Source organism: Macaca thibetana, chromosome 1 (genome assembly GCF_024542745.1).
Source record: "Macaca thibetana thibetana isolate TM-01 chromosome 1, ASM2454274v1, whole genome shotgun sequence".
In the NCBI taxonomy this organism is placed as follows: domain Eukaryota; kingdom Metazoa; phylum Chordata; class Mammalia; order Primates; family Cercopithecidae; genus Macaca; species Macaca thibetana.
The window spans coordinates 196023054-196077274 of record NC_065578.1 but is presented as its reverse complement, the minus strand read 5'-3'; the positions used below and the strand labels follow the sequence as shown (position 1 = coordinate 196077274).

The following is a 54221-nucleotide window of genomic DNA, read 5'->3' as shown; positions in this document are numbered from 1 at the left end:
ATATTTCACACGTGTTGTGATTATACATGTAAGATAAATTCTTAAAAGTAAAATTTCTGAAATGACTCACTGAAAGGTTATACGTATTTGTAATTTTTATAGATTTTGCTAAACTAGCTACCAAGAGAATTTTGCAGACTACGCTCCTACTAGCAGCATATGAGGATGACTATCTCCCCACACACTCACTTACACAGCTACCAAATGTCTATGACACAGTTATCAAACTTTCTGCTCATCACCAATCTAAATGAACATGATATCCCATTGTGTCCGGAATTGGTGGATTCTTGGTTTCACTGACTTCAAGAATGAAGCCTCAGACCCTCGCAGGGAATGTTACAGTTCTTAAAGATGGAGTTTGTTCCTTCAGATGTTTAGATGTGCCCGGGGTTTCTTCCTTCTCATGGGTTCGTGGTTTCGCTGCCTTTGGAAGGAAGCTGCAGACCTTTGCAGTGAGTGTTACAGTTCTTAAAGCCAGCGCATCTGGAGTTGTCTGTTCTTTCTGGTGGGTTCGAGGCCTCGCTGGTTTCAGGAGTGAAGCTGTAGACTTTTGCGGTTAGTGTTACAGCTCATAAAGGTGGCGTAGACCCAAACAGTGAATAGCAGCTAGATTTATTGCCAAGAGTGAAAGAACAAACTTCCCACAGCTGAAGCGGACCCCACCAGGTCGCCCGGCTGGCTCGAGCAGCCTCCTTCTATTCCCTTACTTGACCCCACCCACATCCTGCTGATTGGTCCATTTTACAGAAAATTGATTGGTCCGTTTTAGAGAGAGCTGATTGGTCCATTTTACAGAGAGCTGATTGGTCCATCTTGACAGAGTGCTGATTGGTGCATTTACAATCCTTTAGCTAGGCACAAAAGTTCTCCAAGTCCCCACTAGATTAGCTAGACATAGAGCACTGATTGGTGCGTTTACAAACTTTGAGCTAGACAGAGAGTGCTGATTGGTGCATTTACAATCCTTCAGATGCATAAGTTCTCCAAGTCCCCACTAGATTAGCTAGACACAGAGCACTGATTGCTGTGTTTACAAACCTTGAGCTAGACACAGAGTGCTGATTGTTGCATATACAATCCTCCAGCTAGACATAAAAGTTCTTTAAGTCCCCACCCAACTCAGGAGCCCAGCTGGCTTTGCCTAGTGGATCCCATGCCGGGGCCACAGGCGGAGCTTGCCGGCCAGTCCCGACCCACAGGCAGCACTCCTCAGCCACTGGGCGGTTGATGGGATCAGGCACCCTGGAGCAGGCAATGGCGCCCATCAGGGAGGCTCGGGCCATGCGGGAGCCCACGGTGGGGGCCGGGGGAGGGCTCTGGTATGGCGGGCTGCGGGTCCCGAGCCCTGCAGCTTGGAGAAGCAGCTGAGGCCCTGCGAGAATTCCAGCGCGGCGCTGGGGGGCCGGCAGTGCTGGGGGACCCTGCGCACCCTCCGCAGCTGCTGGCCCGGGTGCTAAGCCCCTCACTGCCCAGGGCCTACAGCGCTGCCTGGCCACTCCCAGTGCGGGCCGCTGAGCCCGCGCCCACTGGGAACTCCCCTGTTCCCACTGGGGCCTCTCCACACTTCCCGGCAAACAGAGGGAGCCGGCTCAGGTCTCAACCAACTCAGAGAGGGTCTCCCAGAGTGCAGTGGCAGGCTGAAGGGCTCCTCAAGCACGGCCAGAGTGGATGCCAAGGCTAAGGAGGCGCAGAGACTGATCGAGGGCTACTAGCACATTGTCGCCTCTCACCATGTATATATAATTTACTTTTAAAAATTATTGGTGAAATTAGGCCAGGCGTGGTTGCTCACACCTGTAATCCCAGCACTTTGGGAGGCTGAGGTGGGCAGATCACAAGGTCTAGAGATAGAGACCATCCTGGCTAACACGGTGAAACTCCGCCTCTACTAAAACTACAAAAAATTAGCCGGGCATGGTGGCGGGAGCCTGTAATCCCAGCTACTTGGGAGACTGAGGCAGGAGAATGGTGAACCCGGGAGGCAGAGCTTGCAGTGAGCCAAAATGGTGCCACTGCACTCCAGCCTGGGCGACAGAGCAAAACCCCATCTCAAAAAAAAAAAAAAAAAATTTATTAGTGAAATTGAAAATATGTTAATATAGTTGTGCATCATATATATATATTGAGACTAGGTAGCTCATTTGCCCATATTTCTTTTTTTAATAAATTTTTAAAAATATAGAGAGAGTCTTGCTATGTTTACCAGGCTGGTCTGGAATTCCTGGGCTCAAGCAATCCTGCCTCAGCCTCCCAAAGTGCTGGGATTACAGGCATGAGCCACCACGTCCAGTCATTTGGCCATATTTCTATTGAGTTGTTGATCTTTAGCTTGCTGACTTCTAGCAGCTCTTTGTACATTAGGGAAAGGAACTTTTGGATGTGATAAGCATTGCAAGTATTTCCCCTAGCATTTCTTTGTGTTATGAATTCATAATATCCTGCATGAATTATTGTTATCAATCCTTTTGACTGCTAGGTTTGGTTGACATACAAAATTTGTTGTTTTCTGTTTATTACCTTTCATTCAGGCACCTTGTTAAATTCTCTTATTATATGTAATAATTGTTCAGCCCCAACATTTTATAATATCTTTGCCAAATTATTCTTCCTAACACACAGCCCTGATGCTATTACTTGTCTGCTCGGGTCCTATCACTGACTCTGCAGAACCTAACAAATTGGCTTTTAAGGTATTCTAGCATTTGTTCTCAAACACAGTCTACCTTCCAGAATTTGTAATTTATGCTCTGACCAAGTTAGACATCTTTTCATACCCAGAACTCATACTTCCTTACCCCCAAAACTTTGTCGATGCCACCCCCTCGGTACCCTTCCCCTACTATATCTGCTGTTATAATCTTACTTGTCCTTTAGAAGCCAGCTCATTTATCACCACTGCTTCTAGGAAGCCTTTCCTGATTTCTTCAGTCAGAAGGGCTCTTTCTCACCTTTGAACTCACACGGCACTCTGGATCTCTTTTAGGACACTACATTCTGTCTTATGCTTGAGTTATTTTTGGTCTGTGCCTCATTCCTCCTAATAAACAGTGAGCTCATTCATTCAGCCATTCCGAATGATACTATATACCAGGCATTGTTCCACCTAACTAGGAAGAAAGACAACTTTAAGCTACATGTCTTACCAACTTTGGTCAAGTACGGAGCCATATGTAGTAGGTAATCAATGAATATCTGTAAGTGGGTAAATAGATGGATGGATAAATTAATGAAAAGATGTCTATAGTATGTGTGGGATGAGAGGTGTGGGCTATTTGGCTTTGCTTTGATCATAGTGATGGTAGAGGGGGTAGTGGGGTAAGATAGCTTATTTGACATTTATGAAGCTCACAGAATTCTTATGTCACCAGGGTTGCCAATCCATCATCACCTCGGGGTGTGAGTAGAGGGGAGGAAACATGGAGGATGAGGACAACTGTTCAGTTGACCATCCAGAGACATGTCTATTAAAAGAAATGTAGGTGGGGAACCGTGGCTCACACCTGTAATCCCAGCACTTTGGAAGGCCGAGGTGGATGGATCACTTCAGCCCAGGGGTTGGAGACCAGCCTGGGCAACATAGTGAGACCCCATCTCTACAAAAAATTTAAAAATTATCTGAGTGTGGTGGCATGTGCCTGTACTCCCAGCTACTCAGGAGGCTGAGGTGGGAAGATCACCTGACCCCGAGAGGTTGAGGCTACAGTGAGCTGTGATGGCTCCACTGCACTCTCACCAGGGCAACAGAGTGAGACCCTGTCTAAAAATAAAGAAAAAGAAATGTAATCCTTGTCACAAGCAATGACTACTCTTTAATTGTACCACAGTACTCTCCCAATATCTACCTGTTGAGGACCCTTTCCATTCTATATATCTGGTCTTTTATTTAGGCCTCTGAGGTTGACATGTGGCTGTGGTAAGTTTTTTATTCTTCTGTATCTTTGGATTTAGACTCTCTTCTGGAAGCACTTTGAATAGGCGGTCCCAGGCAAGAGGGTTTGAAGAGAGAGCCCAGAGAAAAACTGTTTTTTAGGTTCTCCATCTACCATGCACAAACGTCTTCCAATTCTGCTGCTAAATGTCAGTGTTTGGAGAATCAGCCAGGAGGGAAAGAGTTAAGTGAGGACTGCTTTGGGGCCTGGGTCTGGAGCCTGCATTCCTTCCTCCCAGAGATCTGCCAGCCTATGGGGCCAGAGGCTAAATTTAGAGGGTGGCTAAGGTTTCCTGTTAACAGCTGTCCTGCCCCTAGGAGAAGAAGCCCTGGAGAGAGGAGGTGGTTGGTTCCTGTCTCACTGGCCGGAACTTCAGCTTCGGTCATTTCATCTGGGTCCCTCAGCCCTTGGTGGGGAACACCCAGGCAGGTTAGAGGTGAGTGTGCTTCTCCCCTCGTCAGTCCTGGTGAGCCCAGGACTTATAATACAAAGGGCAGCGGCTTTGCCCTGAGTGTCAGGGCACAGCCATGATGGCTGGGACCAGCTGCTGGTATACTTCATGCTCCTTAATAGGCTCCAGGATGATGCCTGAGCCAAAGGCCCTGCCTCCTGTGGCCTTGGTTAGAGTCAGCGAAGGCCAGCTGCGTCTTCCCCAGCAGAGACAAAGGGGTGCACATGGGCGTAGGTGAGGGCTGTGTGTATATGCACACCCTATAATTTCAACTGAAAAATTTTGCTGGTCTGGGGAAGTCATTGTTCTTCAACTTCTTGAGCTGAGTTCAGGTAACCTGCTAGCTCCTCTGCCTGCTCCCTTGCTGGCATCTGTGGAAGAAGCCACACTGGCACCTCAATATTGTTACTTCAAGGTGGTCTCCCAATATGGTGGGGTGCACTTCTTGGTGTCCTGGTAACAGTGGCTGGGCCAGGTCTGACTGGGTTTTCCTTGCCGGTCCTTTGCCCACTGGGACCTTCCTATTCCTAGTTCCACTGAGGTGACATCACCGACACACCTTATCCCCCGACAAAACCTCTGGAACCTAATTCCCTAACTGCCTTTTTCTTGCCAAACTTTCAGAGGCTGGCAGGTTGTCATGGCGACCAGCAAGGACCCAGAGGAGGAGCAGGTAGTCCCAAGTGAGGAGGATGAAGCCAACGTGAGGGCGGTGCAGGCCCACTACCTCCGGAGCCCCTCTCCTAGCCAGTAAGTGACCACTCATCTCCCACCCTCACAGCCATAGCTGGGAGGGGCTGGGGACAGGTTGGGCCATTGGCTCCAGGGAGCCTGCAGCCATCACCTCAGTTCACTCAATTAATATTGAGTACTTGTATGTGTCCTACTTTCTGGAGGAGGTAAATATGCGAATAGACTGATTGCAATGTGGCAGGTGTGTGCTAGATATTAATATGTGCAGGATCTAGTATGTGGTGGACTAGACACTAGGGAAGGGAACAACTGGACTTGGAAGGTCATAGGAGGCTTGGCTGGAAGAGATGATGATGGACCCGAACCTCAAAGGATGAGTAGGAATTTGGCAGTGCTTGATTCACTAGGACTGGGGCTGGATATGGGGATGACAGGCCGTAGACTATAAGAAAAGGGATCAGGAGAGGAGAAGCCCATGGAAGCATTCCCTAGCACTAAAATAACTTTTTATCCATAATCAAGCTGTGTCTTTAAACTGGGAGATGTGCATGCCTGGGGCAAGTGGCAAGATGCCAAGGGGCCTGAGGCATCTTCCTGGAGAGTCCTCTTTTTACCACAAGTAATTTGAAACTTCTTTTATATTAAAATCTTCGACGTTATGTTATCATGTAGAATGAAAAAAAGTTCTTAACGTTTTAAGACAAACCACGAGACATTAAAGAAATATCGTGCTTAATTGCCTGCTGAAACAATACTGTGTGTGCCTGTCCATTTTCTTTTGTCATAAATCGTAACAGGAGACCTGACTTTTAATTATATCTGTCACCAAAATGGCGTGAAGAATAACTTAAATGATTGAGCCTTTAGTTGGAAACAACTAAGTAAAACATCTGAAATTAACTTCCCCTCTAAGAATTTATCATTCTGCTTGACTTCACTTTTCTTCGATTCTCTTGGGGTCTTGCTGGCTCCTCCCTCCTGTGGTTCAAAAGGCTTCCCAAGTAGAGTAAGATGGGAACAAGGGCAGGTGCTCAGCACTCATGGGCCAGCGCACTTAGCCCAAATGGAGCTTAGAGACTTCTCCTTTAAAATTCAGCATTATGTCGGGAGTCCAAGGCGGGAGGATCACAAGGTCAGGAGATCGAGCCCAAAGCCTGGCCAATATAGTGAAACCCCATCTCTACTAAAAATACAAAACTTAGCAAGGTGTGGTGGTAGGTGCCTGTAATCTCAGCTACTCGGGAGGCTGAGGCAAGAGTATCACTTGAACCTGGGAGGCAGAGGTTTCAGTGAGCCGAGATCGTGCCACAGAACTTCAGCCTGGGTGACAGAGGAGTGAGACTCCATCTCAAAAAAAAAAGAAAAGAAAAGAAAAGAAAATTCAGCATTATGGTCTCACTTAGGAAAACTGTCAGGATTGAGAGATTTAACATATGTTCTCCTCTCTTGTATACCCGCCAATAAGGCAGAGGTCGCTTCGTGTGTGGTTGGGATAAGTGACAGTTTCATGTATTGCTAAGGATAATGTTAGCTATTATATCTAAAGGACATTTCTTTCTTGCTCAAATAAGTTCCAAAACAGGTACCTGAGCAGTGATTCAAGAACTAAGACTCCTTCTATCTTGAGGGTTCACCACGTTAAACGTGGCTTCTAAAGTCACAATGCTCATCAGTATCCACATAAAATGGAGACGAGCATGGAGAATTTCCCAGGAGGTTTTATGGTCCAGACCTGAAAATGGCCACTTCATTTTGACTCATATTCCATTGTCTAGAACTCAGCAAGGCCATGCTTTCTTGCAAGGAAGGATGGGAAATAAGGTCCATGAGCCCAAGAAAATGAGGAAATGAGTGTGTTGATAGTAGCAGTCTCAGCCACAATGTACTCCTCTAGTCAGTCAATCCATGTTACCTTTTTTCCCCACCTATAGAACATGTTTACTGCCTCCCAAGTGAGACAACTCAAAATCCCACTCACCAACTGCTGCATACATAGTACCAGGCTAGGTTCTCCAATGGGTGTGCATTCTCTTCCTCAGGCCTGAATGCAACACCTTATGGTCGGATCAGGGTAACTGCCAAAAACAGCTACCATTTTATAAAAGGAGGAAGAGGAAATACTGCAGTCATATAAATAATGAACATGTTGACCCAGGATGTGAGGAAACCTCCTACGTTTGACCTTGATTTGTCTCTCTGAGAGGAATACCCTTGTCTGTTGTTCTCTTTGACCTCTAGCTCTGCCTTCCTAGCTGTCTTGCTTGTCCATTATCCTCCATAGCCACGTTGAAGACATGTCTTCCTTGAAGGCTGTATAGCTTTTGCAGACTGTGTCCTGTTTATGAACATTTGATGACTCAGGGGCTGTTTTAAGGCTTATGCCACCTAAAAGCTTTTGGAAGTTCCGGGTTTCTTTGAAAATACTACCCTTTCAAAAACTCAATAGGTTTATGATCTATGTAGATTAGACAACTCCATGTGTTACTAACCACACTCAAAATTATTTCCTAGATACAGTTTTCAATCCTGATTCATTCATTTGCCTTTTTGTCTCAGTTTAATGTTAGTTATCTTGGGAGGTTGTCTGAAACTGTAAATATGGGTGGGGAGTCCAGGATGCATGTTGTAATTTGTAGTGTAATTGTTAGAAAGTTTTGCAATAGAATGTATAGCTGACAAGCTAATGAAGGGAAGATAAAATAATAAAATATAATCATTCCAAAAGAAGAAAAGAAAGTAGAGAAAAAGAATACAGAAAAAGAACAACTTTTTCCATAAGAAACTATAGGTTAAAAAAAAAAGAAAGAAAAAGAAAAAGAAATAAGAAAATAGTAGGATGGTAGATTTAAGCTCAAATATATGAATAACTACATTAAATTTAAATAGACTAAATACTCCAACTAAAAGACAAAGATTGTCAGACTCAATTTTTTCAAAAGGCTACATAGTGTTTACCAGAGACACACCTTAAAAATAAGGATATAGGCTTGTCATGGTAGCTCATGCCTGTAATTCTAGCACTTTGGGAGGCTGAGGTAGGATGATTACTTGAGGCCAGGAGTTTGAGACCAGACTAGCCAACATAGTGAGACCCTGTCTCTGCAAACTTTTTTTTTCTGAGACAGAGTCTCGCTCTGTCGCCAGGCTAGAGTGCAGTGGTGCGATCTCGGCTCACTGCAACCTCTGCCTCCAGGGTTCAAGTGAGTCTCCTGCCTCAGCCTCCAAAGTAGCTGGGACTACAGGCACACACCACCCCACCCAGCTAATTTTTGTATTTTTAGTAGAGATGGGGTTTCACCATGTTGGTCAGGATGGTCTCGATCTCTTGACCTCGTGATCCGTCTGCCTCAGCTCCCAAAGTGCTGGGATTACAGGTGTGAGCCACTGCGCCTGCCCAAGCATTTTTTAAAAAATTAGCCAGGCATGGTTGCCCATGCCTGTAGCCTCAGCTACTCACGAAGCTGAGGCAACAGGATTGCTTGAGCCCAGGAATTCAAGGCTGCAGTGAGTTATAACCATGCCACTGCATTCCAGCCTGGGTGACAAAGTGAGGCCCTGTCTCAAAAAATAAAAGAAAAGAAAATAAAATAAGGATATACAAAAGTTAACAAAGAATAAAAGAAACTATACTACACTGTTCCAGTTACTACTGCTCATAACTTCAAATTTTAGTGGCATAAAATACCATTTTATTGTGTTCATAATCAGGAGCCTAGATGAGGCACAGTGGGGTTAGCCTGTCTTTGCTCGAGGATGTCCAAGGCCTCAGCTAGAAAGATTTGAAGACTGAAGATGACTTAAGGCTGAGGTGACTCACAGAGGCATCTTCACATTTAGCAGTTTATGTTGAAATTTACCTGGGCTTTTGGCCAGAAAACCTAAGATGGTCCTTCCATGTGGGCTACTTTGGGCTTTCTCTAAGCATGGTAGCTAAATTCCAAGAGTTGCATCCAAGAGAATAAGATAGATGTGTATTAATTTTCATGAGCTAGCCTCAGGAGTTACATAGCACCACTTCTGCTGTACTCTGCTGTCACAAATGTCCATGAAGTTTCAAGGGGAGGCACCATAGACTTCATCACTCCATCAGAGAAGTATCAAGGTGATATCGTAAAGTAAGAAAAACAAGCCAGTGAAGCAGATTTTAAAGTAATTATTACTAGATACAAAGAGACAAAAAGAGACATTTCATAATGATCAAAGGTTCAATTCAGCAGAAAGATTAAATAATTTTCAATTTCTGTGTTTAATAATACAGCCTCAAAATATATAAGGCAAAAAACTGACAGAACTGAATGAAAAATTAAAAGCCACAATCTCCCTCAACTCTATGTATATTTTTAAAAACTATCTCAGCAACTTATAAAATTTTAAAAAATCAAAAGAATAATTTTTAATAAGAATATAAAAAATTTATCAAGAGTAGTTGGACCAAGCAATAAACAAAATTAACCTAATTAGCATTTATAGAACATGTACCCAACAACTACAGGATATATATTCTTGTCATGTACACATGGAGCATTTACCAAAATAGATCATATACTGGGCCATACATATATCAACAAATGTTCAGTGATTGAAATAATGTAGAACATGTTATCTGAACATAGAAGAATAAAGGTAGCGATCAGTTAAAAAATTTAAAAATAGAGATTCAAATTAAAAGCACAATTAAATACTACTACATATTCACCAGAATATCTCAAACTGAAGACCAACAATAGCAAATATGAAGATGTGAAGCAATCAAAATTCTCATTCGTTGCTGGTGACAGTGTAAATTAGTACAACCTTTTGGAACTATTTTGCAGTATCTACTAAAGCTAAACATATGGTTGTCCTCTGATCCAGCATGCTCACTCTTCATAAATACTTAACAAAAACAACTACATATGTGCACCAGAAGATAAATACTATAATGTTTAGCAACTAATAGTCATTAAGAATATAAGATGTATAAACAACATGATGAACTGTCCAATTAGCAGTAGGCTAGATAAATAAAGTCTGGCATATATATTTATTTTAAAAACTGCCTGTCTTGGCCTGTTTTCTGTTGCTATAACAGAATACCTGAGACTGGGTAATGTACAAAGAATAGAGGTTTATTTGGCTCATAGCTCTGGAGGCTGGAAAGTCCAACATCAAGTGGCCACATTTGGCAAGGGCCTCATGCTGGCTCATAACATGGCAGATGGCATCACATGGCATGAGTGCATGTGAGAGAGGAGAGCAGGCATGTGCAAAAGAGACCAAATGCAAGAGGCAGCCTCACTTTAGAACAACCCCCTCTCCTGGTAACTAACCCAGTCACCCAAGAGCAAGAACTCACTCCTGTGAGAAAAGCATTCATCTCCTTAACAACCTAATCACCTCTTAAAACACTGCCTTCCAATGCCACCCCATTGGAGACCAAGCCTCAACATGAGTTTTGGTGAAGACAAACCATAGCGTTGCCCTAGGGAATATGTATTTTATTAACTGCCTATCACTTTGGAGTGATTGAGCTTCTCAGATTATTGACTGAGGAAGGCAAATAATATATATGACACAAAGGGGAAGGGGTGAAGGGAGTCACCGAAAGGGGAAATAGGAGGCAGGGAAGACTAATTCTGCTGGTTTACCAATTTTACACCACCTTAGCCTACCACAAGACAAAAGCACTGAAGCAAAGGCATTCAGTTCTTAGCCCTTCCAGCAGCCAGTCTGCCTTACTGGGCAAAAACAGGCTCAACCTGAAAGACCCACTTTCCTGTGCAATGGACTGAACTTCCTTAAAACATGGCCCCGCATCCAGAGCAAATGTCATCTGGATTTGCAGTGACTGCTGCCGAATCCTATTGGCTTTAATGCCTTTCTAGGTTTGTGTCTACTACTCAGCAATTGATTTCTAGAAACTTACCCCAAATCATCTAGCCCTTTTCAGAAATTTTCAAGGAAGGCAAACATGTGGTGACATGGTGACATTTCATAGTCTATCTCTTCCTGCAATGTCCTCATAAAATCTGAACTCTAAACTATTACAATTGCACAGGCTTTGGAGCTATCATCCAATCAATCCCACTTTACTACACAGAACCACACCTAAACCAGTTCAGATGAATGAATCTACAGTGCTTTTTAAAAATGAAAACAGAACCTCAGACTTGGAGAAAATATTTGTAAATTACGTATCTGATAAAGAACTTCTATCTAGAATGTATTTTTTAAAACTTCCACAACCTACTAATAAGGAAACAAACAACTTAATTAAAAAGCAGACAAATGATTTGAATACATAGTCACCAAAAAAGATACGTGGATAGCAAATAAGCTCATGAGAAAATGCTCAAAATCCTTAATCATTAGGGACACAAATTAAAACCACAATGAGTTACCATTACATAACTATTAAAATATCTGAAATTAAAAAGATTGACCATACCAAATGTTGGTGGAAAATGTGGAGTACTTGGGACAATCTTATACTATTGGTGGGAATGTAAAATAGTCCAGCCATTTTACAGTTTTTCAGTTTCTTATAAAATTAAACATACATCTACCTAAACATGCACACCTATATCTACATGATCCTGTCATTCTACTCCTAGGTATATACTCAAGAAAAATGAAAGCCTATGTCTCCTGGGTGCAGTGGCTCATGTCTGTAATCCCAGCACTTTAGGAGGCTAAGGCAAGTGTATCACCTGAGGTCAGGAGTTTGAGGCCAGCCTGCCCAACAGAGTGAAACCCCATCTTAACTAAAAATACAATAATTAGCTGGGTGTGGTGGGTGGGCACCGGTAAGCCCAGCAACTTAGGCTGAGGCAAAAGAATCGCTTGAACCAGAGAGGTGGAGGTTGCAGTGAACCAAGATTGCACCACTGCACTTCAGCCTAGGCAACAGAGTAAGAGTCTGTCTCAAAACAAAACAAAACAAAACCCTATGCCTATGCAAAGACTTGTACATGAATGTTCATAGCAGGTTTATTTGTAATAGCCAAAAAACTAAAAACACCCTAGATGTCCATTGACAAGTGAATGGATGAACACATTGTGTTACATTTATACGTAGAAATACTATACAGCAATGAAAAGAAATGAGCTATTGATTCATACAACAACATGGATGAATCTCAAAGTAATTGCACTGCTTGAAAATCAGACAAAAAAGGGTACACACTATATTATTCCATTTATATACAATTCTAAAAAATGCAAATACATCTCTATAGTGGCAGAAAGCAGTTTAATGGTTGCCTGGGGGGCATAGGGCAGGGAGGGGGTGAGAGGGAGAGCTTAAAAAGGGGCACAATTAAAAAAAAAAAAAAGGGGGGGCACAAGGGATGATGTGATCTTGAGTGTAGTGATCACTTCACGGATGTATACATATGTCAAATCTTACCAGTTTATATATTTTAAATTTGTGCATTTTGTATATCAATAATAAAGCTGTTTTTTAAAAAGTATATATATATATATAATAAATAAAACCCTCTTTTAGGAGGCAGTATGGTACTGTGGAAAGAAATTAAGTGGTGTAGTGGAGACCAAAATTGAGGTCAGATCTGCCCTCCTACTTATAAACCCTTGAAAGCTTGCTTAAATTATGTAATCAAAAAAATCAGAATACCAGTTTTACCCAGTAGTAGAGAATAAATAATATAACATATATAAAGGTATACTGGATATTTGATAAATGGGGGTTCTCTTCCTTTTTCCTTCCAGAGAAAGATATCTGACAACAAAATTTTTTCAGTAACTCATCATGTCAAGAAATTTTTATTTAGCCAGAGTCCCATACACACTGGTTAAGACATCATGCTTCTCTAATTCTGCCATGAGCAAATCCTGTATTCTAAGAAGCAGAGTATCACTTACTGATATTTGTCCCCGTCCTGAATAGTCCTCCTTGTACTTGATAAGTGCCTGAAATTCCATCCTTCTGGTTTTATGACTTCAAGTAAAGGTTTGAGTCTTTAAGTTAAATTTCAAGTCTTTAAGTTAAATTATGCACCAAGTCAGCAAATACCTCACCAACGGACTCTTAGTCCTTGTACTAGTTTCCTAGGGCTGCCACAGCAAATTACTACAAACTGGGCAGCTTAGAAACAAGAGAAATTTATGTTCTCACATTTTGGAAGCCAGAAGTCTGAAATCAAGGTGGTGACAGAGCCACACAGCCTCCGAAGACTCTAAGGAAGACTCCTTCCTTGTCTCTTGCTCGTTTCTGTTGGCTACAGGCGTTTCTTGCATTGTGGCAGCATGATTCCAGTCTTCAAAAGGCCTTCTGCTCTGTATTCTCTTCTCTTCTAAGGACACTTGCCACTGGCTTTAGAGTTAATCCTAATTTAAGGTTATCTCATCTCAAAAGCTTTAACTTAATTACGCCTGCAATGATCCTTTTTCCAAAAAAGATTATATTCCCAGGTTTTGGAAGATATACCATTTTGGAGGGCCATCGTTTAACTCACTACAGCCCTATATCCAGCCCCTAGCAAACATCATTGTACCCTTTCCTGTGGAATTAGAACAGAGTCTTGCAAAACTTCACCCAGTGCTCCAAACAGTCACTAGCAACCAGCCAAAATTAGCAGGGATGTAGCCTGCTTGCTGTCCTGGCAGGGAGTCCTGACATTTCAAGTCTCATCTGTAAATCTCATGCTAGGGTGAATTAAGAACCTGAGAAAGGGATGTAGACAATGAATGGGGTATCAAATCTTCATTTTTGCCTGAGTTAGGCACTAACTTCACACAGCTTAAATTCAAACCTAGCCACTATGAGTCACTCTCTGAAAGAAAATGGGTGGTTAGAGATTCATCCATCTCATAGCTAGGCAAATTTCCCTAAGTGATTCATGATTCATGAGTTGACACTAAAATTTAAAACCTCCTGTCTGTGGGGCAGCTTGGTGGGGACCTCTCCCTTACCTATAGCCTCTGCCAGACCTTCGCAGTCACCTACATAAATACAGCCTAAGAAGTAAGTGTGCTTGTGATGCAAACCAACCTCTGCCCCGTCTCTTCCTTCTTAGCTATTATCATCAGTTTTCTCTTCCTTTCCAACTAAAGGAGTAAAGACATTTTCATCATTCTCTTGTTCTTGATTTGAAGAATGTTTTTCGACTTGACTTGATATCTTTCCAAGTCAAAATCCATTTCTTGCTTTGGCTTTTAGAGCTGAACTTTTCAAGACTTCGCAGTTTTTTAGAACTGCTTGGTAAGGCTTGATCAGGCTTCCTCTCACGGTGGCACTGGTTCCCTTGACCTTCAGTGAATTTCCTTAACTGTGCTCTCCTTTCCCTTCCTGTGGCGAGCAAGCATCTGTGATGTGTGGGGTAGGAGACAGGGGCATGAAGTGTAATTTCTCGGTGTTTTCATTGTGTTTCTTTGGGAAATGGCTCCTCCTGTCCATCCTTTCTCCTTTACATGTCTTTTTCAGTGAAAATTTCTCCACCTCGGCTCTTCCACTAAGCCTGTTGGAAGCAGCTTTCTAAAAATCAATTTTCTTTAGTTTACTGACTTCTTTTCTTCCTTAGAGCCTGAATTTTGCTTGTGTGTGGTCATTTTCTCTGAAGTCACTGAACACTTACAGAAACCTTGTCCTTTTTTGCAAAAGCCAAATCAAGAAATACGGCTCCTCCTGGGCCTCTACCTCCATTTCACTTCCACGGGACTCCTTGACAGGAAGTGATCAGCTACAGGGAAGTCTGGACTGAAGGACCCCAGTTCTACTGCATTCCGTGTCTGGACATCAGGCAACTAGTTTAAAGCAATGGCTTTCAAATTTTGCTGACTGCAATCTGCAGTATGCCAATACCATTTACAGCTCAACTCAGAGATATATACATGTATATATAAATTTTTAAAAGTTCACAAAACTACACTTATCCTTACAATGGGTGTTGCTATTCCCTTTCTTCCTCTTTTCCTTCCTTCCCTCCCTCCCTTCTTTCCTTCTTTCCTTTTTCTGTTTCCTTTTTTTCTTTCTGTCCCAGATGCTGAGCACAACCCATTGAATTGATTTTATGAAACACAGATTGGTCAGTCTGCAATTTTGAAAAATGCAGGTCTAAAGCAAGCTGCACCACTCTCCTGCTCTTGGTTAGGAAGTCCATCAAACTCCCCTTTATTGTTCCTCTTTCAATTCAGCCTCAAGGCTTTTTAGCAGCTGCTTCCTGATCCTATGATGAGGTATGTATTGATCCTAGATCCTTTCTTTCCCCGCCTGTCTTTCTTGAACAGCCAGCCCTCACTGCTTTCTAATCAGGGTGTGAGTGTCATCTCACTCCATCTCAGGTATGCCGGTTGGGACACAGACATAGTCATAAATCAAAACCTCTAGGGCCGCCATCTCACTGACCTTGCAAATATAAACAGGGCCAGTTGTTCAGGTCTCTCCCTCCTTCTTCTTTTCTGTTTCTGCAGTCCTCCTTCTCTGTGGAAAACAAGCACCCGTTTTAGGTATTGCCCCCACACCTTTCTTTATTAGACTTAATAAACTCTGTCTGTGGCAAACAGTTTTATGACTATTAGGTTTACATCTCCCCTCACAGCGGCTGACTCATAAAAGCATTTGTAATCTACATCCTACATTCCACACTGGGTAATACGGAGCAGAGTTTAAAGTTGCTCACATTTTAGCATCAGCAGCCAAAGACAGAAACATCGTGGGGCTGGGGAGGAAATCTGTTCTGAATCCCCTCTCTTTTCTCAATTACAAAGCTGCCAGCTTCTCAAGAGCGTACCGGGTAGGCTTTTCACGTATGATTTCTCAGGCTTGCCGCCTCATTAGCCGAACTTCAATCTTTACCACCACTAAAAAGGAAAGATATTTCACAGTGATTTCTCTTTTCAAATTTTCCCCTATCAAACCCACAGTCTCAGAGTGTAGGTATATTTAGGATGGATTCTTGGTTCTCAGTATTTGTTATTTAAAACCAAATGCTCACAATTTAAAGTCAACGTTGTTTAGGGAAAATGGCAGGATGGAGGGCTCCCAGATGGATAATCCCAGGACAGGATCTTGGCAATCCCACCTGCTGAGTTCCTTGCAAGGCCTTTCTGGACACCTGACAGGTGAGGGCACCTCCTATGTCTACTTTCAGTCTGTGTCAGTTGCTTGGAATACTGATTACAATGTGAGAAAGCCTCTTTGGGACGCAAAGGAACAAAGAAAATTGACCAGGTAGAAGAAATGTGGTGCTGTGCAAGGAAGAAGCCCTTGTAATCCCTGCAGTAATACAATAATTCTCAGCATGGATCTGTTTGGTTTGGTTTTGCCCCAAACCTCATTTTACATAATACTGACCCTTAATAAATGAAATGATTAATGTTTTGTTAATAGGAGTATAAGTAGTGTTAATTACTGAAAAATAATAAAACTCCCTTAATAAATATTGTTGAAATGGAAAATATGACTGCTCACATTTATATAAAATCTGGGGCTTTGATTCTAGTTTTATGAAATATTGATATATGAAAGCTAGCTGTTCTGAACGCCTGGAGCTCAGAATGTCCACCAGGTCTGGTATAGAGGCAGGGTTTGCTCTACCATATTGGCATTATTTTGTTGTTGCTTCCCATCCACAAAATATTTGGCTCAGTCACCGATATTTATTAGGTTGTGTATCACTGTTGGGGAGAAGAGTGCCTACGCATTTACTTAAAACTTGCTTCTTGGCCCTTGGAATAGCACTGTTCCTGTGATCTACTGGGACTTAACAAATTATCCCAAAACTTAATGACTAAAGGCAATAATTTTATTTTGCTCCCCTTTTTGTGGGTCAGGAATTTGGACAGGACTTGACTGGGCAGTTTATCTGTTTCATATGGCATCAGCTGGAGTGGCCTGATGGGCTGCAAGGTCCATTTCTAAGAGGATCATTCACATGGTTGGCTGTTGGCTGGGAGCTCAGCAGGGAATGTTGACTAGTGGCCTTTCTAGCTTGGTGCTGGGGGTAGTCAGACTTCTTATAAGGCAGCTCAGGAGTTCCCAGAGAGAGTGCCAAGACCCAGAGAAGGGAGGCTTCCCTCAAGACATAGGCTCAAAAACTGACCAGTTATCACTTCTACCATATTCTATTGGTCAGAGCAGTCACAGAGACTACCCAGATTCTAGGGCAGTAGACATAGACCCCACCTCTCTATGCAAGGAGTACCACAGATCTGGGGTGACCATTACTCTACCATAAGAAAAAATTGCTAATTACTAACATAGGCCTCAGATATTATATACATCTTGGCCTCTAAAGGGCAGAGAGTAGGCATGGAGAGGACACAGCCAAGATCCTCCTTTTGCTTTGAGGCTTGCTACTGGTGTCCCAGTAAAATGATGAGCATGCAGCAAACACTTGATAGACCTTATTGCTGATTGTTGTAACTGCCACATTCCCTTAAGTATAGTACTATTGAAGACAAATTCAGTCAGTGAGTCAGAATTTATCTATTAAACATTTACTGTTTGCCAGACATTCTCCTAGGTGCTAGGAACACGATGGTCAACAAAATACCCAGTCATGGTCCTTGCCCTCATAGAGGGTATTATCTAGTATAGGAGACCAATATTTATCAAATGATTTCATAAATAAGTGTAAAATTGCATCTGATAGAAGTGCCATAAAAACAGATGTATGGTGCAAGATCAAGGAAGACTTCCCTAAAGAAGGGATGATTGAACTAAAATCTGAAAAATGGGGGAAGCAGGTGAGGACTAACCATCAGGCTGCAGAAATTGACTTCTACAAAGTCCGTAGGCAGAAAGGAACTTGGTAAGAATGACAGCCAAAAGGAGACCAGTGTACTGGAAAGGGTGAGCCAAAGAGAACTCAGTGCAAGTTGAGGTTGAAGAGGAGGAAGGGGCCAGAGACCACAGGGCCTTGGAAATCATCAGGTTTGATCCCCTAGGTGGTAAGTGGACACCTGACCCAACCTTACCATAGTCCATCCATTCATCCAGACATCCAGCTCTTCATCCATCTGCCCATCTGTCTGTACAGCCACTTGGTCAATCATCAAACCCTGACTGATCACCTTCCATCTGCTAGAGACACAGGTAAATAAGACCACCTAATCCACCTAATCTGTACCTTTATAGAGCTCACTGCCACCCCAACTAGGTGTTTAAGTCTTTACTATCTTCACCAAGTAATGAGATTCCAAAGATCTCTCTAGTTTTAACACCCAAAGATAATATCCCACGAACTGTACGCTTAATCCACCCCCACTGTCCAGTAATGCTTATTTGAAAATGCATCTTTTGGTCACAGAAAGTACTTGGTGCTAGAATGGAAATGAGCCAACACAACTGCTATCGTAAAACTCTATTATCTTCACCAAGCAATGAGATCTCTAAAGACCTCTCTAGTTTTAACATCCAAGATAATTTGGAATTGAATTAAATTGAGTCGATTAGGGTTATGGGGGAAAAGAAAGGCAGATAGGAGGCAGGACTAACTTGCAGCTCCCACTTGGATGAACAGAACAGCATGTAGAGACTCACATCATGAACCTTTGCTCCAAGAACTACCACAGGAACATACTAGGAAAACTGAAACGATTCACAGACCCTTTCAAAGAAGCAGCTTGCTGCTGCAAACATCGTGAGATAGCCAAAACACTGTGAATGCCCAAAGAGTGAAAAGGGGAAAGTCTGCCTCCAAACACACATCCTCACTGAAGAACCTGAAAATCCAGATCACAGGAGAAGGATTTAACCATTCCTAGAGGTGAAATGAATTTAGAGAGCTGAGAAACATATAAAAGTAGAAACAGCAGCAGGAAGAGCCCTGTAGGCACTCCCAGTCCCCAGGGAAGCCACTTTTGACTTTATCTCACAGGAGTCCTTGGGGAGGGCAGCCAGGGGTATTGGGGAAGGACCACAGGGAAAACGAAACTTCCAGCTGAACTTTGTAATAATTTCAACAGGTGTAAATTGTCCAGGGCAGAATGGGGATGGGGGAATGGCAAACAGGAAGTGCGAACAAGAGCACAGAAGCCACCACAGGAGAGTAGTGGCCAGGCCTAAAATCTCTGCTTGCTTTTTCCTTAGGGAGGTTTGTAGCCTGGGGCAAGATCTGATCCCTGCTTACTGGCTGCCTAAATATAAACTCAGTGTTGTTGGTGGGGTATAGTGAAAATGAGACTGGCCTTGCTGGCTGTGTGGGAACTGGGTGAGGTGCCCACTGCCAGCTTTATCCCCACTTCCCTGGCAACCTGTCTGATGCAGCAGAGGCAACCACAATCCCCCTGGGAACATAACTCCATTGGCCTGAGAACCACACCCCAACAGCAGCCACAACAAGCCCTGTCCGAGGAGAGTCTGAGCTCAGACACACCTAACCCTACCCCCACTCTGTGGTTTTTCTCTACATGCCCTGGTAGCCAAGGACAAAAGACATAATCTCTTGGAAGCTCTATGGCCTCACCCATCACCTGAGAAACCTGAATATTTATCCAGGAGACCTTAGGACAAGTTTGTTTCCCCTGCAGCTGTTGCTTTCCTGAAGGTGCCACCTCCTGGCTGGCAACCAGCTCAAGCCATTACAACAACTTATAAAAGAACAATGCTGCTCCAAGAAAGGAGAAAACAACAGCTAATTCTACCACCTGTAACATCCTGGCTAACCAGAGGTCCTGAGTCTGTACACATGACAACTTTACTGCTGACATAACCAGCATTTGAGAAAACCAGTGCACCAAAGAAAACTGTAACCAAGGACCCTCACAGAGTCCATTTCACTCCCCAGCTACCTCCACTGGAGCAGGTACTGGTATCCATGACTGAGAGACCAGAAGGCGGATCACATCACAGGATTCTTTGTAGACACTCCCCAGTACAAGCCTGAAGCCCTGGTAGCTCCACTGGGTGGCTAGACCTAGAAGAGCAATAACAGTCACTGCAGTCCAGCTCTCAGGAAGCCCCATCTCTAGTGGAAGGAGGAAAGCACCACATCAAGAGAACATCACATGAGACAAAAGAATCTGAATAGTAGCCCTTGAGCCCCAGGTCTTTCCTCTGACATAGTCCAGCCAAATGAGAAGGAACCAGAAAAACAATTCTGGCGATATGACAAAGCAAGGTTCTTTAACACCCCCAAAAGATCACATTAGCTCACCAGCAATGAATCCAAACCAAGAAGAAATCTCTGTATTGCCAGAAAAAGAATTCAGAGGGTCGATTATTAAGCAACTCAAGGAGGCACCAGAGAAAGGTGAAAATCAACTTAAAGAAATTTTAAAAATAATACAGGATATGAACAAAACAAACTCCAGAAAAAATAGATAGCATCAATTTAAAAAATCACAACTGTTGGAAATGAAAGACACACCTAGGGAAATACAAAATACACTGGAATATTTCAACAATAGAATCAAACAAGTAGAAGAAAGACCTTAAGAGCTGAAAGACAAGGTGAGAGAATTAACAATAGTGATGCCATTTTTCTACCTTGGTGATTGTGTTCTCTGCCTTGGTGACAGTGTTCCCAGAAGCAAAGCAAATGTCACCCTCACCCATACCTTTAGCAGAGCATAACAACCCTGACCACAACAAAGTCTGACTGGCCCTTACCACATCCTTCCCCGGCCCCTTACAGTTGCAACCTGCCAGCACTTCCCCAACCCCTCTCCTGCAGAAACTTTATTATAAAAACCTCAGCTTTAAGCTATCAGGGTCTCAACCAGACTCCTGACTGAGACACCTTGCAGGCTTATTCCTGTGAATAAACCTGTTTGGCCATTGAGTTGCTTTCTCTCCATTGCTCTCTTCCTTTATATTTTCCTAACACAAGGTTTTCAAATTAACCCAATCCAACAAAGACAAAGAAAAAAGAATTTTTGGAAGATGAACAAAGCCTCCAAGAAGTTTAGAGCTATGTTAAATGACCAAACCTGAGAATAATTGGTGTTCCTGAGGAAGAAGAGAAATCTAAAAGTTTGGAAAACTTATTTGAGGGAATAATCAAGGAGAACTTCCCTGGCCTTGCTAGAGATCTAGACATTCAAAATCAAGAAGCTCAAAGAACACCCAGGAAATTCATTGCAAAAAGATTATCATCTAGGTATATAGTCATCCAGTTATCTGAAGTCAAGACAAAGGAAAGAATATTAAGAGCTGTGAGGCAAAAGCATCAAATAAATTATAAAGGAAAATCTATGAGAGTAACAGCAGATTTCTCAGCTGAAACACTACAGTCTAGAATGGATTGGGTTCCTATCTTTAATGTCCTTAAATAAAACAATTATTAGCCAAGAATTTTGTATCCAGCAAAACTAAGCTTCATAAATGAAGGAGAGATAGTATTTTTCAGACAAACAAATGCTGAGAGAATTTGCCACTACCAAGCCAGCACTACAAGAACTATTAAAAGGGGTTCTAAATCTTGAAACAAAACCTCAAAATACACCAAAATGAACTTATTTAAAGCATAAATCTCACAAGGCCTATAACACAATAACACAATAAAAAAAAAAAGGTATTCGGGCAACAATCAGCATGATGAATAGAATAGTATCTCACATTTCAATAGGCAAGTTGAATGTAACTGGCCTAAATGCTCCACTTAAAAGAGACAGAATGGCTGAATGGATAAGAATTCACCAACCAAGTATCTTCTGTCTTCAGGAGACTCATGTAACACATAAGGACTCACATAAACTTAAGGCAAAGGAGTGGAAAAAGATATTCCAAGCAACTGGATACCAAAAGCAAGCAGCAATAGCTATTCTTATATCAGACAAAACAGACCTTAAAACAACAACAGTTGAAAAAGACAAAGATGGACATTATATAATGATAAAATAACTAGTCCAACAGAAAAATATCACAATCCTAAATATATATGCACCTGACACTGGCACTCCCAAATTTATAAAACAATTACTAATAGACCTAAGAAATGAGATAGACTGCAACACAATAATAGTGGGGAACTTCAGTACTCCACTGACAGCACTAGACAGATCATGAAGACAGAAAGTCAACAAAGAAACAATGGACTTAAACTATACCCTAGATCAAATGGACTTAGATATTTTCAGAACATTCTACCCACCAACTGCAGAATATACATTTTATTCATCAACACATGGAACATTCGCCAAGATAGACCGTATGATAGGCCACAAAACAAGTATCAACAAATTTTAAAAAATTGAAATTATATCAAGTACTTTCTCAGACCACGGTAGAATGAAGTTGGAAATCAACTCCAAAAGGAACCCTCAAAACCATGCAAATACATGGAAATTAAATAATCTGTTCCTGAATGATAGTTGGGTCAACAATGAAATCAAGATGGAAATTTAAAAATTACTTGAAGTGAATGATAATAGTAACACAACCTATCAAAACCTCTAGGATACAGCAAAAGCAGGGCTAAGAGGATAGTTCATAGCAATGAATGCCTTCATCAAAAAGTCTGAATGAGTACAAATAGACAATCAAAGGTCACACCTTAAGGAACTAGAGAAACAAGACAAACCAAATCCAAACCCAGCAGAAGAAAAGAAATAACAAAGACCAGAGCAGAACTAAATGAAATTGAAACCAACCAACAAACAAAAATACAAAACATAAATGAAACAAAAAACTGGTTATTTGAAAAGATAAACCAAAACTGATAGATCATTAGTGAGATTAACCAAGAAAAGAAGAGAGAAGGGCCAAATAAACTCAATTAGAATGAAACAGGAGATATTACAACCAATACCACAGAAATACAAAAGATTGTTCAAGGCTACTATGAACACCTTTACATGTATAAACTAGAAAACCTAGAGGAGATGGATAAATTCCTGGAAATACAAAGCCCTCCTAGATTAAACTAGGAAGAGATAGAAACTCTGAAACAGACCAATAACAAGCAGCGAGATTAAATTGGTAATAAAAACATTGCACATACACACATAAAAAGTCCAGGCCCAAATGGGTTCACAGCTAAATTCTATCAAACATTCAAAAAAGAATTGGTACTAATCTTATTGAAAGTATCCCAAAAGATAGAGGGAATCCTCCCTATATCATTCTATGAAGCCAGTATCACTCTAATATTGAAACCAGGAAAGGACATAACAAAAAAAGAAAACTACAGACCAACATCCCTGATGAACACAGAGGCAAAAATCTTCAACAAAATACTATCCAACTGAATCCAACAGCATATTAAAAAGATAATCCACCATGACCAAGTGGCTTTTATACCAGGGATGCAGGGATGGTTTAACATCTGCAAGTCAATAAATGTGATACAGCACATAAACAGAATTAAAAACAAAAATCACATGATCATCTCAATAAATGCAGAAAAAGCATTTAACAAAATTCAGCATTGCTTTATGCTTAAAACCCTCAGAAAACTGGCATAGAAGGGACATACCTTAAGGTAATAAAAGTCATCTATGACAAACCCACAGCCAATATTATACTAAGCAAGGAAAAGTTGAAAGCATCCCCCCTGAGAACTGGAACAAGACAAAGTTGCCCACTTTCACCTCTTCCATTCAACATAGTACTGGAAGTCCCAGTCAGAGCAATCAGACAAGAGAAAGAAATAAGGGAATGCAAATCTGTAACGAAGAAGTCAAACTGTCACTGTTCACTGATGATATGCTCATATACCTAGAAAAACCTAAAGACTCATCCAAAAAGCTCCTACATCTGATAAATGAATTCGGTAAAGTTTCAGGATACAAAATCAATGTACACAAATCAGTAGCACTGCTATACGCCAACAGTGAACAAGCTGAGAATCAAATCAAGAACTCAACCCTTTTTAAAATAGCTGCCAAAAAAAATGCTTAGGAAGATGCCTAACCAAGAAGGTGAAAGACCTCTACAAGGAAAGTTACAAAACACTGTTGAAAGAAATCATAGATGACACAAACCAATGGAAACACATCCCATGCGCATGGATGGGCAGAATCAATATTGTGAAAAATGAGCATACTACCAAAACCAATCTACAAATTCAGTGAAATTCCCATCAAAATACCATCATCATTCTTCACAGAACTGGACAAAAAATTTCTAAAATTAATATGGAACCAAAAAAGAGCCTACACAGCCAGAGCAAGACTAAGCAAAAAGAACAAATCTGGAGGCATCACATTACCTGACTTCAAACTATATTATAAGACTATAGTCACCAAAACAGCATGGTACTGGTATAAAAATAGGCTCATAGACCAGTGGAACAGAATAGAGAACCCAGAAATAAAGTCAATAACTTATAGCCAACTGACCTTCAACACAGCAAACAAAAACATAAAGTGGGGAAAGGACACCATACTCAACAAATGGTGCTGGGATAGTTGGTAAGCTACATGTAGAAGAATGAAACTGGATCCTCATCTCTCACCTTATACAAAAATTAATTCAAGATGGATCAAAGACTTAAATCTAAGACCTGAAACCATAAAAATTCTAGAAGATTACATCAGAAAAACCCTTCTAGGCATTGGCTTAGGCAAAGACTTCATGACCAATAACCCAAAAGCAAATGCAACAAAAACAAAGATAAATAAATGGGACTTAATTAAACTAAAAAGCTTCTGCACAGCAAAAGAAATAATCAGCAGAGTAAACAGACAACCCATAGAGTGGGAGAAAATCTTTGCAAACCATGCATCCAACGAAGGGCTAATATCCAGATTTTACAAGGAACTCAAACAAATCAGCAAGGAAAAAAAAAAAACAATTCCGTCAAAAAGTGGGTTAAGGACATGAATAGACAATTCTCAAAAGAAGATACACTATGGTTAACAACAAACATATTTAAAAATGCTCAACATCACTAATTATCGGGGAAATGCAAATCAAACCACAACATGATACTACCTGACTCCAGCAAGAATGTCCATAATTTAAAAATCAAAAGATAGTAGATGTTGGCATGGATGTGGTGTAAAGGGAACACTTTACACTGCTTGTGGGAATGTAAACTAGTACAACCACTATTGAAAACAGTAGGGAGGTTCCTTAAGAACTAAAGTAGATCTCCCATTTGGTAGCAATCCCACTCCTGACTATATACCCAGAGGAAAAGAAGTCATTATGTGAAAAAGACTTGTTTATATGCGTACGTTTATAGCAGCACAATTCGCTTGTGAAAACATGGAACCAGCCCAAATGCCCATCAATCAACAAGTGGATAAAGAACATGTGGTGCATATATATACACACACATACACACACATACATACATACACATATACACACATATATACACACACACACACACACACACACACATATATACATATATATGCTATGAAATAATAGCCAAAAAAATGGTCTAAAATAATGGCATTTGCAGCAACCTGGATTGAATTGGAGGCCATTATTGTAAGTGAAGTAATTCAGGAATGGAAAACCAAACATTGTATGTTTTCACTTATAAGTAGGGACTAAGGTATGAGGAGGCAAAGGCATAAGAATGATACAAAGGACTTTGGGGACTTTGGGGGAAGGATGGGAGGGGGTGAGGGATAGAAAATTACACATTGGATACAGTGTACACTGCTCTGGTGATGGGTGCACCAAACTCTCAGAAATCACCACTAAAGAACATGTCCATGTAACCAGACACCACCTGTTCCCCAAAAACCTATTGAAATATAAAAAAATTAGTTGATTAGCAGAACAATTATTTTGTAATAACCATCCACAAATTGTTGTCCAATTTCAGGAGAATGCTGTGCCCAGTGTCAACCAGGCCATGGAGAAGGAAATAACCTTGCCAGGAGAAAGGAGTAGCCTGTGAATCTACTCAGGATATGGCCAGACCTGCCCATGCAGCCTCTAGTGAACAAAGCTCACCCTTAATCCACTCCCACTCCCCAGTCATGCATATTTGAAAATGCATTTTTGGTCACAGGAGTACTTGGTGCTGGAATAGGAATGAGCTGGCACAACTGCTATCAGAAAACTCTCAGATACTATGGATGATGATGCCACATCATGCTGTCCTTGAGGTGGCATAGGCAGTTCTGGCCATGTCCTGGGTGGAGTCCCAGGCTACTTCTTTCTCCTGGCAAGAGCATTGGCCTTGCTGACGCTGAGCACACCATTCTCCCTAGGGTGGACTCATGTTGTGGATGCACGAGAGAATTGTTCTGCTAATCAATTCAACTTAATTCAATCTCAACTTGTCTCAGCTCAAGTCAGCTTTGTTCAGCTCATCTAGATTCTGCTCAACTCAACTTTACTCAGCTTAATTCATCCATGCATCTAGGCTTCCAATAAGCATTTCTTACCTGTCAAAGTCTGCATTGAGTCTGGGAATCCAGCTGGGGTTGCTTCCACTAACCAACCCACCTCCCTGTTCTAATCTAAATGGTATCTGTGTATTGTGTAGAGAACACTGGACCTACAGCAGGACTGCCCTATGTTCTCAACTTAGCCCTGCCATTTACTTACTGCCTTGGACAATTTTCTTAATCTTTCTGAGCTACAGTTTTCTCATCGGTAATGCAGGAATAAAAATAATACCTCATTTGTGGAGGGTTTGTCAGAATTAAATTCATAGAACGCACTCACAAATGGTATCCATTAAATCCTCCCTCTCTAGACCTAAAGGAAAGACTAAGCAGACAAAAGAAAATGACCCAAAGCTCATCTGAACACCTCGAAAACAGGACAACTCACTAGAAAGGCATTTACTAGTGAACTACGGTGTGGTCCCATCCCCACCACCATAGTGCAGTCCCAAGTCTTGTCTCTGCTCTAGACTCTCCACGTTCCTAAAGGTCTCTTTTTGGCAACTGCACTGAATTATTTTTGGGAAATTGCTTTGACATTTACCCAAGTTACTTTCTTTGCATCCCTGGGCTCAGCCTGACTCTTGATTTCATGTGCTCAGAATCAGTACCTGTGCATTTGAGTTCATCTTTGGCATTTCACTTGGTGGTATGCCAGTCCTTCATCATTAGCCCATTCCCTTACAAACTTGGAGAAGGAATGGAGAACAGAGGGAACAGAAAGAGTGGTGGCAACCTATTCAGTCCAGCAGAAGACTGGCAAAGGCACAATTAAGGACATCCTATAGATTGATAGCAGAGGAAAAAGAGACAAAATTTTTTAAATGAGCAGCAGGACATCCAAGAAAGTGAAGCCACATCAGGGTGGGTTCCCCCAAGCACAGACATACACTCTTGCCTTCCCAACATAGACCACCATGTCATTAAACATCACACAGCATCAGTGCCAACTGTGATCTGAAAACAGGTGGGCATCTGAGTCACAGGATGCCCAGTGTTCTGTATTCTTGGGTCCTTAAACTTAGGAAGGCTTTGCCTTGATCATTCGTTGTTTCCTACTTGTTGCTAAAATCAGAACCAGGTTTCTCATCTAAAAGAATGCATTTAATTCAGATGCTGCAGGCTTATCTCACATGAATATCCTCTTCCCTTAGGTGTTCGATGGTCTCAGAAGCAGAAACAGAAAGCATTTTCATGGAACCCATTCACCTCTCCTCAGCCATTGCAGCCAAACAGATCATCAATGAAGGTAATGCAATCAAAAGCTGGGTGGAAGCAAAGTCCAGTGGTCATCTGGAGACCCTTAGAGGGGGGCCATTGGAAGATGTCAATGTGCCTCTCAGGTGCTGCCCATTACGTTAGGAAGAGCAGATCTGCAGAAGGTAGTTCTGCCAACTCCACCTCCTCAACTTTGATAGGAAGGAAGTGGAAATAATCATGCATCAGCGTGAACAGGGACAACCAGAGAGTCAGCACCAATCTGTTCCTAGGGCCTCCTGCTCAATTTTTGGTTACGTCAGGGGTCCTGAGGTGGCTTATGGCAGAGGCACAGACCTGAGAGCCCAAGAAATGGCCAGAAGCATCCAGAGGGTTCTCTTCCAAGGGAGCCCAGACTTAGACCTGCACTTCCACCAGTGCTTAAAGATGCTTCAAACTGAAGGGTGCATGGGAAGGAGGGAAAAGCTTGGGTGGGAAGCACCCAATATTAAATATGTTCATATTTACACAGTAAAATTTTGAAGCAGACAACATATTATTGTATTTCATTCAAAGATACTTATCTAGATTAGATGGATTTTTTTTTCTAATCAATTTCAGGTAAATAATCTTTTGCAATTTCTTTCTTCCCCTTTCTTCTCCCTTCTCCCTGGGTAGCCTCACAACTCTGGTGAGATGGGGTGGAGTGGGATAAGGTGCACACTGATGAAGCAAGGCCCAGCTGGCCTTTGGACTTAATCTTGCAACCACCGCTGGTGGCCACAATCCTTTCCTTGGTCTTTCATTATGAGAATCACATGCTACTCTTTGTCCATTCTCACTCTGGTCCCTTCTTTGTCCCCTGACCCATTTGGGTCTCCACCAGGATCTCTAGAGGACATCTGGACCTCTTGCACACTTCACATAGAACCAGAAATTTGACTTGCTGTTGCTGACTGTTCTGGGCATTCTAGGAGGCCCCATCTTCTCAAAGACTCATCTGCTTCGGGGGATTTTTTTTTTCTTTTTCTTCCATACCTAGGGTCTCTGTTATCTTGCTCCAAGATATCTTATCCCAAGATATCTTGCTCCAAGATATCTTATCCCAAGATATCTTGCTCCAAGATATCTTATCCCAAGATATCTTGCCCCCAAACCCAGGCAGTGTCTTCACCCTGGTCCAGTTCTCTCTGAATTGCTCCTAGTGCCACCATAGCTCTGGAAAGTCTTTTCTTCCTCTTTTGTGGTTGGAAGTTTCCCTAACCTTCCATTCTGCATCATCTCTGCTTTGTGCTTCATTCTATGGATCATTTTCCAGGCTTTGGTTCTTGATAAGTAAAAGTCCAGCTTTAGGAATTGTGGGGAGAAAAAAAAATAAAAAACTTTTTCTCTCTTTGAAAGCTTCACTTTCAAGTCTATAGAATGCTATGGACATTCAGTCTAGTTTGAAACCAAAAGATGTGCAATGCCTTTTTTTTATCCTGGCTCTTTATTCTTCCCTTCTCTGGGGGCATCAAATCTAAGTTTCATTAGCCTTAGTGGCTGAAGGGCTGTAGGGGGAGAAAAAACAATATATTAGAGAGAAAGGAAAATGTATCAGGTGATATTTCAAAACACCGCCATGCTCACTGGTGATCACAGGGGTAAAAATGTGTGTTGAAAACCTTCTGCTTTCATGAAAGTCTGCATATGCCACACATCCGAGAGTGTAGGGGAGAAATGTGTGGGCTTTACTCTCTGCTGAAGAAATGTCAGGTAATAGAAAGAAATTGATGCAGGGAGGGAGGCAAACTCTACAGAGGCTGAAGTGTGAACCAGAGACCTAGGGAAAGCAGGAGTTGCCATCAGGGGTGAAGGGCTGGGACATTTGTTTTTAAATTGAAAAGAAAAGAAATGGAAACAACACCTGCTAGATAAATAGCCGAGGAAGACAATACTGTGTATTTTAATGAGGTGTCAGGAGTCCCATTTTTTATATGTAGTAAGGGAAAGACATCTAAGTAGACAACGGAAGGAGAGGGGGCTGCATTTGCTATGAAAGACCCCAGGAGAGCCAGGGGAGAAAACTGCATGGTGGAGAAAATAGGAACACTTCATCTATTTTTAAACAAAATAGAGCTCTGGGATTGCAGGAGTTTTCTTCTTTCTGCGTTTGAAATGAAGATCAGAGAACGTTTAGAGCTGAGCCCTGATGTAGGGACGTGGGGGCCCCTCAGGGGGGTTAGAGGAGGGAAGAGAGGAGGGAAATGAAATCCTGAGCCCCAGGCAGAACCCAAGGCTCTCAGGATTTGCAGTCCATGAGCAGCAAGCCCTGCTTACAGACTCCTGGGAGGAGCAGATTCCATGAGGGGCTGGGCCAAGTCTACCCTCCAAATGTGGCTGGACTCTCTCTGCAGCCCCCACCCAGAGACTGCCCATCAGGGAAAGAGATGGTGCCAGCAAGAGGCTATGGGGAACACAGAGGACACATCTTTCCAGCTTCTTTTCTCTCTCTCTCTCTCTGTTCAGTATTTTTGGCTACCACATGAGAGGAACGATTTTGTTTTTCTTATTTTTGTCTAACTTAAAGAAAGAAAACATCTTACATTTCCCCAAATTTGATAAACTGTGAGCAAATATATTATTAGAAGAAGATAAAGATTCACCCCAGATGTGAGTGAGTTGGGATTTGAGTTCATTTGGAGTTTGAACTTTTCGGACCTGTTGTCAGAAAGGCCCTGAGTCACGTTTTGAGATTAGAATGAGAGCTCATGGCCAATCTTTGCCACCTATCTGTGGGCTGGGAGGCTGAGAATCATAGGTCCTTACATTCTAGTAGGGGGAAGGAGACAATACAAGAAATAAATCAGTAAATTAGATGTATATTAGAAGGTAATATTGCATAAATCACTGCTGAAAGTTTTACTTTTCCCAGGGTTATTTGCAATCCATATGTAAAAGAGTCAAACTAACAGAGTGAATTATACTATGAATGAACGCCATTCACTCATTTGGTAAATACTCCTACCTTTTTTCTTTTTTCTTTTTTTTTTTTTTTTGAGACAGAGTCGTTCGTTCTTTTTGACCAGGCTGGAATGCAATGGCGCGCTCTCAGCTCACTGCAACCTTCACTTCCCAGGTTCAAGTGATTCTCCTGCCTCAGCCTCCCAAGTAGCTGGGATTACAGGCGCTCACCACCACGCTTGGCTAATTTTGTATTTTTTGTAGAGACAGTGTTTCACCATGTTGGCCAGGTTGGTCTTGAACTCCTGACCTCAGGTCATCCGCCCACCTCAGCCTCCCAAAGTGCTGGGGTTACAGACGTGAGCCACTGCGCCTGGCCGGTAAATACTTCTGAGCATCCACTTTGTACTGGGCACTGTGGGAATTATTAAGTACGAATCAAAGTACACCTAGTACTTAAGGAACTTGGTCTAAAAAATTATTGACCAGCTTCTGAGAAGCATGGGAGGGAGTAAAAGAAATTGGATCCCCTTTACCCACATCTATACAGTCCTCTTGCTGACCCTGATTACAAGTGTCTGGGCCAGTGCAGCAGGTACCCTGGGCCCAATTAAAATCCTTCCTGGGAGATCCTGCTGGCATTCAGTTCACGGCCAAAATCTTGGCAGCGAACTGGCCAAGAGCATGTTCCCCCCAGGAACAAGGAAGGCCATGATATTCCTAACTCTCTGATGAGAATGCTGCCTGTCTCCTCTAGAACTCAAGCCACGGGGGGTCAGAGCAGACGCAGAGTGTCCAGGCATGCTGGAGTCTGCTGAACAGCTGCTGGTGGAGGACCTGTACAACCGCGTCAGGGAGAAGATGGACGACACCAGCCTCTATAATACGCCCTGCGTCCTGGACCTACAGCGGGCTCTGGTTCAGGATCGCCAAGAGGCTCCCTGGAATGAGGTGGATGAGGTCTGGCCCAATGTCTTCATAGCTGAGAAGTGAGTCTGACTGCTCTTCATGACCCTTTGTCCTACCCCTCTGGTTAGTGCCTGAGACAGACGAAACTCCCCCAACTTTCACCAAAGGCACCCATAGGTCCATCCAGCACAATGAGGCTGCCTAGCCACTTACCCTGCCCCAGTCCAGAGAAAGGCCCCTTCAGTCACCTGCATTCAGAGGTCTCCAGGCAAGATGCCGCCATGACTGCTTATCCTTTGCCCTCTTGCCAGGACTCTCTTGTCCCTCAAGAAGGCCTTCTCTGGGCCTCCTTTCCTGCCACAGAGTCTTGCCAACTTCACCATCTCATGACATCTGTAGCTACCACAGAACCGGACACTAGGAGCCATTGATAATAATATTGACATGCATATGTAATTACCAACGTAGGAAAACGTTCACAATACAGTAAGAAAGAATTAGATTACAAGAGAAGACATGTAAGTAACTGTGCTGCTAATTGAGCAATAGATGTGTGTGTATGTGCGTGCATGTTTTTGTATAGACAACAGTTAGAAGGAAATGTGAGAAAATGATAACAATGTTTCTCTCTGGGAGGTGTTTTTACAAGTGGTTTTTATTTTCTCTTTAGATTTCCTTTGACTTGTACAGGTTTCCTAAAGTAGACATTGTTTTTATAATCCAAAAACTATTATTTTCTAAAAGTTTATCGGGGCTTCCAGAACAAAAACAACTCACTCACATCCTATTTCTTTAGGATGCCAGTGCATAATTGCTACCACCAGGTTAATTAGTGCAACAAATATTTTGCTGATTCATCAAATACTTAATGAGATGTTTTCCCAATGTAATTATCTGGATATCCAGAAGCAAAGGAGGAAATTTGGCCTCAGGGGAGGGAATAGGGAAAACAGCATTGGACAGTGGGTCTCATCTTCACCAAGGAGTCATCCGTTGCCTAGAACTTGATCCTCAGCGCTGGGCACCAAATCCTACGTGATCTTTAGATAGATCTTCAGATCCAGGAGCATTCATCTCATGGTCACTAAGAACCCAGCCATCGCCAGGTATCCTTAGCTAAAAGCGTTTGGTCCTTCTCGGACAACCTGTCCTCAGGGCCTCTTCAAACGAAGCTACACTTATACAGCTACAGCAAAAAGTGCTCTGAACTAGAAATCTAAAACACTAGTTCTTGTTGTCTTTTACTCCTTTCACACTCTTGGGAAGTTGTAAGAGCTCTCAGATTGAGTTTTATAATCTTCAAATGGGAATAAAACTAGTGTCCCTGTCTACTTCTTAAATTTATTGTTAGGATAACATGAACTAATGCATGTGAAAGGATTTTGACAGTTATAAGCATGCCATATCAATGCAGAATACACTTAATTTTATTATTTGTGCCTGCCACTTTTGTGCCTTGATGAATGTCCATTCCCAAGGCATGAGGTTTTAAACTACAAGTCTCTGGATCATTCAAATGTTTCCTTTCACGTCACTTTGTTGGCCTCTTCATCTCGTCCTTCCTTGCCTAACTCCCTGTCTTTTCTCCCTTTTGCTGAGGCCAAGCCATCAACTCTTTCTATAATGGTATTTGCAGTGATCCCCAGACAACCAGGGCAGAAAAGGAGGTACTTGCCCAGCTGCGGCCCCAGACCGGCTGAGGCAGGCTCGCCATGGCAGTGGTGACACACCTTTCTAGTTCCGACTCTGGCAAACAGGTCCCTGCCTCTTCCCCCAGGAGTGTGGCTGTGAACAAGGGGAGGCTGAAGAGGCTGGGAATCACCCACATTCTGAATGCTGCGCATGGCACTGGCGTTTACACTGGCCCCGAATTCTACACTGGCCTGGAGATCCAGTACCTGGGTGTGGAGGTGGATGATTTTCCTGAGGTGGACATTTCCCAGCATTTCCGGAAGGCGGCTGAGTTCCTCGATGAGGCGCTGCTCACTTACAGAGGTGAGAGGGGTCTGCCTGCTCCAGGCTGCTGGAATTCCACAGGGGGAAGAGCAACGTGGGGAATGTTAAGAAAACCTGATTAGTTGGCGTGTCTGGAGGGTATCTGTCTTAAGAACACCGTTTTCTCTAAGAAAAGGAGAAAAGACAGGATAATCACTCATCCAGTAAATAATTACTGAGTGCCTAGCATGTACCAAGTACCATTCTAGGCACTGTGGTGAAAGATACAGGCAACGCTTCCAGCCTTTGACTCTTACACTGTAAAAGGGGACAGAAAATGAAAAAAAGAGAGAAAAATGTCAGATGGTGATAAGCGTCAGGCAGAGACTAGCTAGGACAATGTGCTAGAGCGACCGACTAGCTCCTTGGAGAGCATGGTGGAGGAGGCCTTCTGACAATGGGACATTTAAGCCAAGTGACAAAGAGCTAGCCATGGGAAAACTGGAAGAAGAGCATTCCTGCGGAAGAGAACTAGTAGTGCAAAGATCCAAAGGTGGAAAGCTTGGTGTGTTCAGGAATCAAAGGCCAGTGTGGATGAGCATGGTGGATGAAGATTGGAGTGGCAGGGCCTCCCCACCCCATCAAACAGGAAGCTAAAAGCCAGGGTAAGAAATTGGAGCAGCACCTTGATCTGATTTATGTTTTAGAAAACTCCCTCCCTCCACCTTGAAGAACAGACCGAGTTGGAAAAGTAGAGAGTAGTGCTTTATATGCTTTCATAGAGAGGGGCTGCTATTGCTATATCCAAGTGAAAGGCGACATGAGACTAGTCTACAGAGGTCACAGACCTCAGGGAGGAGGGGTAAAGCCCATGCAATGGGGCCGACAGCCTGACTGGGAAGAGTTCAGAATTTGGTGTCCAGAAACCTGGGTTTGAGTCCAGGATTTGCTACACTGTATATACAATGTGACCTTGGGCCATTTCCTTTAGCCCTGGGAACTACAGTTTCCTTATACAGAGAACAAAGACAAAAATATCAAATCCTAAAGTTGCTGTGAGGAATAACGTTTTAAAAATGCATATAAAGTAACTCCCTTGGGACAACACTTGGCACAATAAATGCTTTAAAAATTATAGCCATTGCTATAATAATATTGTTAATAATTTCCTGGAAAGGGCATTTCCTGTCACCACCAATGGCCAGGTTAGGTAACTTCTAATGGAAATTACAAGCACACATATTTTCTTTTTTTATTATTTTTACTTTTTATTTTTAGAGACAGGATGCAGCTCTGTTGCCCAGGCTGCTGGAGTGCTCACTATAGCCCTGACCTCCTGGGCTCAAGTGATCCTCCCACCTCGGCCTCCCAAAGTGCTGAGATTACAGGAGTGAGCCACCATGCCTGGCCAAATACACATATTTGATATATGTGTGTGTATGTGTGTGTGTAAATTTTATATATAGAGAGAGAGATATGTATATGTATACACATATACATATATACACACATATATACATACACACACATATAAACAGTTTTCAGTTTTCTCCTCTTTTCAATGCTTAAAATCTCCTTTTTTTTTTTTTTTTTTTTTTTTTTTTTTGGCGGAGTCTCACTCTTGTCACCCGGTCTGGAGTGCAATGGTGCCATCTACGGATCACTGCAACCTCCGTCTCCTGGGTTCAAGCGAGTCTTCTGCCTTAGCATCCCGAGTAGCTGGGATTACAGACGCCCGCTACCACGCCCAGCTAATTTTTGTATTTGTAGTAGAGACGGGATTTCGACATGTTGGCCAGAGTGGTCTCGAACTCGCAACCTCAGGTGATCCGCCCGCCTCGGCCTCCAAAAGTGCTGGGATTACAATAAGCCACCGCGCCCGGCCGAAAAAACTCCATCTTTTTAAAATGTAGGACGTTTGACCAATGTGGGATTGAAAGGGTCTGTCGGTCGTCTGCGGCCTGGAGAGTGTGTCCCACCTCGCTCGGTGGCCCTGGCGCGCACCGGCCGACCTCGAGGCGGAGCTCCAGCATGTGGACACGGCCACGAGCCGGCGGTCCCCAGCAGCATCCCAGGGCGGATAAGACCGATCCCAGAATGTGGAACGCATCGCAGAAGCTATAGCCAGCGTTGGGGATGGAGGGAAGAAGAACGCGCCCAAACGCGGAGGCGGAGTCGGTGCCAGGAGCCGCGCGGGCTCAGCAGGAAGTTTCCTGTCGCGGGTGCAACCCAGGCGCGGCCTTCCCTGCAGCATACCCAAGGCGGGCTGGGTCATGCTGGCCAGGAGCCAGCTTGTCAGCTACACCCGGCCCGAGAGCGTAGGTCTGAGAGCAGGGTGTCCAGATCCCTTGCAGGGGCCAGTGTGCCCTGCGAGCATCTCCTCCCTATTCAGCCTCACTCTCCCGGCCAGGCAGCGAAAGGCCCTTATTGTTGCTGTGCTTGTTGCTTTTGTGGGTCGTTCCTACTCCACCGCAGAGAGGTCGTGGCATCCCTATAATTACTCCCTGAGCCTTAGGTCCTGTGGTTTCCTCTACTCTAGGATGCTTGGGAGTCAGTTCTCCAGAACAGCGAAAGAAACACCTGGCGCCGGCGTTTTACGTGATAATCACAAAGAGCCTATAAGGGGGTGTTGTTATTTACATTGTACACACTGGGAAGTTGAGATCCATGGAAGATTAAGTGGTGACTTTGTATGGTGCACGGTGTAATAATCAAGATTCTCTTTGTTGCTAGTGTGTGGAAACCATCTCAAACTCCTTTACAAGCAGCAAAGGCATTAATTCTGAAGATGCAGGAAAGAAGCCAAAGACAGGAGCCTGGCACGCGGGGCAGGCCTGGAACAAGGACTGGACAATCTCAGGACTCTTGGCTTCTCTCTTCTTTCTCTCTCTACTTCAGATAGCAAATGGCCATCCACAGGCCTGACATCAAACTAGCTAATTTCCTGCCTCAGTCCCATTTCCAAATTTCCTGGAGAATTTGTCAGATACTGGTCCTTTTGTGTACCCTGAGTTCCATCAACAGTGGCAAGTGGGGTGGCTTCTGGGCAAATACAGGTGTGGAGAGGGGTACGTTCTGAGGAAAGAGGGAATTTTGAATTGGGAGAGTATAGTACAATTGCCTGCCATATAAAGGCATACTGAGAGTGTAGAGAATTCAAATCCAGTCTTGCTCAAGTCTGATGCTCTTCCCCAGTAGCTGTACTCTTCAAAAAAAAAAAAAAAAAAAAAAAATTTTTTGAAGGTCATTTTTTTGAGTCTCACTCTGTCACCCAGGATGGAGTGCAGTAATGTGATCTTGGCTCACTACCTCCGCCTCCCAGACTCAAGGGTTCTCATGCCTCAGCCTCCTGATCAGCGGCAATTGCAGGCACGTGCCACTACTGCTCAGCTAATTTTTGTATTTTTAGTATTGACAAGGGAACCATGTTGGCCATGCCAGTCTCAAACTCCTGACTTCAAGTGATCCACCACCTCGGCCTTCCATGGTGCTGGGATTACAGGTGTGAGCCACCATGCCCGGCTTGTACTTTTCAAATTTTAAAAACAGGGACTCTTCACAATCAGCCCTGCTGGTAATCAAAATGGTAACTCTGCAAATTAGAAAAACGCTACCTTCCTCAAACCATTTTACTGTTGGAAAATTTTCACCATAACCCAAGTATATTTTGATATTTTCATTTCGATGTGAAGAGTCCCCCTAGAGTTGTGCAGAGAAGAATCTATATAGCATCAGCCTACCTCTAACAGAGAAGACAGAAAATCCTGTTGCTGCTCTGGGTGAAGTGGGTAAAGATCCCTGAGTCTCACCCACCCAGCCTCTCTCTTGTCCTTCTGGCTGCCCTTGAGGCTACTCAGAGGAGTCCCAGTGTGCTAGGAACACAGCAGGAAAGACGTGACCCCCCAACCTGGTCTCCACCAGACTGAGTCTAAGTAGTATTTGATGCCCCTGTGAAGAAGACTGGCTGGTCGTGTCCTGAAGGGTCCTGAAGTAAGCTGATCTGGTGATTCCACCTCCAAAGAAAACCAGTGAGACTTTGAGACTCGTCACAGTATATGGTAGCCTGGTCAGATGGTGAAGGGGAGGTCCTTGTAAGGGACAGCTAAGCCCTGAGCTGAGGGTGAGAGGAGAAAAAAGACAAGTGCTTCTGTAGATGCTCCTTATAAGGCTTTTGCTTGTTTTTTTGTTTGTTTATTCATTTTGTTTTGTTTTGGAGACAGAGTCTCACTCTGTTGCCCAGGCTGGAGTGGAGTGGTGCGATCTCAGCTCACTGCAGCCTTTGCCTCCTGGGTTTAAGTGATACTCCTGCCTCAGCCTCCCGAATAGCTGGAATTACAGGCACGCACCACCACGTCCAGCTAATTTTTGTACTTTTAATAGAGACAGGGTTTTGCCATGTTGGCCAGGCTGGTCTTGAACTCCTGGCCTCAAGTGATCCACCCACCTCGGCCTCCCAAAGTGCTGGGATTACAGATGTGAGCCACCGCACCCTTATTTGTTTCTTTTTGAGACAGGGTCTCATTCTGTTGCCTGAGCTGGAATGCAGTGGGATAATCACCACTCACTGCAGTCTCAACCTCCTGAGCTCACGTGATCCTCCCACCTCAGCCTCCCAGTAGCTGAGACTACAGGCACTTGCCATGGTTTTTTGTTTTTGTTTTTCAGAGATGAGGTTTCGCTATGTTGCCAGGCCGGTCTCAAACTCCTGGCCTCAAGCAATACTCCAACTTGTCCTCCCAAAGTGCTGGGATTACACACATGAGCCACCACGCCCTGGCCTGTGGCTTTGACTCTGCTGATTTACCTCCCTCTAGTGGCTGCTGGCTCTTGGCAGTAACACCTTTCATCATTACTGGGCCTCAAGTCCCCTGAATTTTCTGTCTCTGACCTCCTCTGTGACAAAGACATAACCTTAACTGCTGCAAAGATATAATAATAAGTCACCTCCCATCTCATATTGTTAGAGAGGATTTTTAACTGATTTAGCAAACATCCCCAAAGACTGTTGGCAAGTTAGATTGATGAGAGCAGGGAGAAGGTCTCCAGTGGTCCCAGTCTGCATTTTAAACAGCTATTATGATGAAGGCATAGGAGGCATATTTGTCCCGTTCATGAAGGATGCAAAGCCGAAAGGGAGGCTAGAAGCAGATAACTGATCTGTTGAACCCACCAAAAGATGTTAGTAGGAATTTGTGAAATTATCCTTAAGTTTAAAAATGACTGCACATTAAAAGGAACATGACTTAATTGCAATTTTTAAAAACTGTTTTACAAGTTTCAGTTGATGGATGTAAAAGATAACTTGAGTTCACTGTGTGGCATATCTACCCATATTGCCAGCTTATATGGCATCAGTAAAGCCCCAGTGACCCAAACAAGGGTGGGGAAGGGCCCACTCTACTCTGTGTGAGTGAGTCAGTCCAAACCTGAAATATCTTGCTCCATCCTGAATGCAAACTCCTAAAAAAAAAAAAAAAAAAAAAAAAAAAATCCTGATAAATTCAAGTTTTGACCTGGAGGAAAGTAGCTAGAATAGTAAGAGAACATGAGAAGACGTTCAAATAATGTTTGAAGGACTCAAAATAGCCAGAAAAAGATTTTATATATATATAAAATATATATATGGAAGAATATGATATATATATCATATATATGATATACATGGAAGAATATGATATATATGAATATGACTATGATATATATGATTATGAATATGAATATGATATATGGATATGATATGAATATGAATATGATATATGGATATAATATGAATATGACATATGGAAGAATATGATATATATATGGAAGAATATGATAGCAATCTTCTTAAGGATTTTTGTATAAAAGCCCTGTTTCATACAATGTATTCATTGTTGACTTTATAATGTCAGAGCAGGAATATTAGATGCTTGTTACAGAAATTTATACTTTTCCCTAACATATGAAAGAAATTTTGAAGCACTAGAGTGATCCAAAAATGCAGTGAGTTGTGTCTATGTGCCCATGTGAGCTAATGAACTCCCCGTCACTGGAAGCACTCAGCAGTGGCTGGATGACAGGTATGACAGGTGATCCAGCATCAGGGATGTTGTAAAGGGAATTCTCAAGTTTAGGATGTGACTTATGATGCTTCCCAACACGAGATTCTATTTCTCTGTGATTCATTTATCTTAGCCTCTAATTCCTTTTCTGCTTTATCACCCTTCCCCCTGTTCTTCTATTTCTCCTCCCTCTGATGCTCAGTTTGTGAGAAGAAAGTAGAAATGCAATCCAGTGTTTATAATACAGGGCCAGTGGGGACTGTGGTGTCATACAGATGTGGTGACCCCATCTGTAATATGGGGTCAGTGATGCTGAGCCCTCCTGTGTCTTGAGCCGCGATGAACTTCAGAGGCAAAGTAAACACCTTAAGTGCAGCACATTAAAACGCACTTACCAAAGAAAACAAACAAGAACACTACAAGGAAGCCACTGTCATTACATCATTTTCTCTTGTGTTTTCTTTTCAGGGAAAGTCCTGGTCAGCAGCGAAATGGGCATCAGCCGGTCAGCAGTTCTAGTGGTCGCCTACCTGATGATCTTCCACAATATGGCCATCCTGGAGGCGTTGATGACTGTGCGTAAGAAGCGGGCCATCTACCCCAACGACGGCTTCTTGAAGCAGCTGCGGGAGCTCAACGAGAAGCTGATGGAGGAGAGAGAAGAGGACTACGGCAGGGAGGGGGAATCAGCTGAGGCTGAGGAGGGCGAGGGCATGGGGAGCACGCTCGGGGCCAGAGTGCACGCCCTGACGGTGGAGGAGGAGGACGACAGCGCCAGCCACCTGAGTGGCTCCTCCCTGGGGAAGGCCAGCCAGGCCTCCAAGCCCCTCACCCTCATTGACAACGAGGAGGAGGAGAAACTGTACGAGGAGTGGAAGAAGGGGCAGGGCCTCCCCTCGGGCAAGGTCTCCCAGGGTGGAGGTGGCCGGCGCTCAGCCTCCTCTGGCCAGGGTGGGGAGCAGCTCGAGGACGAGGACGAGGACGAGGACGTGGAGAGAATCATCCAGGAGTGGCAGAGCCGAAATGAGAGGTATCAAGCAGAAGGGCACCGGAGGTGGGGAAGGGAGGAGGAAGAGGAGGAGGAGAGCGACGCTGGCTCCTCCGTAGGGAGGCGGCGGCGCACCCTGAGCGAGAGCAGCGCCTGGGAGAGCGTGAGCAGCCACGACATCTGGGTCCTGAAGCAGCAGCTGGAGCTGAACCCGCCAGACCACAGCAGGAGGCGCCGCTCAGACTCGATGTCCTCGGATAGCACCTGGGACGCGTGGAACGAGAGGCTGCTGGAGATTGAGAAGGAGGCTTCCCGGAGGTACCATGCTAAGAGCAAGAGAGAGGAGGCGGCAGACAGGAGCTCAGAGGCAGGGAGCAGGGTGCGGGAGGATGACGAGGAGAGCTTGGGCTCTGAGGCCAGCTCCTTCTACAACTTCTGCAGCAGGAACAAGGACAAGCTCACTGCCCTGGAAAGATGGAAGATCAAGAGAATCCAGTTTGGATTTCACAAGAAAGACTTGGAAGCAGGAGACAGCAGCAGTGAGCCCGGCGCAGAGGAGGCAGTGGGGGAGAAGAAGAACCCCTCCGACATCAGCCTGACAGCCTACCAGGCCTGGAAGCTGAAACACCAGAAGAAGGTGGGCAGTGAGAACAGGGAGGAGGTGGTGGAGCTCAGCAAGGGGGAGGACTCGGCCTTGGCTAAGAAGAGGCAACGGAGGCTGCAGCTGCTGGAGAGAAGCCGGCAGACGCTGGAGGAGAGTCAGTCTATGGCAAGCTGGGAGGCGGACAGCTCCACGGCCAGCGGGAGCATTCCCCTGTCTGCGTTCTGGTCTGCAGCCCCCTCAGTCAGTGCTGATGGGGACACGGCGTCAGTACTGAGCACCCAGAGCCACCGCTCCCACCTGTCTCAGGCTGCAAGCAACATAGCGGGGTGTTCAACCTCCAATCCCATCACACCCCTGCCTAACCTGCCAGTGGGGCCTGGAGACACCATTTCCATTGCCAGTATCCAGAACTGGATTGCCAATGTAGTCAGCGAGACCCTTGCTCAGAAGCAAAATGAAATGCTGCTGTTGTCCCGCTCCCCGTCTGTTGCAAGCATGAAGGCAGTACCAGCGGCCAGTTGCCTGGGGGATGACCAAGTCTCCATGCTCAGTGGACAAAGCAGCTCCTCCTTGGGTGGCTGCCTGTTGCCTCAGAGCCAGGCAAGACTCAGCTCTGACATGCAGTCTGTGCTGTCCTGCAACACCACACTGAGCTCGCCCCCTGAAAGTTCCAGGAGCAAAGTGAGGGGGACCAGCAAGCCCATCTACAGCCTCTTTGCTGACAATGTGGACCTAAAGGAACTTGGCCGGAAGGAAAAGGAGATGCAGATGGAGCTTAGGGAGAAGATGTCTGAGTACAAAATGGAAAAGCTGGCCTCAGACAACAAACGCAGCTCCCTCTTCAAGAAGAAGAAGGTCAAGGAAGATGAGGATGATGGTGTGGGTGATGGGGATGAGGACACTGACAGCGCCATAGGGAGCTTCCGGTATTCTTCCCGCAGTAGTTCCCAGAAACCTGAAACAGACACATCCTCCTCCCTGGCTGTCTGTGATCACTATGCAAGTGGCAGCAGAGTTGGCAAAGAGATGGATAGCAGTATTAATAAGTGGCTCAGTGGCCTCAGGACAGAGGAAAAACCTCCTTTCCAAAGTGACTGGTCTGGAAGTTCCAGGGGGAAGTACACCAGATCATCCCTGCTCAGGGAGACAGAGTCTAAATCCTCCAGTTACAAGTTTTCCAAATTCCAGTCAGAGGAACAGGACACCTCCTCCTACCACGAGGCAAATGGCAACTCTATAAGAAGCACTTCACGGTTCTCGTCTTCCTCCACCAGGGAGGGCAGAGAGATGCACAAGTTCTCCAGGTCCACGTACAGCGAGACCTCAAGTTCCCGAGAGAAGAGCAGCCCAGAGCCCTACTTCTTCTGCCGGACCCCAGAGCCCTCAGAAAGGGAAGAGTCCCCAGAGTCACAGCAACCAAATTGGGCCAGGTCCAGAGACTGGGAAGATGTGGAAGAATCATCCAAGTCAGACTTCTCTGAATTTGGAGCCAAGAGGAAATTCACCCAGAGCTTTATGAGGTCTGAAGAAGAGGGAGAGAAAGAGAGGATGGAAAACAGAGAAGAAGGGAGGTTTGCATCTGGACGGCAGTCCCAGTATCGAAGGAGCACTGACAGAGAGGAAGAGGAAGAAATGGACGATGAAGCCATCATTGCTGCTTGGAGACGTCGGCAAGAAGAAACCAGGACCAAGCTGCAGAGAAGGAGGGAGGACTGAGCTGGGGAAAAGCTGAGAACACTGAAATAAACCACTCACCTTAGCATAGGGCTCAGGGCACACATTGCCACCACCCATCAGGGGATGAGGATACAGAGAGGATCTTCCAGAGGGGCAGAGCCAGAATGAGAGGTACCAAGCATAAGGGCAGCAAAGGTGGAGTAGGGAGGAGGCAAGGACGGGGAGAACCATCAATATGAGGTCCGAATGCTGGACCAACTGACACCATTTTCTGTTGCCCAGCACCCTCTAAGCTTTGGTGTTTCACTTAGTGTATTTGATAGTGTTCATCACAGACTAGAGAGGTGAGCTTGGAAAAGCACTGTAGTTTGTCAGAGACTCCAGTTTACATCCAGAAAGGCCATGAACATAGGACACGCTTCTGTCTGTAGAGGTTTCACATGAAACCCAGAAAGTCTATCCTATGGCAAGTCTGACCTCTCCTGGCAATGCTCAGTTCTGATTTTTTTTTTTTTTTAATGTTTTGAGTCTCCAATAAAAATGGTATATTGGCAAATAGTTCTTTATTCTGGTCATATTTAGCTCTTTGGATATTAGAAGAAAACCACTTTAAAAGACACAAATGTGTTATCCTGAGCCAGTCTCACCTTGTTTCACAAAAGCTGGGCCTCCAGACAATGCCATCATCATCTCATTATAAACAATAACAAACAATTATTTAGCCTATGGTACAATACAGTAGGAGACTACACTAGGAAAACCCTTGAGAGTAACAGAGGGAACTAGAGAAAGAGAGAATTAGTTTTATTGTGGCAAGAATAGCAAGATGTAAAGTAGAGAGAAGGCCTCTCTGGAAGGCAGAAAAACAAAAACAGCATGGGGAGAGAAGAAAATAAACCCAGTACAAGGAAATGAAGACATGTTTTTATAAAATCTAGTAATCACCTTTGCTTCTTATTCCTAGGAGGATCACTGGGTAATGCAGTGGATAGTACACTGGATTCTTCCCTGCGCTCTGAGTGGGCTAAGTTGGTGAGAATCTTTTACCTTTTGTTCCCAAGGCATGTCTTTCCCTAAAACACAGGTTGAGTTGCCAAATCAGGGAGACACTTTGAACACTTTACAACAGTGATTGATGGACTGGTTTCTACAGTTCTTTTCAAGCTGCGGCACCTTGAAGGATTTGAAAACAACTGTGTGCTATGCAGGGGTCTGAGATGTCTTGATCAATCAAAAAATCCAATTCAGGAGACACAAATGGTGATGAAATCATTAAAGAGAGGGAAGAAGAGTAAGGAGTAATCCACCAATGAGATAAATAGTAAGTGTTAATTATGTGATCACTTTTTCTAAAAATGGAGTTTCATGGGTCATGGAGATTACGTAACCTTCCTATGTAGATTAGTTCAGCATCACATATTTCAAAGAGCACAAAGATAAATATATCAAGGCAAACAGAAGCTGACTTGAACACAAACTCACAATGCCACATAACTGCTGTTAAAGCAACTGAATAAATTTGTTTGCCTTCCCTCTATCACTTTAGCCCACTGTTCAGTTGCTAGTGGTACTTCTCTCTCCTTCACTGATTGAGGACTTGAGAAAAAAAATACTGCTCAGTCTTTGCCCATTTGCCCCTTTTTCTTCTTTTGTTTGTCTTTATTCAGTCTCAGCCCCTAGTTTCCAGTGCTGGACGGGTCATTCCCACCACAGAAAATGGTGTTATTAACCTGGCATGGTGCTGCGTGCCTATGGTCCCAGCTACTTGGGAGACTGAGATAGGAGGATCACTTGAGCCCAGGAGTTTGAGTCCAGCCCGGGCAATGTAGCAGAACCCTCATCTCTTTTTTAAAAAGCATTATTCTAATACACCCCACAGCAAGAAGGCTGTTGTGGTCCATTTTACTTTCTGGGAGAGCTCTCATTTCACTCTTATAGAGAAGTTGCTGATATAGGCACAATTAACTGGGCATCTACTCTAGAAGTTTGACCTTCTGGAGAGAAGAATGGGAATATTCTTTGATGGGTCCCTTGTGCCCACCCATAAGGAGCCAATTAGCTCAGATCTCTACACATGTCTTTTTTTTTTTTTTTGTAAGTAACAAAATATATAAATTGATCTCATGTCAAAGTAGACAAGAATTTTTTTTTAAAAAAAACTATTCTTAGTAAATCTCAACTCATACCCCACTGAATAAATGTTGAACAAACATTTCAAGCATATTGGCTTGAAGAGTCACCCCAGTTTTTCTCCAGCCCTGGATGTGAGTCTGGGGGAAACAGACCATGGAGACTGCCTAGTTTGCTTTTAGTTGAGCTCTTAGGCTAGAGGGTCAATAATGACCCCTGTGGCCTGCATGTAGACCAGTTTGGCTCACCAGAGGAAACCAGATGTCTCAGAGTGAAGCTTTCAAGAAATGCCTTTGCTTTCTGTGTCTCCAAAGATAGCTGCCTCGAGATCCTGTACTCAGGGAGGTGTCTGCCAAAGAATTCAGAATTCCGAATTTAACTTATTGCTGGAGTTTAGGGTATATTTTGGGAAACCACATCAATAGAAAATGTATTGGATTTATCATGAACTTGAAGAAATATCTGGGCTTTGAAGTGTTAGAATCCCAAGGGTGACTTCTGAATTCTACCTAACCTAGTGTGTTAGGTTGCAAGCCAGCCTTCCAGCCTCCGAATGACAATTAAAGATATCTCAGTAAAAGTCCCCACAGGAAACAGATGGCACACCCAAAGTGGTGCCTGATAAGAATTTAATGCAGGGACCATTTACAGAGGCATAGGAAGGAATGAGGGAGCCAAAAAGAAATAGTAAAGCACCCAGGTACTAGCAACACTGATACCACCCTAGCACTGAAAGGACAAAGGGACAAAGCTGTTTCCAGAGCCCAGCATCATGGAGAGCCATCACCATGGAGAAAGCCACCTGACAACCTGGCAGAGGAGTAGGGGGAATAAATACCCCAGCCCTTCTCTGCTCCTGGTTTTCTGTTCAATGCTAGTAACTTCCATGGACTAAACCTAACTGGAAGCAAGTGGGTAGGACAGCGTAGAAGTCTGGAGAAGGACAATAAGTAGATCTGGAGGCAAACACAAAACTACCAGCACAGAGGTCAACATGTTTAAATGGAGAGGCCATCTCTGTAGGATTTTTTCCATTGATGTCTGTCTTAAATGACCAGAAACACTATACAATGAACACAAAATCGACTCTCTGTTAAGAATTCATCAACAGGCCGGTTGCAGGAGCTCACACCTGTAATCCCAGCACTTTGAGAGGCCAAGGCGGGCGGATCACCTGAGGTCGGGAGTTTGAGACCAGCCTGACCAACATGGAGAAATCCTGTCTCTACTGAAAATACAAAATTAGTTGGGCATGGTGGCATATCCCTGTAATCCCAGCTACTCGGTGAGGCAAGAGAATCACGAACCCAGGAGGCAGAGGTTGCAGTGAGCCGAGATCATGCCATTGCACTCCAGCCTGGGCAACAAGAGTGAAACTTCGTCTCAAAAAAAAAAAAAAATCATTAACAATTCAAGCAGAGTTTCAGCTACATAAAACCAACTATCAGAGTCAATGATTTTGTTTTACAGAAAATAAAAAGAGGAACTGATCTGAATTACTAGAGCCCACTCCCAAGTCTCATAAACAGTTCACTAGGAGAAAGCTCCCACATTATTCAGCACAGAGAATCGTGCACTGAAAGGGGCCCTACAAGATGAAAATCCTGCTCAGACTCCTGAGGTGAGGGCTGGGTAAAAGAGAGGCAGAGAGAAGGAAAACAGATTTTTTTCTTCATCCAAAGGTAAGGCCCTGGAGGAAATGAGATCTGTGGGGGCTGTGAAGAAATAAGAAATAAAGTGTATCAGGCAGCATCCCAGCAGGAAACAGAAGGCATGCCCAAATTAGGGTGATTCAAAGGGGGCATTTTCTAAAGGAGCTATTCACAAAGGAGTGAACATGGTACAGGGTACAGGAAACCACCAGGCACAGTTCACAGTCCAAAGCCAGGGGCCTCTCCTAGGCCTGGAGAGACAAGGGAGGAGCTGTTACTGGGCCCCTAGAGACACAGAGGGCTACGTGGAGGGGCTGTCTTAAGAGCTAAGACCTTGGGTCTAGAGAGCCAGCCTGATGTGACCCCACAGGAAAGGAGGCAGAGGACTTTAGCCCCTCTTACTCCGACCTCCATCAACCTCCCCACAGGCCAAACCCAACCAAAACCCATAGGGAAGAGAGTTGGTGTGTGCAGTCCATTCTGTCAGCCCATGGGACCCCAGGGAGAGTGGGGAGAAGGGTGGATGTGGATCCGAAAGGGCAAACAGAAGATATACAACAAGGGCAAAATTTCAGGCTGGTGACATATTGTTGGTGCTGCGTTATGAAGACCCTGCTTTTAGTGTCTTGAATGTTGCCAGAAGAGGAAATATTAATTTTTCTGGACTTTTAAAACTTATTTCTTGTGTTGTTTGGGAGAATTATCAACCAACGACAATTGAATAACTAGTAACCTGCCTTAAAGCATGCTACATAGAATTGCCCTTGTGTGAAGAATCTTGAATAAAAATCTACACTGTTCTTAGGCACACTACTCTCCGGAGTTCTGATTCAAGCCTCGTGCTTTAAAGCATCACCTATTTTGTGAACCCTGCAACAAGTCTTCCCTCAGCTCCACTTGCTCTGCAAGATGCCTGCCATCTGTCCCAGGTGCCACACAGAAACCACCTGCCCGCCACCCTCCCACACATATGCACGCATGAGTGAATTTCATGTAAAACCTGTATATTAAGTCACACTGTCCCCAAAATACCTGCCAGATGTAGTGTAAACCCATCCAGCCATTTTGCCTCATAGAGGTAATTAACAATATTCTATAATTTTAATCTCATAGGTTCCAAACAGTTCAGCAGTCATTTTCAGACACTGTGATCCCTGCAGTGTCTGTAAGCAAGCTGTGCATATAGATCAGCCAATGCAGTAGCCAGGCCACACCACTGCCTGCCATTCAGTCCCCTGGATCCTGAGTGGAAGTCCCTCAGAGCAGGGAACAGACCCACTTGGATTAGCTTCATCTGTCTCTAGGCTCCTGAAGGCAGAAGTTGGATTCACTTTTGGTGGCAACCAAGACAGTGGCCTCAAACCAATCATTTGATTCCATTTAGCTCAGCTTGATAAACATTTCTCGAATGCCAACCTTGCACTAGCACTGCACCAGGGTACTGTGCTATCAAGAGCACATGCTACATGAAGTCATGGAAGGTGGAGACAATCTCAAGTTAGAGAAAGGCCCAGTCCCTCATGAGAAATAATTTTTGAAATATTGTCTGAGTTAAAGAACCCTCAAGCTATCTGGGTCTGAACTTACCAGTGTGCCAAGTATATCAGAAGAGCATCAACCACTCACGCTTGAAACCTCACAGTCGGGTTTGACACCTTCCTTTGCCTCTTGCCTGCACCTAGGCCAGGTAATTCTGCTCATTGCATTTGCTCTCTCCATTCTGTTATCACTACCACCTCCCCAAAGCAGGTCTCAAAGTGAAGCCCTCAAGAAATGCCTTTGCTTTCTGTGTCTCCAAAGATAGCTGCCTCGAAGCTCTTGGTGTAGCGCCTGGCACATGGTAAACATTTAATATAAGTGTTGGTTGTTTTTCAATTGGATTACAAAGTTGTGTTCTCAACTACTTTACCACATTGTGTCCAAACTAACTGACAAATATTATAGAATTGTATATAACAATGTGCAGTTACTGAATTCTACTTAATTCTATGAACTGTCTAGGCACATTAAAATCATGTCTTATTTAATTATAACCTCACAGTAATCCTGAGGGGTAGGTATTCTTATCCTTCTGCCCTAAATTCCTATAATAAGAAGCAGACTGTGGCAAGCATGGATAGACATAAACAAATTGCTGTGCGATTTCAAAGGAGGGGGAGACTCATGTGGCCGAGGTGGCCGGAAGAGGTTTAACAGAGGAGAAGCTCCTAGAAGAACCTTGGAGGGTGAGGGGATCTCAGCAGGGAGGAAGTAGGTTGGAGTGGGAAAGCTGAGCCAGGGGGAAAAGCCAGGTTCCAAATGTTGTGCGGTTCACACATGGCCGGAAGGTGAGGCGCACGAAGGGAGTAATACAGTAGGGCTGGAAAGGGTGGGGAAAGTGGTCCTTGAATGCCAAGTGAAGGAATTTAAGATTCATTTCATTGGTAATAGGAAACCATTAAAGACTTTTTAGGCAGAGGAAAAAAGAACCAGAATTGGGAACTTGGGAAATTAATTTGGTCCTAGAGTAGATGCAAAGGAGATGAGGCTGGAACTGGCTAACAAGGTTACTGCAGTAGCCAGGTGGTATATAAAGGAGACCTTGTTTCCCATGTAGCCCTCTGTGTCTTTACTATATTTTTTTGGCTCCCTTGACCCTTCCTATGCCTCTGTAAATGATCCTTGCATTAAATTCTTATCAGTCGCCACTTTGGGTGTGCTGTTTCCTGTTAAGCAGGAAAAAAAAATCCTCTTTAAGCATAAATGCCTTTTTAAGCATAAGATGTGCTAAACGCTGGGCTAGGCTCTGGGCATTCAGCAGAAATAAAAACAAATCAAACTTGCCCTTAAGGAGCTAACACTTTTATTAAGGGAGATGGGCAGTAAGCAAGTAATTTAGAATATTTGCTATATTATTTGTTTTTGGCCTGCCTACTTCTCTGCCTCTCCCTACTAGAATGTAAGCTCCATGGGGGGAGTTGGTATTCATTGTTGTATCCCCTGCAACTAGAAACCAGGCCTGGTCTAAGCAGGACTTCGCGCAAACATTTGTTTTTGTTCAAGACAATAAGTGCTCAGAAGGAAATTATTGGATTAATCTGATAGATAACAATGACAGATGGGGTGTGGCATTATTTAAGACAGGGCAATCAGGGAGATCTCCAGGAGGAGGTAATATTTAAGCTAAAACCTGGAGAAGGAGAAGGAGCCAGCCAAGCAAGGACCCAGAGCCAACACTGGGAAACTGACAAGGACACTGAGGTTTAGGGAGAAGAAATCACAAATTAGCCAAGGCCATGTGGCTACTCCATGTCGAAGCCAAAATTCAAATTGAGAGTCTGATTTCAGTGCCCATACACCTTACAGGGTAGGTAGCATCTGTAAAGTGCTTAGGACAATGCCTGGCACATAATAATTGCCAAGGAAGTTATCTTTTATATCCTCTACTGCATTTTAAGTTTTAAAATTATTCTTGTTTTGAAAGCATGGAAGTATTGATTAGCTAATTAATCCAGCATGGGTCATATTTAGGACCCAAAGATGCCAGTTCGTTTCTGTCTAGTTTCAGAGTAATCTTTTTCCTTTTTAAAAAATTTCTCATGAGTGAGCAAGATGGTTAGGGTGTGATGAGATAGAGAATGTCACAGGATACTGGAGGTTGGAGGGAATTCCAGGCATCTTTGGGAGGTGCAAGAGTTTAGCCAGCTGCTTGGAAGAATAGCCCCTACTACAACTACACTGACTGCTGGGCCAGAGTTACTGAAAGCATCTCTCTCCAAGCCACAGGGATGCTGTGAGTGCGTTAGTACAGCCAGTGTTGACAAATGTCCATGCTCTCAAAGGCAGAGAAGAGGCTGGGGTGGGGCAGAAGGGAGGGGAAAAATAAAGCAGCTCCAAAGGCCACGATGGTAATAATTGGTCCTAGCCCTTGCTCTGTGCCATGCCAGCTACAACCAGCCTGCTGTGACCTCATTCACACAAAATGGCTAAGAGCTGTTCTGGGGGAACCAGACATTCCTCAAAGGAACACAGAGTAACTAAAACCCCTGTGGCAAGCAAAAGGGCAGACAGCAGGCATGACTCACTGCCTTTGCAGGACATTGAGAACATGTGGCTTAAATGGATCTTTCTCTTATTAACGTTTCTCAAACAAGAATGCAATGCAAACAAGCCCTTAAATGGGAAGACAAGGCAAGTGATTTCCTGCTCCCAGCCCTGGTGGCCCCTGAGAGGGGCGGAGCAAAAAAGGCCCCAGAATTGGACCACTTTTCTTTTTGGAATTCCATTTGGAAAGCTGATTGACCACCTCTCAGCCAGGTTCCATTCAACTCTGCTGAACAATACAGCAACTCTACAAAGCAGATATTAATACCACCTTGTTAGAGATGGGAATACTCAGAGGGGTGCTATGGCTTGAATGTTTGTGTCCCCCCAGAATTCATATGCTAAAACCTAATCCCTAATGCCGTACTAAGAGGTGGGGTCTTTAGGAGAAAATTAGGTCCTGAGGGCTCCATCTTCATGAATGGATTAGTGTCCCTACGAAAGAGGCCCCAGGGATCTTGCTTTCTCTTTCTGCCATGTGAGGACACAGCAAGAAGGCACTATCTAAAAAGCGAGAGCAAGTCTTTACCAGACACTAAATCTACTAGTGCCTTGATCTTGGACTTCCCAGCCTCTAGAACTGTGAGCAATACATTTCTATTGTTTATAAATTACACAGTCTATGGTAGTTTGTTATGTAGCATGAATAGACTAAGACAAGGGGTTAATATAATATGCCCAGAATCGCATAATAAGTAGGCAAGCAAGGATTTGAACCTAGCTATATCTGATTTTAAAGCCACTTTTTCTACCACACCATTTTGCCTTAAAAAGATCTATGCCCAGGGAGAGATTAAAACTACAGTTGCAGAGAAATCTGGAATCAGAGTACAGGGCAACTGATGGATTGGCCATTCAGAAGATACAGTCTCTGAACAAAGCCTGTGCTCCAGTTGGCCTTCCTCCATCGTCCGTGTTAGCCGTCTCACTAATAAACAGCCCTGTGCAAAAGAGTGTCAGGAAGATGACAAGCAGGGAGCCCCCAGGGACTGCTCTTAAATAGGAGCTTTACTTAAAGGACAGGATGTTCAAAGAGGTTAAGATTTCTGTGCGCTCTCTCTTCCTGACTCCCAGGAGAGAAGCTTTCATTCCAGGGAGTCACAATATTTGCGCGTCTTTCAGACAGCGTTCTCTTTTTAAAGCTGCACAGTGCAGGTAGTTATGTAGCTCTCGATTTATTACAAAGGCTGCTGGTGTGGGGAGCAGGGAGGGGAATGGCAAAGAGCTGGAGGAGGGGAGTTTCAGCAGCTTTTTCTGGGTCGAGGCAGGATCTGTTCCCAGATCTGTTTTGGTGTGTGTGTGAGAGAGATATTAGGCAAATTACTCATCCCAACAGTGTCTCTCAAACAGAAGCAAAATTGCTGCCTGTTAGATAGCAATGGGGTCAGGATGAAAGAGGACTTCAGACAAGGACAAAATTTAGACAATTAGGTCTAGAAGTATACCTATTAATTATTGATATTAATATATTTCAATAGGTATCTTCTAATACCTATTATTAATATATATTTTAACAGGTATTTTCTAATAGGTATTAGAAAATTTTAATAGGTATTAAGAAATACCTATTAAAATATATTAAAGACAATAATTTGAGACCTGCCATAAAATATCTCCCTCATCAGCTTCATTTTTACTCTTTCATTCGACAAGCATTTACGGGGTACTTACCATGGGACAAGAATTGTTCTGGGTGATGGAAATGCAATATCTTCCTCTGAAGAGTTCCAATGCAAGTCTGGTGAGTTTGCTAACAAAGACAGACACTCGAAGCCCAGGGGCTACTTCAGCTTTAAATCCCAGTGTTACACTCAATCCTTTGAGTTAAAGCCTCAGCTACGGTTAAAAAGTCTGTGAATTAGGGATAACTCAGTGGCATGGATTAGCCAGGATCTCTTTGAAAAGAGGACACCCAGACGGTAAGTTTTGATGGAGGAATATCAAAAGGTCCAGGAGCCTGCAAGTTGTGTCAGAAGACTAACAACGGCAATATGGGGCTATTTGCAAATCAAGACATGGACCTCCTTTCCTCCCTATTCAGTGCAGAGGTGCAGTGAATCCCAAGATATAGCAGAGCTCACTTTCCACATACTGGCCCTCCACTACAAAAAAATCCCATATGGCAGCAGTTCAGTCAAGCTCATCAATGCTTTTTATTTGATCGAGAAAATTGTAGAGTTTAGGTAATGATGTCTACTGGACACAAAGTATATTGGTTCTGATATTATTATAAACTGGATGATTTTTCAAAATTGCAACTACTATAATAAAATATTTTCACCCCCTCATAATAAACAATATGATCTAAGTACTCAAAACTCTGGCTTTGCAGGCCTGACCCTCAATGAAATCTCAGCTTTAAGAACAAGCTCTGTTGGAAATCATGCTAGATAAATGTGAATGAGCTGGCCATCAGATTCTTACAGCACCTCCACTGTCTCAGATACACCTGGCCAAGCAAGTGGGGTTTACCATGGAAGACAAACAAATAGGGACAGTTCAGTTCCATGGAGATCATTCCAAAGTTCTCTCCCTTTAGCCTCAAAATACTATTTCATTAACCTGTGCATTTGTCTATGTAAGATGACTGTCATGGTGTGTTTGTTTCAGTGTGATAAAGAAATGATCAAGAAAATCTTTACAATAAAATGGCATCACACATTATACTTTCATCTTTTTTGTTTTTAAATATAATTATGTGCCTCTAAGTCTAATGTTTTCAGAAATTCCTCTCTGACTTGCTCTAGGACTCAGCTGCTTTTGTTGTAGCCCCAGCTTTCCCCGCTGTTTCTCCACAAATATCTCCCAGCTCGTCTCTGACCACCTGTGTTGGAAACACCCTGTGTTACACCCTGTGTCTCCAGGACTCTCCAGGGCCTTTAAGTCAGCTGATGCCAGCACATCCCAGCTTTTGTGACTCTGCATAATCTCAGTGGTCACACAATAACGAAAGCTAAGTGTAATCATCATTGTACAGATGCAAAAACAGATTCAAAGTTAAATTACTTGCCCGAGGTCAATCAACTAAGGAAAGGCAGAGTAGGGAATCTATGCTGTACCTTTGATCCCAGCTGCCACAATGTTTCCACTGTGTTACCCTTATTGAGTTGAGCTCTAGATCCTAAGCAATATTTAAAGGCATTTAAATTTTTTAATTAAAAATAATTAGTTAATAATTTAAGTGTGTCTATTACAACATTGCAGGTATTTTCTGATTTAATGTTATGGATTAGGAAAATGATTTTACACATTTTTCACATCTACCTCCATCCTCCAGTCATTAGGAACTTTCCAGAATATTGTCAGTTTACTTGAGGTGAGTCTGTTGCTTTTAATTTCCTTTTAAAATGAAATTGTGGGTTTCCGCAAGAATATCTTTAAAATTTCTAGACAACACTTTTTTTTTCTCCCAAACTTCTTTTGACATGGTGGTATCTATTTGCCACATTTTAGCGTGGACTTTAATGTGAAAGAGTTGGACTCAAGAGTCCCATAAACAAATGAATGTTGGTTACATTAGATATGGTTACAGCCCATGGTTACTCAGTGATCTAACCTCATGATTAGTCTTTTTTTTTTTTTTGAGACGGAGTCTCGCTCTGTCGCCCGGGCTGGAGTGCAGTGGCCGGATCTCAGCTCACTGCAAGCTCCGCCTCCCGGGTTTACGCCATTCTCCTGCCTCAGCCTCCCGAATAGCTGGGACTACAGGCGCCCGCCACCTCGCCCGGCTAGTTTTTTGTATTTTT

General features: G+C 43.6%; 1 protein-coding gene across 1 annotated transcript; it reads left to right on the top strand.

The window, feature by feature from the left end:
- The first annotated feature begins 4239 nt into the window (after positions 1–4239).
- On the top strand, positions 4240–43168 carry STYXL2 (serine/threonine/tyrosine interacting like 2). Its single transcript, XM_050768231.1, has 6 exons — positions 4240–4368; positions 5008–5133; positions 27471–27565; positions 31214–31445; positions 33143–33360; positions 39810–43168. Exons 2-6 carry the CDS (start codon positions 5024–5026, stop codon positions 42647–42649), a joined length of 3495 nt encoding a protein of 1164 aa, XP_050624188.1. The 5' UTR covers positions 4240–4368; positions 5008–5023; the 3' UTR covers positions 42650–43168.
- The last annotated feature ends 11053 nt before the right edge of the window (positions 43169–54221 follow it).

Excerpts from the sequence above, each read along its gene's own strand:
- STYXL2 (XM_050768231.1), top strand. The coding sequence starts at position 5,024 with ATGGCGACCAGCAAGGACCCAGAGGAGGAGCAGGTAGTCCCAAGTGAG. Across the intron at positions 5,134-27,470 it reads CGGAGCCCCTCTCCTAGCCA|GTGTTCGATGGTCTCAGAAG; the intron begins GTAAGTGACCAC and ends CTCTTCCCTTAG. Across the intron at positions 33,361-39,809 it reads GGCGCTGCTCACTTACAGAG|GGAAAGTCCTGGTCAGCAGC; the intron begins GTGAGAGGGGTC and ends TTTTCTTTTCAG.